General features: G+C 41.7%; 1 protein-coding gene across 1 annotated transcript; it reads right to left on the minus strand.

The window, feature by feature from the left end:
- Positions 1–12,430: 12,430 nt before the first annotated feature.
- On the minus strand, positions 12,431–44,294 carry CBLC (Cbl proto-oncogene C). Its single transcript, XM_075838986.1, has 10 exons — positions 43,770–44,294; positions 28,003–28,149; positions 25,898–26,054; positions 25,319–25,440; positions 20,762–20,899; positions 19,190–19,277; positions 17,133–17,264; positions 14,658–14,744; positions 14,109–14,150; positions 12,431–13,936 (listed from the first exon to the last, which is right to left on the minus strand). The coding sequence occupies exons 1-10, from the start codon at positions 44,042–44,044 to the stop codon at positions 13,640–13,642; spliced, it is 1,485 nt and encodes a 494-aa protein (XP_075695101.1). The 5' UTR covers positions 44,045–44,294; the 3' UTR covers positions 12,431–13,639.
- Between the last annotated feature and the right edge of the window lie 27,795 nt (positions 44,295–72,089).

The raw sequence follows: 72,089 nt of genomic DNA on the forward strand, positions 1-72,089 counted from the left end.
GCGGCTATGTTGATTGTCACTCGTGATGATGTCTATGTTGATTGTCACTTGTGATGGCGGCTATGTTGAATGTCACTCGTGATGGAGGCTATGTTGATTGTCACTTGTGATGATGGTTATGTTGATTGTCACTTGTAATGGTGGCTATGTTAATTGTCACTCGTGATGGTGGCTATGTTGATTGTCACTCAGAATGGTGGCTATGTTGATTGTTACTCGTGATGATGTCTATGTTGATTGTCACTCGTGATGGCGGCTATGTTGATTATCACTCGTGATGGTGTCTATGTTGATTGTCACTCGTGATGGTGGCTATGTTGATTGTCACTCGTGATGGTGGCTATGTTGATTGTCACTCGTGATGGCGGCTATGTTGATTGTCACGCATGATGGTGGCTATGTTGATTGTCACTCGTGTTGGCGGCTATGTTCATTGTCACTTGTGTTGGCGGCTATGTTGATTGTCACTCGTGATGGCGGCTATGTTGATTGTCACTCGTTATGGCGGTTATGTTGATTGTTACTCGTGATGGTGGCTATGTTGATTGTCACTCGTGATGGCGGCTATGTTGATTGTCACTCGTGATGGTGGCTATGTTGATTGTCACTCGTGATGGTGGCTATGTTGATTGTCCCTCAGGATGATGGTTATGTTGATTGTCACTTGTAATGGTGGCTATGTTAATTGTCACTCGTGATGGTGGCTATGTTGATTGTCACTCAGGATGGTGGCTATGTTGATTGTCACTCGTGATGATGTCTATGTTGATTGTCACTCGTGATGGCGGCTATGTTGATTATCACTCGTGATGGTGTCTATGTTGATTGTCACTCGTGATGGTGGCTATGTTGATTGTCACGCGTGATGGTGGCTATGTCGATTGTCACTCGTGATGGCGGCTATGTTGATTGTCACGCGTGATGGTGGCTATGTTGATTGTCACTCGTGATGGCGGCTATGTTGATTGTCACGCGTGATGGTGGCTATGTTGATTGTCACTCGTGTTGGCGGCTATGTTGATTGTCACTTGTGTTGGCGGCTATGTTGATTGTCACTCGTGATGGTGGCCATGTTGATTGTCACGCATGATGGTGGCTATGTTGATTGTCACTCGTGTTGGCGGCTATGTTGATTGTCACTCGTGATGGTGGTCATGTTGATTGTCACGCGTGATGATGTCTATGTGGATTGTCACTCGTGATGGTGGCTATGTTGATTGTCACTCATGATGATGTCTATGTTGATTGTCACTTGTGATGGCGGCTATGTTAATTGTCACTCGTGATGGTGGCCATGTTGATTGTCACGCGTGATGGTGGCTATGTTGATTGTCACTCGTGTTGGCGGCTATGTTGATTGTCACTCGTGATGATGTCTATGTTGATTGTCACTTGTGATGGCGGCTATGTTGAATGTCACTCGTGATGGAGGCTATGTTGATTGTCACTTGTGATGATGGTTATGTTGATTGTCACTTGTAATGGTGGCTATGTTAATTGTCACTCGTGATGGTGGCTATGTTGATTGTCACTCAGAATGGTGGCTATGTTGATTGTTACTCGTGATGATGTCTATGTTGATTGTCACTCGTGATGGCGGCTATGTTGATTATCACTCGTGATGGTGTCTATGTTGATTGTCACTCGTGATGGTGGCTATGTTGATTGTCACTCGTGATGGTGGCTATGTTGATTGTCACTCGTGATGGCGGCTATGTTGATTGTCACGCATGATGGTGGCTATGTTGATTGTCACTCGTGTTGGCGGCTATGTTCATTGTCACTTGTGTTGGCGGCTATGTTGATTGTCACTCGTGATGGCGGCTATGTTGATTGTCACTCGTTATGGCGGTTATGTTGATTGTTACTCGTGATGGTGGCTATGTTGATTGTCACTCGTGATGGCGGCTATGTTGATTGTTACTCGTGATGGTGGCTATGTTGATTGTCACTCGTGATGGTGGCTATGTTGATTGTCCCTCAGGATGATGGTTATGTTGATTGTCACTTGTAATGGTGGCTATGTTAATTGTCACTCGTGATGGTGGCTATGTTGATTGTCACTCAGGATGGTGGCTATGTTGATTGTCACTCGTGATGATGTCTATGTTGATTGTCACTCGTGATGGCGGCTATGTTGATTATCACTCGTGATGGTGTCTATGTTGATTGTCACTCGTGATGGTGGCTATGTTGATTGTCACGCGTGATGGTGGCTATGTTGATTGTCACTCGTGATGGCGGCTATGTTGATTGTCACGCGTGATGGTGGCTATGTTGATTGTCACTCGTGATGGCGGCTATGTTGATTGTCACGCGTGATGGTGGCTATGTTGATTGTCACTCGTGTTGGCGGCTATGTTGATTGTCACTTGTGTTGGCGGCTATGTTGATTGTCACTCGTGATGGTGGCCATGTTGATTGTCACGCATGATGCTGGCTATGTTGATTGTCACTCGTGTTGGCGGCTATGTTGATTGTCACTCGTGATGGTGGTCATGTTGATTGTCACGCGTGATGATGTCTATGTGGATTGTCACTCGTGATGGTGGCTATGTTGATTGTCACTCATGATGATGTCTATGTTGATTGTCACTTGTGATGGCGGCTATGTTAATTGTCACTCGTGATGGTGGCCATGTTGATTGTCACGCGTGATGGTGGCTATGTTGATTGTCACTCGTGTTGGCGGCTATGTTGATTGTCACTCGTGATGATGTCTATGTTGATTGTCACTTGTGATGGCGGCTATGTTGAATGTCACTCGTGATGGAGGCTATGTTGATTGTCACTCGTGATGATGTCTATGTTGATTGTCACTTGTGATGGCGGCTATGTTGATTGTCACTCGTGATGATGTCTATGTTGATTGTCACTTGTGATGGCGGCTATGTTGAATGTCACTCGTGATGGAGGCTATGTTGATTGCCAGCTTTCCCAGAAACAGTTCTTACACTGCCAGGCGGGTGGGTTATTAATCTAGCGTAGGTCACGGCATATATTTTCTTGGCAACAGAAGATCGTACATATGCAAATGCCTAAGGAGCTGAAAGGGGGAAAAAAGATTAACCGTGGTCTTGTAAATGTACGGTGTGGAATGTGTAACTAATTCAGTTGAATTATTACCTAATAGTCACCAAATGCAAGAAGATAATACAACCCCCAACATTGCTTCACACAGCATTGAAATCCTGATACAAAGAATCCAGAAGGAGAGTTTATACTATTCTGTCACATCCTTCAGACAACTTTAGAAGAATCAAAAACTTTCCATGGGGAGAAAGAAGTTGCACGGCTCAAATTGCTCAATTGGGTTCCTGCCTGGGCAGAAAAATAGCCATTATCTAATAATCTGTAGGCTGAGTTCACACGGGGCAGATACGCTGCGTAAAAGCACACATCGTATCCACCCTGTGCGCCGCAGGGAATTCCGGGCGAAAAACCGCACCAAACTGTGGTGCAGTTTTTCATCCCAGGAGACCGCTGCAGCCTGTGATTTGCCTGTGATTGGCTGCAGCGGCAGTCACATGGGATGAAATATCATCCCAGAAGGCCGGCCCTCTGACGTCATCCAGGCCAGCCTCCTGGGATGATGCTTTATCCCATGTGACCGCCGCTACAGCCTGTGATTCCCAACGTCTTTCCAGGAGGTCGGCCTGGAGGAAGAAACACGTTGCTGCAGTTGTAATTGTAAGGCTTTTTTGCCCTGCCATTTGGCTACAGCGCTATTTGCAGCTCTATCGTGCGCTGAAACCTGAATCCGTCAGGTCCTCCTGTAATCGACCATACTGATCACCTGTGATCAGCTTATCATCAACCCGACAACCACCCCTGGGGAAATCAATAGGATCTGCCAGAATCACACAAATTTCTATTGCCTTCCATTGGAAGAATAGTCAAATTGCGCCAAAGTCACACTGGTACTACTGGCATTTCTTTCTCTGCCACATTACATGCCACTAAACTATAGGGGGCATTAGAAAGGTTAGTTAAAGAACACCTGTACATACCACTTCCCTGGACCAGTATTATTTGACCTTGAAATGTGTTGTAAGGAAAGCAACTATTTTTTTTTCTCCAAGTAGCCTACGAGTACATAGTATACAGCTCTTGAGATAATGGATGGTTGGCATCCCTATTACTGAGGTTGGAGAAAATATTTGTGTCTCTGCCTAGCTAAAGAGAGAACATTGATTGCAAGGAAGTAAATGGATGTTAACATTACAGAAACATTATCCCAGAGGGATGGAATCAGCAACTTGTTCTATTACATTGATTCAATTCTACGCTGGTAAGATAATCTGCAGTGTAAGATGGACGCTCTGTCAATGTCATGTAATCATGGTGTCATTTTTACACTATGTTAGAAGGACATTACCTTCGATAAGTGGAAATGAAATAGGTGTTTTTAGAAGAAAACTGTGCCAAGGTGAGGAATAGGTAGAGTAGGCAGCCACCTAGGGCGGCATTACAGATAGGGCGGGGCAATATTTTTACTACAAAAGCCGAAACAACATTCTGAGTTTCAATTTTTTTGTGCAACTAATTGGATGTTGTGTATGAGCTGCTGATGTAGGTGAAGACAGGACACAATTAAATGAATTAGGGCCCAAAGGATAAGACTGCATAGGGCCCCTGTACAGAACTACATGTGGGCTCCTTGGTCTTCAACAGCCAATTATCAGTGAAGTACTAATTGTCAATCACCACTCTGTTGGCGCCCTCTTACAAAACCCCCATCAGGTTTGCTGGTGGACAGCAAACCATAAGTAAACTATGGAAATTATTAGTACAGTCCTTTAAAGATTGTGGACCCCCTTGCATACAGGGCCAAAGGAGTAGGGGGGACATTCTGAAACACCTGTCTTAGTCACCAAGACAGCTTTTCCTGCCCCTGAGAATCAAAAAGTCACAGTGTTATCTAGGCCTGAGCCAAGATAAGCAGTTTTCACAGTAAGGCTGGGATCACACGACCTATTTTCAGACGTAAACGAGGCGTTTTATGCCTCGTTTTACGTCTGAAAATAGGGCTACAATACGTCGGCAAACATCTGCCCATTCATTTGAATGGGTTTGCCGACGTACTGTGCAGACGACCTGTCATTTATGCGTCGTCGTTTGACAGCTGTCAAACGACGACGCGTAAAAATACAGCCTCGTCAAAAGAAGTGCAGGACACTTCTTTCAGACGTAATTTGAGCCGTTCTTCATTGAAGTCAATGAAGCACAGCTCAAAATTTACGGCTGTCAGAGAAGCCTCGCAAAATGCGAGGAGGAGCATTTACGTCTGAAACGAGGCAGCTGTTTTCTCCTGAAAACAGTCTGTTTTTTCAGACGTAAATGCCTGCTATCGTGTGCACATACCCTAACACTGGCATAGGGACTGTTTTTACATGACTCACCCGCCCTACCATCTTCACTGACTGGCATCAATAAGGCCAATTTATGTCCATACAATTGCTGGAAATAGTGACACTGTGCCTCTTTGACCCATGGATTGAGGCAATAGTTGTTGATATGGCAGAAATAGATTTGGTGGCTCCTCTAGGTTTGAGAGTAGGGGGACAAAGTGCAGTCAGATCATGCCCCCAGGAATGAAAAGGGAAACTGCACAGGTGATTAATGTTAGATTGCTCTTCCCGCACCGAGGGAACCCCACACAATCACTAGTATTGAGGCCCCAAACCCCCTCTTCTTTTTCAAAGACGAGTTTGGAAATACGGAGACAGAGGAGTGCAACATACAAACTCCTACCCATTGATTGGTCCCAGCATCTTCTGGATAGATGATCACTGTTTATCATAGGAAAAACCCTTTAAGGAAGAGAAGCAGAAAATCTCATCCTGCCACCTGCTGGTAGAATTACTCATTGCATTTATTTACATGACAAAAACCTTTCCTGGACGATAGAAAAAAACATAATAATCCAAACCACGTCTATAGACTCAACATCCTTGTTAAATCATCCACTTAACGTGTTGATGTTCCCATCAAATTTTCAGTAGCGAATGAACATTAAGTGACATTTCTTACTCCATTTATACACAAAAAGAGGGAAAAAACTATTAGTATCTGTAGAGAAATAAAGTCACATTCATTCGGAATGATAAAAGTGCACGGAGGACATGTCTAGATCTGCCTACAAGTTGTTCAGCTTTTCACAGACCATTGCAAAACCACAATCTGCGCTTCACACTCGTATATCACTAAACAAACTGAGCGGTCACCGCCAACACTACGCATCTCAAGTCACCTCACCGCTCCTAATATAGTGAGGGGGGTACTAATCCTATATATTCTTCACTGAACAGCCTATGGCGCCATCCCAAATACACAAAGATAACCTCTCTGTTTATAAATGAGGGGCCCCGGGCAGATTTCCAGCAGAGCTGAGACATGTAATATAGGAAAAGCAAAAGTTCAGCACGGAATTACATATACAGTCATTGCTTATATATTACTTTAAATGAATTTACGGCCTTTAAGATACATAATGATCATACCCTCGAAGGCGTCGTATCATAGAGGCGGCCCATGTGACTGCTATGGGATCCCTGTAAAACGGAGGCCCATCCCAAGTTAGCTGCATTCCTTATTTACCTCTCCACAAGGTTTATGTTAGCAAACAAGGATGTGGTGAATTAACCCAAAAGATAATGGATTAGAGATAAGCGGCAAGCGAGAACAAAGTCCTCCTGTCCCAGGTGGCATTTCAATTTCTTGTAAGGGGCCCTCACACCTCTATCATAAAACTCCTGCTACCTTTACTGCTTTCTTACAGCCTATAAGCAGACAATGGCTGTTTTTGGGCAGCTGGTGTCTGCTGACATGTACAGAATACAGGCTGCCATAAACAACCAGTTTTCTACTGACAGTCTCCTAGAGAAACGGTGGAACCCCCTTTTACCCTGTTCTGTTCAGATCTCTCTCATTCAAAAAGAACATTAGGGATTTGTTATATATATTTTTTGTATAAGTGTAGGTTAATTTACTTTACCTGATCATACTTTATAAAGTAAAGCTCTGCTTTTGCCCAAAATGTCCAGTAGGCGGAGTCACTCAATGATTGAGAGACTTCTCTATGTGAGTGTCAATCACTGATTAGGACCGCCCACTAAACGCAAAATCCCATAGTTAGCAGTAATTTAATTCAACAAATGACGAGTTATACTGAATCTTTGTCCACAAAGCTATATATCAATCTGCTCAGGTCCCCCAGCTCTATAACTTGCTGCCCGCAGAACATGTTCATTGGGGCAGGTTCCCTTTAAGTGAGCTCTCCACAGTCATTCCTTTTTGTCAATTATATTGTATATACAGCAGATAAAAGGAAGAATTTAAATGATATGTAGCTCCTCAAGACTGAAGTGTTACATTAAATGAATATGCTAATTAAATAAAATATAATTATTATAAAAGAGTTGTTAGACCCAAACTAGTGACTCTTTTCATGAACAAATAGAAGCTCATCTAGTGCAAGAAGAGGTAGGACATGGACAGAATGGGGAGTAGAGTAACAGAATATTTAAGTATACAGATTATTGGTCTAGGTGGGTCATGTGCCCTGGGTGCTGCAAAGGGTTGCCACCTTTCCCACTTATAAATACCATCTAGATTAACAAGCGTAAAAAGTTGCTGTGCTCTTGGGTGTGTGGTTTCACACGAAGTGCAATTTTACTCGTGTAATTTAATTACCTTTTTGGAAATGTGGCCATACACATTAGATGAATGTCAACTGAACCCCACCCAAACACACTGTGCCCCCTTAAATAGTACCACACACTCTGCCCTGAAAATAGTGCCATAGGATGTGCCCAATTCAAATAATAGTGTCCCACACAGTGCCCCCTGTAGAAAATGCCCCACACAGTGCCCGCTGTAAATAGCGTTCCACACAGTAACTCGACATGTTTGCTTTCTCTACCAATGAGGTGTAATTTTTTTTTCACATTTTTTTTATTGTAACTCGAGCATAAATCCATTTGTACATTTTACAAGCAATATAGTTATATAACAATAAATGAAAATAAATTAAAGAGGCCACTCACAGCCCCCTGTAGATAGTGCCACACACAGTCCCCTTGTAGATAGCACCACACACAGCCCCCTTGTAAATAGCGCCACACACAGCCCCCCTCTTGCAGATAGCGCCACACAGCCCCCTCTTGTAGATAGCGCCACACACAGCCCTCCTTGTAGTTAGTGCTACACACAGCCCCCCCCCCTTGTAGGTAGTGCAACACACAGTCCCCCTTGTAGATGGTGCCACACAGCCCCCCTTGCAGATGGTGCCACACAGCTCCTCCTTGTAGATTGTACTACCACCCCATGTAGATGGCGGCACACAGCCTCCCCCTTGTAGTAACAAACAAAAAAATAGTTTTCCTTACCTAGCCCCATTCACTGCTCCATGTCGAGGTCGGAACCCTTTTGTAGGCCGGCGTGATCCAGTGACATCATTACACAGGCCTGCAATGGGACTCCCAGCGTCTTATAGGCTGCTGGCCTAACGTGGCCTGTAGCGTAGTGATGGCAGTACCGGGAGCTGCTCCGCCATAGTACTAAATTGTATCTGTGACCTGAGGGCGTAGATACAATTGAATGCGGCAGTCGCTAGCACCTGCCCCCCCCCCGTTGTTAGCAATGCCACAGGGCATGAGAGGGGCGGCAAGGCCACCGTAGCAGTAGGGGGGCCTGAGAGGGTGGGACCGCCACAGAGCAGCCATATAAAAACAGCTGATCGCAGCTGATGGGCGCCCTGTATGGCGGATCAGGTGTAGTGTTAGGCGGCAGCTTTACCAGAGGCCCCCCCCCTACTTACATCCCAGTTGCACCCGGGGCACGTGCCCCGTCTGATCTCCCTAGTTACACATAGTGTGACACACAGTGCTTCCTGTAGATAGTGCACCACCCAGTGCCCCATGTAAATAGTGCCCCACACAGTGCCATCTGTAGAAAGTACGCTACACAGTGTCCTTGTAAGTACTGCCCTACACAGTGCCATCAGTAGATTGTGCCACACATAGTGCTATCTGTAGATAGTTTCACACACAAAGCCCCCATAGATAGTGCCCCACACAGTACCCCTTGTAGATAGTGCCATGCACAATGCCATATGTAGTTAGGGACACAGTGCCATCTTTATATACAGCCCCTCAAAGTGTCATCTGTAAATAGTGACACACAGTGGCTCTGTAGATAGTGATTCACAAAGTGCCCCTAAAAATAGTGCCCCACACAGTACCATTTGTAGATAGTGCCCAAAACTGTGCCATCTGTAAATAGTGACACAGTGCTCCCTGTAGATAGTGCTCGACACAGTGACATATGTAGATTGTGCCCCACAAAGTGGCATATGTAGATGGTGCCCCACACAGTGCCATCAGTAGATAGTGCCCCACACAGTGCCTCTTGTAGATAGTGCCCTACAGAGTTCCATATGTAGATAATGCCCCACACAGTGCCCCCTGTAGATAGTGCTCGACACAGTGCCATCTGTAGATAGTGCCCCACACAGAACCCCCTGTGACTCCAGAACCACTAATAAAACCTTAGACCATAACTTTATAAAATCAAAAAACGATTACTCACTTTTTAAATCCTAGCGCCGATGTTCTGTGGTCACTGCTGGTCCTGCAGCGATGACTTCACGTACATCCTGCAGCCATTGATGGGGCCTCTATTGGCTATAGGGGTCCTGGGAATGATGTAGGTGGTGTCTTTGCTGCAGGACCGCTGGAACTTTGGCGCTGGAGTGGTAGGGAGAGTTAAAAGGTGAGTACTCTTTTTTTTTTATTTTTTAAAACATTGACTGAAGTTACTTATTATTACTGGTGAAAAACTTTTACCGGCACCAGCTTCTTAATGTAGATACCGGCCGGCTCGGTAGCTCACCGGCCGGGTGGCAACCCTAGTGCTGCATGCCAGTGGGATGCCAACAAATCACTCTGCCCCGGCAAGAGCATTTAGATACAAGGCTAGGACAGCATACGGGATCATTATCCCGGTTGAAGGAAATCCTAGATATGACTCTGGGCAATAAATAGGTTAATAAGGATGATATAGTGAGTAGCATAAAGCATTCAGCACCCAACTGTATGACTCCGTGTTAACAAACAGGAAAGAAAATTGATATCTAACTGCAACCCTTACGCATAAGAGATTATTATCTTGCCAGAAGTGGGATTATTACACAAGTATTTATGGGTGGGGGCAACTGAGTTATTTGATATTTGTGGAAAAAGAAGGGAAAGTAAAGCAATCACCTGTGCAGTAAACCCTAACTGCCCGATGTGATGGTAGAAAGTCAAAACAACGGCGTCTGGAATGTCACCGGATCACATGACACCACCATCCGGTAGAGAATCCCTCAACGTCAAAACTCCAACAGAGAAACCTGTATTCCAGGTACTCTTGAATTCTAGGGGAAAATATTCCTTAAGAAATTGTGAAACTTCAGCAGGACCATACACTGTCTTAGTATCTGAGAATTTTGTATCGGAATTGCATGTTTCAGGATAGCTGACCATGTACATAAATTCCATAAAGATAAAAATCTTAATATCAATAAAAAATATTTTGGTTTTCTGAATAAGAGCCCTAAATCCATGAGTAAAATTAGTAGTTAAAAGGACACTACGGCCAAAACTAAACTTCCCTGCATGTACCATTATGGTATGTGTCAGTCTCTCACTTGCTATTTTTTTTGCTGCTTCTATCTCTGGTCACTATGGTCTTTAGCTAGTCATGTGATGCTGTGCTGAAGCATCGTGAGATTGATAGCAAAGCAGAGAGGAAGAGAAAGCTGGGGAAATCTAAAAATCAAGATGGAGGCTTTTTAAAGCACAGACAAGGCAGCAGTTCAAAAAGTAAGTACAGTATAAATAAAAAAAAGTGTAGAGTGTGGTATACAGGCCGGTGGGGCGTGCAGACATGGAAAGTTGTGTTACAATTCTGTCAATTCAGACACCACGAGGGGGAGCTTATTGCATACCGTTATACATTGAACTCAATTATAAGGCTCCATTAGTAGAATTTATATTATAGGAAAAAAAACTATTAATTTACAGAAATAACTAAGTTTTGCAAAGTTGACGAAAAGTAACCACAATAATACTCTCGCATAATCTAGCCTTAGACATGTGCACCAAAGTGTCTCTAGGAATCATAAATAGGGGCAGCAGTTTCTCTTATCTACAATGTGAACAGGACAGTTCCTCATCCACCTCACCCTGAGAATCCTCCCTCTGATTGGCAGTCAGTCACAGTAAAATACCCCTCGCCACCCCTTTCTCCTTTTAACGAACATTATTGAATGACTCTATGCCTGTAGAGATCTAGTATACTAGTTTAATGGTAATAGCAGTGAAGGAGGAAGTAGCTAGCTTCTCCTCCCACTTAAGTTTCACAAGAAATCAATATAGCTGGCAGCCTGGCATCTCTTGAAAAGAAAGGTAAGGCATTGGAAATTGTAATGAATGTGGCAGCTTTATTATACAGATATAAGCCTCCAGGTTCCAGGGAGACTCAGAGATAGAGTATAGCCAAATTGCGCGTTATTCCTGTGAGACCCTATCATTTTGGCTTGGATCTTGGTATATTGCTGGCCCCCGGGACTTAAGAGCAAGTTGGTTCTCTGGCTACTATAACTTTGCCCTAAATGCTCAGACAGCCGTGAAATACACAGATCTGAGTGGTAGTGGTTGGTGGTCAGGACCTATAGTTGTCGCTAAAACATGAGGGTTAGTCACATCCTTTAAAGTGATCACTAGGATATGCCATCACTTTATAATTGGAGGTGGTCCCACTAATCCTGAAAATTAAGGTGCCAGAGTCCTATTTAGCGCTGCAACCCCTTCACTGTTTTTCCTTTGACAGCAGTGCCCCAGGCCACCCGTTATGCAGAGACCTGCAGCGCGGCCGGGAGTGCGGCTGTGCAAGGAAAACGTAGAAATCAATGCTGCAGTCCCTTCATTTTAAGGATCCAGAGATCGGACTTCCACCAATCATAAAGTGATGGCCTGTCCTAGCGATAGGCCATCACTTTATAAGATGGAAATAATATTTAAAGGAACACTCCGGGCAAAGCTAATACACTGTGTTATGCATAGTGCAGGGCCTGGGGAGGCGGAGCATGACACATGGACTTGTTTTTTGAATCCGTGGGTCAAGCTCCTCCCCTCGGGCCCTACACTAGGAAAAACAGAGTGTTCCTTTAACATGTGTTGTACAAAACTTTGTATGGTTTGGATGGATTTTGGAGACAGAGGAGGAACTTGTCAACCATATGCAGATTTTTTAAAATGTCATGTGCAATATTGATTTCCAATCATTAAAAGTGCATGTAATTATTTCCCACACAAATCGGGCCGTGCATGGTTATTTTTCCTGAGTAAAGTGAAAATAAAACCAGACATGAACAATGACCAACTTTAATTGCAACAACCACAGTTCAAGCAATGAAGCCCTTCTATGATAAAACTCATATTGACATCCACTGATAAGCCTTCCGGATATTAATTTTGGGTGATAAAAGAAAAATCACTTTGCCTCTCTAGGTCGAAGGTCAGAAACTATTATTAACCTTTTTCCACCTGCTTCTAAAAGCAGTTCATTGTGGACGATATTGGATCATAAATTTTTCTCTAGCCTAATCAAGATGCTTAATATTCTTGTTTTTATGAAATTTTCAGTAATTGTGATCAATCAACCCCCATTTATTTTATTTCCAATACTTTTTCTATTCCTGATGCCTTCTCACCCTCTAGCGGTTGCTGTAGATTATAACAATGTAAAATGGTTTTAAAGGGTAATCTTTTTTAAAATGCCCACAAGGTCATTTTGAGGCTTTACAGAATGGGGCACTTCTATTAGGCAGGGCAGAGAGCTGTTCTGGAGGATCACGATCATCCACTGTCACCCTTTCATTCCAATGGGTGATGTGTAATGCCTAATTTCAGCACTTCCCCCATGTGATGACATCATGTATGGTCCCACCAGTAATACCACCCCAAATTCCTTGTCGTAGGTGAAAAGGGATTGTCTTATTCGGTCAACCCCACATCTATTGAATGCTAGCTTGCAATAGGATTTTTTTAAAATCTAAAATCTACAGAACAAGTTTCGGCCCATCTGTCCAGAAATGTTCATGTCATGGGTATGGTGGCACCAAAAGATGCCACATTTTTCATTGTGCACACCCATAACACACAGTTTATTTAGTCTCTTTCCATTTTCCGTGATCTTCAGATACTCATTGTACCCTTCGATATCCCTGAAAGTTTGTAATGAACCCAAAGATTGATTTTTTTGCTTCTTCAGACCTACCATAGAATTTTTACCATTATAAATCAAAATGTGTATCCAATCCAATCATTTATATCTGTCTTTTCCTTTGTCATTAGCAATTTTGCCTGGTGACGAAGGGTTCTTTTTATGAAATCGAACATAAACCTTACAAAAATATACAATACGTATCAAGGTGTCCATTATTACATGGGCGAAAAGCGTCAGTAGTCTTGAAAGTCTTGAAGGTTCTTGAATCCAAAGTGAAATGGAAATACCACACAAGTCACCAATAAAGGGTTGGTCCATTAATCCTCCATTCTTTCCTTCCATCCATCCCATCTTCCATTAACCCTTATGTACGTCTTGTTACTGTTGGTCGGCGTGGATTTTGGCTCTCACTGATAACATCTTGAGCCTGCAGTTTTACTCTTTGAGAGTGCGGGGTGGATCGGCCAATCCAGAGTGATGATGTTCTGGATGTAGAAGGAAGAGAATGAAGAGTAGGTGTACTAGGCAAAACCCGGCGAGCCGAGATATTGGGGGCATCCGGTGGTGGTGGTGGTGGTAATGGTCTGTTTCTAATCCAATCTACCTCCTCTTCAGCAATGATGTTTTCAGTGAATGCACCCCATACATTTGAGGCAGCGTTCTGCTGGCACAAGATAACGTCATAGTTATAAAGTCATTTAGATGGCACCTTGGAACAGATAAACAAGGAGAGTCTTCTACGGGGTCAGACAACACGAGACAGCACTGCAGAGACGACAAGACAGACAGAGATAGCCATACAACCAACTGGACGGACAGTGACCATTACTCACTTCATTGTCTGGCTGATCTGTAGTGTTGGGCGGACTTGATATCTAAAATACAATAAAATTTCAGGATAAAAACGGATGCAACACATTTGACAACTTCAAAATCTTTGTAAGAACTTTTTACTATCAAAAATATCCAAAAATGAACCCAAATATAAACAGGAGGAGCGACAATAAGAAACCTAGAACATTGACTTGGATTAGGACTTTCCTGGGCTCAGAGCTTATAGTAATGATGTCATTTAGACTGGAATAGAGATCCCCAGTCAACCGATTGGTTGAATTTTTATTAGCAGTCAGTCCTTTACTCAGTATCCACTAGTAGATCCTAAGGGGGACTGCCCGATTACCCAGCTACTCAGTCTACCCCATGCTACAAGGTCGATGGCATGAAGCACTGGGTTCGGTCTCTGGAGACCGAGCAGTTCTATAATTGTTTTCATGGTGGCCCAGTACTATATACCATTGCCCAGTTTATGATGACCTACTAGTTCAATATCCAATCCCTTGTAATCTAGTGTGACAGTCAACATTTTTGAATCTCATACCCACCTGTTCACCATCTGAAGATGTGGCAATGTGAACTTCCTCTCTGCCTGTAATTTTGGTGCGGCAGAATGGACATGTGTTGTCAGATTTCTACGATAAACAAAATGAGATCATTCAATAAATGACATCATCAACCGGCTGTAACGTCACTACAGATACATTATTACAATCCACATTTGTGTCTTATTGAGGCAGCCCATAAATGCGTCATATTTCACTGACCATTTTGAGTTATTTCTTCAATTTGCCCGACTATCAGCTTCTTAAAGTAAATTTCCAGGGGGAAATGTAATTTTTTTCCCCAAGGATGAGCTGATCTCCCATCCCCCAAAAATGAACTTATCTGGAGTCATATAATGCAGAGATCTTTTGCCCTTTTCCCACTCGCTTACTTCAGTTCATGACACTTGTGCAGAGTTGGGTCATAAACTACTCACTCATCTGTATAAAGGAATACCCCCAGCTGGCAATATCGAAAGTCAGTAATATCTAGCAGAGGGAGTAATTCCTTATACATAGTATGGGGCAGATTATCAGATCCGCTCTTTGCAGTCCCAGGAAAATAAGAAGGCCAGTACAGAGAAGCCTTGAGCTCTTTGCATTGTGGGACCCAAGGAAGGGGGATCGGGATTTACATGTTTTTTGTTATATTTTTGCTTGGAGATTCACTTTAGAGGATGAGGCCGGGCACTTTTCCTGCCAGGGTACATTATACAATCCATAGATAAGTGTGCGTGTGGAGGGGAGGGGGTATAATATTGCCCACTTTTAGGGCAAAAAGTTAACGTTAAATAGAGATTCCCTTTAAAGGGGATGTAATCCTATTATACTATTTGTTTTAAGGGCCTGTTCACATCAGCGTTAGCTTTCCGTTCCGGGGTTCCGTCGGAGGTTTCCGTCGGGTGAACGCCGCAACGGAAAGTCAAACTGAAACCACAGCTTCCGTTTCCGTCACCATTGATATCAATCCTGACGGAAACGTTGCTAATGGCTTCTGTTCGTCACCATTCCGGCAGGTTTCTGTTTTTCCGACGGAATCAATAGCGCAGTCGACTCCGCTATTGATTCCATCGTTAAAACGGAAACCTGCCGGAATGGTGACGAACGGAAACCATTAGCAATGTTTCCGTCACCATTGATATCAATGGTGACGGAAACGGAAGCTGTGGTTTCAGTTTGACTTTCCGTTGCGGGGTTCACCCGACGGAAACCTCCGATGGAACCCAGGAACGGAAAGCCAACGCTGATGTGAACAGGCCCTAAGGCTAAGTTCACACTACCGTTACTATCAGTTTACCTCTGTTCCGTCCGAGGAAGAGACGATCGATACATTAAACGGGAAGCAATGGTTCCGTTAGAATTACCATTGATTTCAATGGTAATTTTTTTGTTCCAGTTGCTTTCCGTTTGTCTCCGTTCGCTAGGTTTCTGTTTTTTGAAACGGAAACAAAAGTGCAGTCTGCAGAACTTTTGTTTCTGTTAAAAAAAAACGGATTCCTAGTGAACGGAGACAAACGGAAAGCAACTGAAACAAAAGAATTACCATTGAAATCAATGGTAATGCTAACGGAACCATTGCTTCCTGTTTAATGTATCGATCCTCTCTTGCTCTGACGGAACAGAGGTAAACTGATAGTAAAGCCAGTGTGAAAGAAGCTATTGCTTGATGCAAATTTGATAATCATATGCCCGATCAGAACCAGTTAGAGGGGTTGTCACATCAGAGACAACCCCTTTCATACAGCAGCCTGATCGCCGTGGGTCTTCTCCTCTGGCCACATTTCACCTGCAGCGGCCATTCAGATGAACAGAGCCCATGGACAGGATTTGTTTTTAAGAGAAAACCTTTTGACAGAGGACATGCCTGTTTTAGTAACTACTTGTAATCCCAATGAAATAACAATCCTAGACCATCTTTTGGTAGAACTCTGCTTTGTGTCGTTCCTCTGTTATTCCTCCTGCAAATGTATGTAAATTGACAACTCAGTGTCAGTGGAGTGTCCCCTTTTCAATGGGATGTGTCCCCAAACACTCTAAAGTTATCCAAACAGTGCTTACAGTGTCAGACTACATAGATACACATCCCTGTGACAAGGGTAATTTCAGTAATCAATTTATTTATACATTTCCAGGAAGAGTAACAGAGGAACTGCACAATGCATAGCCCTAAGAAAAAAAATGCTACAGAATTGTTATTCGTTACTACATGGATAATGCATGTATTTGCTTTAACAGGCAGGTCCTCTTTAAATTAGTTGGCAAGGTGTTTTTTTTTATTAATGAAGATATATGCATGACATTGCCTCATGTGGGATATGATGGTAATGATTTATGTAGTATACCTACAACCACGCACTAATTCACTGCCTGGCGGGATACATTCGTAGCTTTATAATAAATGTATCTCAGCCAGGCAGAAAGGCTACCTAGACAAGCATTGCTGCAGCAAGTGTAAGTAAGTACACCCCATTGTATTACCTGCCATGCAGTTAGACAAGCGTCACACAATAAGTGGCCACAAGGCTGTATCCGAGTATTCTTCTCATTGTCCGTGCAGATCTTGCACAATTCAAATGTGGATTCCATATCTGAATACAATTCCCATTGTTCCTACATAGAAAGAGGAAAAAAAGATATAATTTTTATGATTAATAGATTAAAAAAAAAAAAAAAAAATCTGGTGCCGACATACAGTGGAGGACCCCTGTGCAAGAAAAATTTCCCCCCTTACTTTCCAGCAACCAGTTTGTTAAAAGTGATGGAGATGAAACGTCACATAACCGGCAGTGATTGTTGTACATAGAGACAGGTGGTGATTGGCCACTATGGTCATGTGATATTTTGCCCCTATGACAACACTTCATTAGTGGGAACAAAGTTAAAGTTTACGTTTATTTTTTCTGTCTTTTGGGCTGTTTTTGACGCACGCACTAGGCGCTTTATCTTACATATCTGTATCCCGGATATCTTATAAATTAAATAGGTTTTCCCCTTTCAAACAAAAATGTAAGCACTCAACCTTTGTTTTTCATAGCCAGGCATTGCGTATGTTTTATAGAGTTACGGAAAGCCCCGAGCAGTCCAGACTTACAAACAAAGAAGTAACGCAGAAGTTGTGGCGGATAAACATTATAAGTAAATGCACTCGACATAATTATATTCTGAAAGGATTGGTGAAAGTTGAGGTACAGGTTTAGTAGAGGCGGCGGACTAAATTTAGTTCAGTACAACAACACGGGGTCCGGTTATTGCATCCGTGATACTGACCCTAGCATGCAGCCATATTATGTAAAGCCGGGTTCACGTATACCTCATTATCTGCTTTTTGGCTGCTGCGATAGTTTACAGAAGTGAAGGGATTCTTGTGAAAACAAACCCTCCCCATTCCTTCCATTAAGGCAAATAGATGTCCTAGTCCCCCCAATCAGGACCTGCCGGACCGGAGATCCGCTAAATAAGAGTAGCACGTGCTGTAGCGACCTCGGCCCGGCCATGTATTACATGGTCGCCCATTCTTATGAATGGGTGCCATGTATTATTACATTTCTTCTGCAGAGGCTGATGCAGGTAAAAATGCGTGGCTGGATGAGACTTCCACCTACGATCAGAGATGATCACTAGGGGTTCAAAAAGTTGGATCTTCGGAGGAGCTGTTTTTAGGGTGATAACCACTTTAGTCGCAGTGAACAAAAGTGTAAAATATTCCAATGCGCACAGAGCCGTATGCGGTTAAGGGCACATAAAACAGCAGTCCCGCTTGCCATGATCTACTTAATAAGGGCTCATACACACTGCAATGTTGTGTGCACAAAGCCTATATGGTGCCACACCAAGTCCTTGCGGGTCGGTATTACAGACTTTGAAACGTGAGGGTATGTGCACACACACTATTTACGTCCGTAATTGACGGACGTATTTCGGCCGCAAGTAGTGGACCGAACACAGTGCAGGGAGCCGGGCTCCTAGCATCATACTTATGTACGACGCTAGGAGTCCCTGCCTCTCCGTGGAACTGCTGTCCCGTACTGAAAACATGATTACAGTACGGGACAGTTGTCCTGCAGCGAGGCAGGGACTCCTAGCATCGTACATAAGTATGATGCTAGGAGCCCGGCTCCCTGCACTGTGTTCGGTCCGGGACTTGCGGCCGAAATACGTCCGTCAATTACGGACGTAATTAGTGTGTGTGCACATACCCTGAGGCATCAAATTCTCTCTTAGATGAAATACTCTGTACTAGAACCTCCGTAATACAGCATGTCTAAGAATATGCCATAATATAGTTTTTTCAATAAATGCATGTGAAAAAAAAAGCCAGTACGGGCCCTTCGAGCATTACGGATCTGTGCCACAGGGATACATAATATGGCCTGGTGTATGAACCCTCATTTGTAGAACTTTTTTTTAATTTACTGTTACTTTATGTCTGTCCACTAGGAGCCGCTCAGGGCTTAAACATATTACATTTTGCTTCTTGGCCTTCATCGTTCTTCATACATTGCAATGCTGTTATTTCCAGTACATTTGTTGCCCACCTGTGACACTTGAATGACTGAGTTGGAAGTTGGGTTGGTGAGCGCTGATAAGTCCGGGTTGGTGCTCAAACCATTTGGATAGAGATACCTGCAATCATAGCAGAGATGTGTTAAATATTCACGTACGATCAGAGGGGTAGCTTTAGGGGTGCAGGGGTAGCAGTCGAGCCCAGGTGCTGGCAGCTGGGTGACCCAAATGCCCCTCTGCCGCATAAGAAGACACCAGTATTATAAATGGTACATGTGGGCGCTGGTACATATTTTGCATAGGGGCCCAGGTGCTTCATATTACGGATCTGCGTACAATATCCGCCCATGATACGGCAGTGCTCATGTCAAGTGTCAACTAATGATTCTCATTTTAGGATTCATTTAAAGTGTGTTTTCTTATGAAACAATTATGGCGAGTTACACCCAGCAGCCACAGCGCGACTGAGGTAAAACTGCTCTTCATTTGCAAAACCGCCCGGCCGTTAACAATCAATTTGAAAACCATGCCGATTTATGGTAAAACCACTTGTTGGCGCAGTATTCGGTAGCATTGGCTGCATAACTACGTGTTAACCCTTATGGCATAACAATAACACGCCCATTAATACAAAGAGTGGAAGCCAGCCCGCTTTTTTGGCGGAGAATTGGTCATATATGTACAGTCACTGTCAAAATGGAGGACAGTTTTAATGGAGACCCAACCGATCAGACTTTTTATGACTTATCTAGTTGATATCTAGAGATTATTTATAAAGTGAATCACTAAAGTGATTGGATATTAGACTTTGTTAGATGGGAAGATTTGCCCCCCGATTCGACCAGCGATCCATTATTTATCCAGCCACTTGACAGTAAGGAGCGATGCATGGAATGATTTATATATGATGTATTTGGCAGCCAGTCATGCTAAGGATATTGGAGGAGAGATATCAAAACCGGTGCAAAAAAAATAATGCAGTAGTTGCCCATGGCAACCAATCAGGTTGCTGCTTTTATTTTCCAAAAGGCCTCTGAAAAATGACAAGTGGAATCTGATTGGTTGCTATGGGCAACTACTGCACTTTTCTTTTCCACCCGTTTTGATACATCTCCTCCATTGTGTATGATAGGGTTACCGTATATTAGTCCAACCAACCTTCGGTTTTATTGAATTTACTTTTATTCTTTGAGAAAAACAAATCTTACAATATACAATTGTGCCAACACCAAGCGTTTTTTTGCAAAACCGCCAAGAAAATTATTATGTAAACATAACTCTGGAATCCATTCAGACGGTGCTGTTGAGGTGCGGTAAAAACAGCATTGAAAAAAACGCACCCGAACACCCCATGCATTTTTATCTCGATTTGGCGCATTCTTTGATGCGGTAATAAAAAACATCCTGATTGAAAAAAACCACAAAAGTGCGGTAGAAAACGTATCGGGTCTTAACCGCCTCTCAACAGCAACATCTGAATGGACCCTTGTTCAGGTTTTGCTCCATCATAGCCTTTGACCATATCTCCCAAGGCTCCTGTTCACACTTGTCCTACGAGACTTTAACAAGTTCACCCGCAGCCCAGATCCCTTCGCCTCACTCACAGGCCTTCTCTCTCTCCTTCCTCCAGAGCTTCATATAAAGACTTGTTATGTGGGATGGTCTGCAGGATGTTGCCTCCAGATGTCACGTAGCCTATGGCCCACTGTCCGAGATGTGTGCAGCTCAGTCGAAAGATATAGCTGTGGAGAGAGAGGAGATAGTTCAGGACTTATTAGGGTGACCATAGTGATGGAGAATTGCACTGGTCTGACAAGCGATCTCATATTTTCACTGTCCGGACGATTGTCAGCAGAAATGTACAGGATACGTTAAACATTTTCTAGGACCAGCCAGTAGACATCATTGGAAAGAGCAGTTCTTGCTCCGAAATGAGAGGAACAATTACACCCCTGCAATCATTTTATGGAAACTTTAGCTGGATCTGTTAGAGAGGCGAGGTGGCTGTCACTATTATATAGAGAGACTTTGGCTGGCACTGTTATAGGGGCACTGTGACTGGCACTGTTATGGGGCAGTGTGGATGGCACTATCAAAAGGGCACTCTGGCTGGCATTCGTATTGGGGCAATATGGCTGGCATTGTTCTAATGGCATTATGGTTGGCACTATTATAGGGACACTGGCTGGCACTGTTATAGGGGCACTGTGTCTGGCACTGTTATAGGGTCAATGTGGAGAGCATTGTTATAATGGCATTATGATTGGCACTATTATAGGAACACTGGCTGGCACTGTTGTAGGGGCACTGTGTCTGGCACTGTTATAGGGGCACTGTTATATGGGCAATGTGGATGGCATTATCAGAAGGGCACTGTTATAGCGGCACCGTGGATGGCATTGTTATAATGGCACTATGGTTGACACTATTATAGGGACACTGTGACTAAAGCTGTTATAGAGGCACTGTGGCTGGCACTGTTATGGGAGCACTATAGATGGCACTATCAGAAGGACACTGTGGCTGGCACTGTTATAGGGATACTGTGGCTGACACCATTATTGGGGAGTTGTAGCTGACATTGTTATAATGGCATTATGGTTGGTGCTGTTATAGGCGCACTGTGTCTGTTACTGTTATAGGGGCACTGTTATACGGGCACTATGGATGTCATTATTAGAAGGGCACTGGCTGGCACTGTTATAGCAGCACTTGGATGGCACTATCAAAATGACACTGTGGCTGTCATTGTTATATGCGTAGACTGTGACTGGCACTGTTATAGAGGTACTGTGACTGTCACAGTTATAGCAGCACTGTGACTGGCACTGTTATAGGGGCACTGTGGATGGCACTATCAAAAGGGCACTCTGGCTGGAACTTTTATAGGGGCAATGTGGCTGGCATTGTTATAATTACATTATGGTTGGCACTATTGTAGGGACACTGGCTAGCACTGTTATAGGGGCACTGTGTTTGACACTGTTATAGGGGCACTGTTATACGGGCACTGTGGATGGCATTATCAGAAGGGCACTGACTGGCACTGTTACAGTAGCATTGTGGATGGCATTGTCATAATGGCACTATGATTGGCACTATGGTTGACACTATTATGGGGACTCTGTGTTTGACACTGTTATTGGGGCACTGTGGCTGGCACGGTTATGGGAGCACTATAGATGGAACTATCAGAAGGGCACAGTGGCTGGCACTGTTATGGGGACAATGTGGCTGACACTATTATTGGGGAGTTGTGGCTGACATTGTTATAATGGCATTATGGTTGGTGCTGTTATAGGCGCACTGTTTCTGGCACTGTTATAGGGGCACTGTTATATGGGCACTGTGGATGGCATTATCAGAAGGGAGCTGGCTGGCGCTCGTATGGCAGAAACACACTGTGGTTGGCACTGTTATATAGGGAGACTGTGGCTGGCACTGTTATAGGGGCACTGTTATGAGAGCACTGTGGCTGGCACGGTTATGAGAGCACTGTGGATGTTACTGTTATGGGAGCACTGTGGATGGCACTATTAAAAGGGCACTGTCTGGCACTGTTACAGGCGCACAGTTATGTGGGCACTGTGTATGGCATTATCAGAAGGACACTGGCTGGCACTGTTATAGGGACACTGTGACTGACACCATTATTGGGGAGTTGTGGCTGACATTGTTATAATTGCACTATGGTTGGCACTGTTATAGGGGCACTGTGGATGGCTCTATTAGAGGAACATTGTGACTGGCACGGTTATTGAGGAGCTGTGGCTCACACTGTTATATGGACTACTGTGCATCTGAACAAAATGATACAATGCCATATTCCCATCTCCAAAAGTTAAATACTGAGACAGATCGCTACAACTAATATAACCGGCTGATTACAACGTGTCAGTAAAATACAAAATGATTATCTTCACGTCAGCACAATGAAAAAGTATCAGCTGTTTTATTATCTATATATGGCAGCCGTCTCTTTCTCCGAACTTTCTGAATGAAAGGGGTTGTGCAGGATTAGAAGAAACATGGCGACTTTCTTCCAGAAACAGCGCCACATGTGTCCATGTGCTATGTCCGGTATTGCAGCTCAGCTTCATTGAAGTGAATGGGGCTAAGATGCAATACCACACACAACCTGTGAACAGGTGTGGCACTTTTGTTGAAGGAAGCAGCCATGTTTTTCTAATACCGTACAACCCCTTTAGGTTTCAAAAATACATCCCAGCTGGTCCAGTCAGAGCCACAAAGGCCTCACCCATGGCTGCCCATATCATGCGGTTGCTGGCTTCCCTTGTGTCGTCATTTTACCACAATTGTTTGTTTTGCATGAGTTTCTACCAACATATTCACAATGACATTAATAAAAGGTAAGATACAATTGTTCCTTTATACTCATGGAACGTGATGTGGAATGAGGTCACTGTCAATGGTGTAGAGAATCAAAGTAACTGCCTCATCCGCTGCAGGAGGAGTACGGCATACTGGCGCAGATTGAGTAGCACTTAGTTATGATCACCCCCATCATCCAGGGTTTTCAGGAAATAAAGTATGAGTATTACAAGTGATGATATAAAAAGGTTATATGAGATTAGAAACAGCGCCACTCTTGTCAATTGCCTGTTTATAGTATTGCATCTCAGCCTCATTGATATGAATGCACCCAAAGACATGCACGGCAAATTGTGCCATGCTCTATGCCATGTCGTATGTGTGGAGCTTTTCTCCTCTAGAAGAGACAGTCCAAAGATACTCGAAAAAAGGATTCACTCCTTACTGAAGGCCGCGTTCCCGATAACGGAAAGGCCTCTCGGTAAATCAAGCGTTAAGCGGCTTTAATGCTTAAAAGAACATGTGTACTTGAAAACAGCATTTATCTCTATAGGTAGATCTAGAAGCTACGCGTTTCGACATAGTACTTAGGTCTTCATCAGGCTTATCTCCTTATAAAAGCACATTGATGTGGTACCAATAATAAATGACTAAATGTAAAAAAAACACCTTCTTTTTGAGGGCTTTTTGAACATTTTAAAGCAACTGGTTATGTAAAATTTCCATTCATGATAATCCAAATGCATAAGGAGCTCCCTTCAGTATTGGATTTTCCTTAACCCCTAACATCTTGTACCCCAGACTGTAAGTGCCACCAAGCCAGAACCATCATACGCTGGTGCTACACAGAGACCGTCGTCACCCAAAAAAAAACTGTGAAGTAACAGGGAGGTTGACTTCATCTAAATGGGATGTGACTGTGGCATGACAACACATTACTTCCTATGAAAATAATACGGTCGGCGGGGGGGGGGGGGGGGAGTTGCGTGACTATGGTATACAGGGCTTTTACCTGAGACTAAGGTCTCTTGCACACGACCGTTGTGCCACTCGGGCCGTTTTTGACAGTATCCGAGTGGCACCCGATAGTCTTCACGTACCTTTTCACTTTAGCGGGTGAATCGGGTCCGTGAAAAATGGTCCGAGTCTCTGATCCGAGGAAAGATAGAACATGTCCTATCTTTCCTCGGATCACTGACGGGACTCGGAAGGTACACTCGGTCGTGTGCATGAGACGTGAAGTTACACAACTGTAATATAAATGGTTGTGCAATAAGCCCTAGATCAAATATGAATGCTACTCCTGTGTTTTAGCCTTCAGTACACAAATTATTTCTTGACCTTGTTTGCCTGTTCTTGACTTCCTACTCAACTGAAATAACTTCAAAAAAATAAAATACCTGAACATCGAAAAGATTGTATGGTTTAGAAAAGTAATGGTCAGATACCCTATGGCCATTTTGGGTCAATTGAGGGGAGTCCTTCATTTGGATCTTCATCAAGTAGCTGGGACAAAAAGTAGGACAACACACGTCATTATATGGACTGTCTGTTGACCCAGGGATCATATTATTTGATGTGGGAAACTTCTAACAATGCCTTTAAGAATTATTTTTTACTAAGCCAACACCAGAGTTTGAACAACCATTCTTGGTCCATTGCATAGCGCAATGATTAGAACATTGTATACATCTAAGGGAAGATTAAGAAGGAAAATAACTGATCAGGGAATTTCTATTTCATGTCTATTAAGATATAGTTCCGCAGTCGTCGATGTCGGCCATTTTTACCGAAAGGCAAATTTTCTCGAGAGCCAAGTTGTGCCTCACCTGCCAGGCTTGTGAATTGGACCCTGCAGGAAATCCTTGACTTCATCGTAAGTTAGGAATGCCATGTACCCGGGATGAGTGACAGCCAGCAACATCCAGTTCTGGAGCAAGGTTTCCCATGGCTAGGAGGGGAAAAAATAAATAAAAAATAGAACAAAGTTAAGAGGCATTGTTCGGAAGCATGGTGGCGAAACAAGAACACAATGGTGAAAAGTAAGACCAAGGGAATCTAGAGACAAAGATATAATAATCAATGGATTCCAATTATTATTATTCTGATCATTATTATTAAAGTGGTTTTCCAGGAATATAATGAAGGCTCTGCTTTTTTAAAAAAAAAACAACAACAAAAACCGTGCCACCGTTATCCAATGGCTGTATTTGGTATTGCATCTCAGCCCTATATACTTTAATGTGAATTGGCTGCAATACCAGAGATAGCCCATGGGCCGGAGTGGCGCTATTTCTGGAAAATAGACACTTTTTTGAATCCTGGACAACCCCTTTAAGCAAACATTTATTCTTTGAACTTTGTAACTAGCTAAAAATTAAAGGAGTAGGATTTTTATTGTCGTTTACCTGAAATAGACGTGAGAAGATATCAAACTCAAACACTGAAATGTAATCGTTACATGTAAGATCCATGGTACTACGAAGAGCCGATTCCAATGGCCCATCCCCAATGGGGTGCACAGAATTAAGCCCGTTCCTAAACTCCTCCCATCTCACAAAACACCTGTAAAATATAGAAATGACGTGTGACAAAATAAATACTTTATATTTACAACACTGATGTTGTAGCCAGTCATATGTCACTTATATATTATTCATTCATCCATGCTCTTTCCAGTTGGACTCCTAGGGTTAAATTGGCTGACATACTCTGTGCTGCTTATGTTCCTTTAAAAAAAATGGGTATATGAACGGAAGACCCTATAGCAAACTTTTAATAAAGTGTCTCTTAGGGGGGATTCACACGAACGTGTATTCGGTCCGTGCGGGCCGCGTGGTTTTCACGCGCCACGCACAGACCAATACAAGTCTATGGGGCAGTACAGACAGTCTGTGCTTTTTGCGCAGCGTTTGTCAGCTGCGCAAAAAGCGCGACATGTTCAATATCTCCGCGTATTTCGCGCATCACGCACCCATTGAAGTCAATGGGTGCGTGAAAACCACGCAGGTTGCAGGGAAGCACTTCCGTGCGAACCGACTGAAACAGCGCACCAGCTGTCAAAAGGATGAATGTAAACAGAAAAGCACCACGTGCTTTTCTGTTTCCAAACATCCAAACGGAGTGTCTTTGAGATGAGCGAACTCGGACAACCGAACCGAACTTCACCAGGTTCGGCCGAGCTCGTTTTGGCCGAACCCGGCAAAAAAATTTCCGGTACGCGACGTCAGGAGATATTCACTGTCCAGGGTGCTTAAACTGTTTCAGCACCATGGACAGTGACTTCCGATCCCAATATACATGAACCTGTAAAAAAAAAAAACGAAGTTCTGACTTACCGATAACTCCTGGCTTCTTCCTCCAGTCTGACCTCCCGGGATGACAATTCAGTCCAAGTGACAGCTCCAGCCAATCACAGGCCAAGCAAGGCTGCAGCGGTCACATGGACTGCCGCGTCATCCAGGGAGGTGGGGCCCGATGTCAAGAGAGGCGCGTCACCAAGGACGCGTCACCAAGGCAATGGCCGGGAGGGAAGTTCTCGGTAAGTATGAACTTTTTTTTTTTTTTAACAGGTTGCTGTAGATTGTGTTCGGCATTCACTGTCGAGGGTGCTGAAAGAGTTACTGCCGATCAGTTAGCTCTTTCAGCACCTTGGACAGTGACGGGCGTCGACTAGCCTCATCTCTATGATGGCGGCTGCGCGAAAATCACGCAGCCGCGCATCATACATGGATGACACACGCAGCTGTCAAGTGGTTTTTGCGCGCACAAAACGCTGCGTTGTTTGCGCGCGCAAAAACGCAACGTTCGTCTGAATCTGCCCTAAGTGTCTGCTCCTGAACTACAAGGAGAACCCCTTTTCCAATCACAGACCTACCAATGATCTGCTGATCTCCGCGGAATCGGAAGCTGAAAACCTTGCAAACACCTGATATCTCCAGGGGATGATGTAGGCGGTCAAGGAAAAAAATGGTGTTACACGGCGCCCATTCATATATAAGGGCAATCAACTTTTAATGCAAGGGGATGTTGCTGCCACCAACCAATTACACCGCAGGGGAAATGTGGTATTTAATGGCGCCCAGGGCATCCATGTATGGTGTTGAGTCCTCCAGCAGATGTTGGTGGAGCCTTCTCTAGGTTCTGATGGGCATAAACATTGGAAAAATGTCAGCGAGTCCTGCCGATGGCCTAATAACTTGCCCTCCAACCTAATCATGGATTTCAATATGCCCAAACCTTTGCTCCCAGAAAATAAGCGCGGCCATATGTGTCTGGCTGAGACTTGACCCCCCCTCCCATTTGCAGTAGGCATGCATGCATTGTTCGGTTGATCTAGGGCGGGTATGACCAGATAAACTCCTCTCATACATCCGGTGTCACCCATTCCTCTCCCACCCCCATGTCACCTCCCAAGGCCGACATGATGTTTAGTGTCACATGACTCACAGGAGGTGCAAGTCTTAAAGAAGCGCATAGCAGAGTGCACCCCGTCTCTACATAACACGGTTACCTTGTCCCAAATGCTTGTGCCCAGAATTTAGACGCCTCAAGTTTCGTGACCCGATATGAATTTCCTTGAAAGCGACCTCCAGGGAATAAAGCTCGAAGCTCACACAGAATGTGACTGAAGATTAGCGACAACTTAGTCAGGTTCCTCCTGAAAAAAAATAATAAGGAATTTGCATTAAATCAAAGAGCCCCAATCAAGAAAGGCCGGACGCAGGCTAACAGCTGTGGGGGAAGGCCGGCATGATGGTGTTTGGAGGAAAGGGAGGGAACAATAAAGATGGGGGTGGAGTTAGTGGGTGGAGAATAGCCCGAAAGGGAGGTTTATAAGCCCTCCTCCCGTTCTTTTTGCTTCGCAGCGCAGTGTTTGGGAGCCAGTGAGAGTCCTGCCCTCCGGCCCTAAATTTTAGTTTTTTGCCTTGTTGTCTTTTGTTTGGATGGTTGCTCGTCTGTGTGGAGTCATGGCAGCAATTTTTGGCAGATTGGGGATCCTTGGCGTTGGTATAAATTGGTGGGGGGGAGATTCATTGTAGGTATGCGGCATGCTCTTTCTGCCCGCGGTTCCGTCTCTGACCTCCCATTGAAATCAATGTGAGGCAGAGAAAAAGTTTTTTTGCACGCGTTTTTTTTGCCCGCGGTGCTCAATTGCCGCGAAAAACATCGCAAAAAAAACGTGGCAAAAAAAGTGAAGGCAAGGCAAAATCTGCCTGCAAAATTCCTGAAGGGGTTTTCCACTACTGGACAACCTATCCACCGGTTAGGTCATCAGTATATGATCGGTGGCGGTCCGACTCATGGACACCGATCAGCTGCCTTGGCTGCCTCCGTACACCGGATGTCATTGCACAGTATGCAGTGTACGGAGCCGGAAGCAGTTGGCTACGGAGACACTGTGTATGAACACTGCACAGCGGCCATGCTGCAGTACTGCAGCTCAGACACTATTCCGTAATTGTAGCCATCTGCTTCCGGCATGGACTTCCGGTGCCCGGAGGCAGCCGGAGCAGCTGTTCGGTGCAGGGTTGGGGTGTCGGACCCGCACCAGTCATGCACTAATGACCTATCCGGTAGATAGGTCATCAGTTGTCCGGTAGTGGAAGACCACTTTAAAGGAAACAAGTCACGAGTACACAGGGATCACTGCTTTGCGGAACGACATGAGATATGATTTTATGGGACTAAAGGGATAACAACTTTGAGGTTCAGATACTGGAAGCCTCAGCTGCTCCGCTTTTATTTGCTGGAGAACCCTGCAGCATGAATACAGGAAGGATAGACGACGTATTACTAGGCACTTATCGAAATCAATAGGTGTACATTCTATTCATTGGTGCCTGTGTTCCTCCAGTTCTCCTGAGAGCAGAGAACCCCTCAATTACATACAAGTGCCCTAACAGGGCATATAACAAGGGGTCATCCATGGTAGACAACCTCTATAGTTGTCTGGATGGGTCTTCTTTTTTTTCCCAGTAACAGCGCCACTCTTGTCCATAGGCTTTGTCTAGTATTGCAGCTCAAGTAAATGAAAAGGGGTTGTCAGGGTTAGAAAAAAATGGCTGCTGTCTTCCAAATACAGTGCCACACCTGTCCACAGGTTGTGTGTGGTATTGCAGCTCAACTACATTCAAGGGAGCTGGGCTGCAATACTAGACATAACCCATAGACAGGTGTGGTGCTGTTTTTGGAAGAAAGCAGCAATGTTTTTCTAATCGTGGACAAGCGAGCAGGAAACTACAGACTGGAATTTAAAGGGGTTGTATGAGATTAGAAAAGAAAAAAGTTTTTTTCCTGAAACAGCGCCACCACTCTTGTTCGTAGACTGTGCCTGGTATTGCAGCTCTGTAATATTCAGTTAGCTAAGCTGTAATTCTATACAAATCCCATGGACTCGAGCACCCTCCGACCTCCGGTACTTTAAAATGAATGACGTTGCCTAACTTTTAACTCTGCACTAGAAATACTAGACAACTGCGATCACATCCGTAATACAATCCACACTAACCAGTCTATCCACCAGTGGTATATCCGCATAACAGACTTTTACTAACCCCCCACCCCAAGCATTATGACTAGACATACGGAATCGGAGTACTTTCTAGTACAAGACAGATGCATTATTCAGGCGTGTTATCTAAAAGATGTCCTTAAAGGGCTAAACCAGTGGACGCTAAATCATCAACTATACCGACCCCCCCCCATATCCCACAGTTGGGTTCTTTCCTACATAACCCATTTTCCTCATAATTCCTGGTCAGTGCCTCTACAATTAAAATAGCTATAGTACCCCCATAACAATGTCATCCACATTGCCCGGTAACAGGAACATCTGCAGTGCTTCCATATGAGTAACAACCACAACAAACTGGTAAAAGAGTAAGACATAGTGCCCCTATAACAATGACAGTCACAACAACCTGGTAGCAGTATCCATTGCACAGCCCCCATAATATTGCTAGACACAATAGGCCCATTTCAGGCACATTGCCCCTAATATATTATATATGCTGTTTTTTTTCTTCATGTTGTACATGGTAGAAAATATTTGGTTGCTACCTGGAAACCGTCAACAAGTAGGATAGATCCTATTGGCCAATTATGTTATTACTTTTGATATTCTATTTATGGCTTGTGTTTCCTAAAGGTATATCCCCCATCTATCTTTAGCATATGCCATCACTTTATGATTGGTCAGGGGTCTGAGGTCGATCCTGACAATGAAGGGGGGCAGCGGTGATTTAGTGTTGTGTCCTCTTCTAAGTTTTCCCTGCACAGTGTCAGTGCTGCGTCCCCATCTAAGTTTACCCTGCACAGTGTTGCTCCCGTGTACTAAATATGGAAACATAATCTGAAGATCAGTCAACAGCAACTTGTTGATGGTTTCCAGGTATCAGTAGAAGTTTTTTGTATATAAAAAAAGAACTAAAAGGAAATTATCATTTTAAAAAAAGTAATAAAGTTTCTAATCTGTTCTGTAAACTATTATTATTCATCAGAATGCAAATGTACATGTCCTTTGGGTTATGTCTCCATCAGTCAATGTTACCATCCCCCGAGTTCATGTCAGGTCATATACAGTATATAAGTGTACGTTTTGTCATACCAGGGACGTGGTGTGAATGTTTCTCATTGTAATTGCTTTACACTTGGACTTTGATAATAGTTTTGGCTTATAAATAAAGATTTTTGTAAATACCCTTTTAATTTTAATATATCCATTGTTCTCATTTGCCCTTTGAAAACCGTAAGTAAACATGCCGACTACAGCGTAATAAGAAAGGACACGCGTCATTGCATGGAAGAAGAATGCTAAGTATTTAATAAAGTGAACAGACAACTGTAGTGGCCGGCGGAAATTCAGGAAAGTCAAGATGATCGAGCAACAAGCAATTTACCTGACGTATCAAAGGTTAATGTATGTGCATGAGAAAATCGATCCACCCAACTTAAAGGGAATGTGTTGCCAGAAAAACATGTTTTTTTTAAAAAAATTAAACATTTAGTGTGTGGGTGATTAAACATTGTTCAAATTTTTTTTATTTTTTTCGCGAGTCAGGAAATATTATACATTTTTTCTAATTTATAATACTACCCATTTTTGGTCACTAGATGGAGCTAGTTCCCAAAATTGCAGCATTGCAACATTGGGTTAAAAGCCCTCGCTCTAGTGAGCTCTCAGCATCCCCCCCTCCTTTATCCTGGCTAGTGCCGGGATAAACGAGGGGTTTGAAAGGTTTAACCTCCTACACTGTGTGTCGCCATTTTTTGAGGTAACCCACAGTGTAGTAGGTTTACATACAGTAGTAAACACACACAAACACTAACATACATTGAAATCTCTTACCTGCTCCTGCCGCCGCGGCTCCCTCCGGCCCGTCCGCTCCGTTTGCTGCCGCTGTTCCATGTGCACAAGTCCGGAAGCCGCGACCGGAAGTAGTAATATTACTGTCCGGCCGCGACTTCCGGTCCACAGGAAAATGGCGCCGGACGGCGCCAATTTCGAATAGGACTGTGTGGGAGCTTTTTTCCCCCCAGAAACAGCGCCACTCTTGTCCATAGGCTGTATCTGGTATTGCAGCGCATTACCATTCATGTGAATATTGCAATACCCGACACTGGCCATTGAAAAAAAAAAAGTGGCGCATGCCAATAGCTAATAGAATTTTATGAATTATGTTGAATTCATAAAGGACAAGTTGTCCATGTAGAACCGCTAATTAACTAATGGGGAGAGGGGACACATTTATTTGGTGGTGTAAGGGGTGATACGGCCCTTTAAATAGAGTGTGAGCTTCAAAATGTCATACAGTTATGAGTCAGATAGGGATGAATCTAGGGGCCCAATATTGTTTCTCATTAATGTGTATATTGTTGGAAACTTTTTCTCCCGCCAGCAGGGGCACTGTGACAGGTCCAGTGTATTAAAGTTGGTCACCGGGTGGTGAAGGAAAACAAAATACCAGGTAGGGCAGAAACTTTTGGAACATGTAAATAGCCACTGGCCATAGAGACTGAGTACTTGAGCCGAGATTTGCAGTTGCGATGTCGCAGGTGACCGACCGCAATTAAATGGGGTTCTCCCCGCACTGCACTAAGATAAAGTGCAGAGCTGTCACTGTGGCCGACAGCTGCTGATCGGTGCAGGGTCCAGGTGTCGGACCCCCACCGATCATATACTGATGACCTATCCTGTGGATAGGTCATCAGTTGTCTATGCCTGGACAACCCCTTTAAGTATGACTACCTAACAGTAATGAGAAACTGAGAATATTAATTCATAATACAGATGTAGCAGAGCTGACATTATTAAATATTGCAGAGCTGAGATTGTCATTTTGTACAATTTATGTAAATATCCCAATGTGTAATCTGTAAACCAACTTTTTTTTCTGCTTCTGTTGCACTGCTGCTGAAAATGGCGCCATCTACAACAAATTTATAAAAAACTGAATGGGTAAAAAGGGTGTTTATTTTATATGCAACAATATACCTCCCCTATAAATTATAAAAATATTAGAAGGCACCGAAGAGTTCTGTGACCATATAAAAGTACAAGGCCACAGGCTGAGTCCATTATCCATTATACAGGTCATGGAACATTAAAGTATAAATAAAGTTTTAAAAACTTTTGACATGTTAGAATTGAGCTGAGGGTGCGAGCACTGAGACCCCCACCGATCGCTAAAACAAAGCGGCAGGAGTGCTCAGGTAAGAGCTGTGCCGCTCCGTTTCTGATCGGCTTTCCTCAAAGCGGTGCATGGGCTCAATAGAAAGTCTTTGAGCTCGTACACCGCTCGCCCGGTTTTCCATGGAAAAACGATCAGAAACAAAGTGGCACAGGACTAACCAGAGCGCTTATGTCGCTTCATTTTAGCGATTGTTGGGGGTCTCAGTGCTCGGACCCCCACCGATCAAAACTTCTGGATGTCTCACAATATGTCAAATTTAAAATACAACTTTAGTTACCCTTTAAGGTGACTTCTTATAAACTTTATTATTTATAGTAGGGTGTGTATTACATTTTATAATATACGCCTCTGCAGAACCTCTTTTTGAATGTTTGATTGATTGATTGTTTTTCTCAATCTTTTCATAAAGAAGGTCTGCAGCATCTGAGGTGTGGATTATCATGCAGCAGCTAGGACACAGATCTGTCTAATACAAAATACAGCTGCTGAAGAACCTCTTTTTAAAGACATGTCAGTCAATCAGTGGTTAGCACAACAGTAGAAATGTCCTGCAAAAGTGATCTGTGACAGGCGCTACTTCTACAGGAAGAGAGAAGTAGCGCCTATGTAGCGCCGCTCATCTCTGTATATAGTCAGGTTCTGACATCATAATGTGGTGTTCATACAAATATTATTTCCTTTGATGTGTTTTATATGTTTTATTGTATGTAAAGGTGATATGTGAGCTCCAGAGGGTTATCACCGTGGCATGGATTATGCAATCCCATAGAGTTAAGTTACAAATTCCCCTCTGCCTTATCTGAATTTGTACTCAAGTGTCACTTCACCTTCCTTGTTCTCAAATGTAGAAATAAACTTGACACTTATCTTGGAATGTGGTGGAATGAAATAGAAAGCTCTTCAAACCTCTCCATAAAGTATGCCGAGAGCGGAAACACAAAGCAAATCTAATAAGGCATTTTCAGACATCAGGAACACTTAAGCCGCATGCACACGACCCTAAAATCGCCCGTAATTACTGGCCCATTCATTTCTATGGCCGATGGACACCTTCCGGTATGTCTACGGGAGGGTGTTGTTCGTGCCGTGGAAACCTGCCGAAAAAAATAGGACATGTCCTATTTTTTTATTTTACGGACCGTACTCCTATACTTTACAATGGGAGAAAGAATGGCTCGTAAAAATGGCAGGCTGCCCGCGGCTGGCCGTGCCCGTAATTACGGGTCATAATTACGGGCACAGTCGTGTGCATGAGGCCGTAGGGTAAGGCCACATGGAGCGGCCCTGACACGGTTGCAACGCGGCCAACAACCACGCCGGCACCATGTTCGGTGCGGCTGTCAAACAGCCTGATAGTGGCCGCACTTTAATGTGGGTAAATCGTCCCTTTATCTGCAAAATCGATCGGCCATGAATTTATACACCCTTTATGGCCGCACGATTTTGCAAGTTACAAGTTACCCCCTATTCATTCTCTATGGCAGCGCCGGAAAAAGCCGAACACTGCACTCGGCTATCTCCAGCGCTTCCATAGAGAATGAATGGAGCGGCAGTGCACACGAGCATGTAACCGGAGTACCCCTTAACAGGGTATTAGACAGCCGCGCCTACATAGTGCCAGCGCGGTTGTTGGCCGCGTTGCGACCGTGTAAGGGCCGCTCTGTGTGGCCTTACCCTTAGGGGGGGATTTATCAACCTTTCTACGCCAGAAAAGCCGCAAAGTCGCGTAGAAAAAGTCGCAAAAGGGCTCAGAAGTTGCAACTTTTGGACTTTTTACGTTGCCCTCACCCCTTTTGTGAAAAGTTGGGTGGCTTACTAAAAGTGTTGGAGCCACTGCAGCTTGACAAATTTCTTATGATTTACGCCAGAAAACTGGCGTAAATTATACTGGAAACATACAGGCCACGTATCTCGCCCCGCCACTTTAAACAGCGAAATAAATAAAGAAATTAAAAAAAAGAAAGCTCACCTCACTGCTCCTCTTCCCTCCATGACTCCTATGGCTCCCTCAGCATGCCACGGCTCATACAACGTGGTGACGCTGGGCAGCGCCAGGACGTTGTATGTGATGCAGCACTGATGACGTTGAAGTGCTGCGTTGCATATTAGGTCTTGATGCTGCTTGGCGTCAGGACCTTGTATGAGTCGCGGCACACTGATGGGACCCAGACGGAGCAGCGGGTGAAGTGAGTAGACTTATTATTTATTTTTATATCCGAAGGGGAAATGAATGGGGCACGGCCGCAGTCGTCTCAAAATTGTGGCGCACAGCCACAGTCATTGCTCACATGGCCAGCGGGAACAAGCAACAGATTAAGAGGTCTGCGCCTGTTAATAAATCTGTTGCATCTTACTCCAGCGGTGCCAATAGCTAAGACTGGCGTATGAATTTTCAGACTTAGTAAATCTGCCCCTTGTCGTTGATGCTAAGATGGTGTATTGTAGTCAACCATGCACAGTACTGTCCCATAAAACCATAAATAACGAGATTCCCTTTTACGAAATGTATACCTCACAACAGTCCCTCGTTTTGCGGGATTGTCCCCTAATGCAGTCCTAAAAAGGGACTGTAATGCAAATGTACCCAAAAGTGGGCATTTCTGCAAGGTTTTGTGTGTGTTCCTGGGCTGATAGGAGATAGGTCTGTCACCAGGCTAGTATACCACTGGCCCAGCCCGTATTTAAAATAATTTTACCGGCAAAGGAAGTGCCGGTATTCTTGTATAATAAGATGTTACTTGTTTGCTAATAAGATGGTAAGTCAAGTGTGAGATTGGCGCCGCTGGAAGACCCTCACATTCAGCAGCCAGACGTACGAACTGCCCACCTGGTTACAACTGTTAACATCAATATTTTTTATGAATTGTGATCTTAAAGGCTATGCACATATTTGAAATCTTTTTAAAAAAAAATTAAAAAAAAATGTAAATGTCTATCAGTGTGTTTCTAAATACTTTTTATGAAAAAATATTTTTACTTTTTGAGATACAGCTGCTTTGTATCCTGTATACAGAACAGTTGTATCTAGCGCTGAGCCCTGAATCCGTCAGTGTCAGCTAGATCAGTGAGATAGGATCGGAAACAGCACGCAAGACCCGCTGTCACTAAACCCGTTAGTCCCACTGACCTGACGGATACAGCTGTATTTCAAAAAGTAAAATTTTTTAAATTCTTTAAAAGAATTTAGAAAGTTGCACCAAACACACTGAGGCTCTGTTCACATCTGCGTTGGGGTCCCGTTCTGACGTTCCGTCAGAGGGTCCCATCTCCATCACCATTTCAATGGTGACAGAGCCGGTGCCCCTGGTTTCCGTTTGCCTCCTTTGTGCACCGGACCCGCCGTTTTGCTGGAAGCAATAGCTTAGTCAAGTACGCTATTGCTTCCGGCAAAACGACTGATCCGGTGCACAAAAGAGACAAACGGAAACCAGTGGCACCGGCTCCGTCACCATTGAGATCAATGGTGGCGGAGACGGAACCCTCTGGTTTCCGTCGGTGTCAGTTTGTGTCTGCTCAGGGTCACGTTCTGAAGGAAACCTCAGACGGAACGTCAGAACGGGACCCCAACGCAGATGTGAACAGAGCCTAACATACATTTTTATTAAAAAAAAAAGATTTGAAAGGTGTACAAAGTCTTGTCCCCATATCTCTTCTGTGGTTGTGTACAGACCTGCTCTGGTTTGTCTCCATAAAGTGGCGCCCCTGTGTATACATATAACCTGCTATGGCTGGTGTGGTGACGCATAGTTTTTGCGCCTCCTTCACTTTCAGTCATGTGTTCAGGTGCACGCTTTCCATTGAAAGAACTATCATGGCGGCGGTGGCGTGACAATTTGTCTTTTACACAGGTGGCTACAATATTGCTTCTCCATATTTATAACTATTGATTTTTAATTGTCACGGCCTCTTGATGAGGCTTGATAGAAACACATGTGTCAAGGTGTTTTACTCCTTGATGCCCAGCATGCAGACACCATGTCCTGGTGAAAGTTATTGAGACCCCGCTGACCTACATATGTTGTACATTAGGACCCGCCTGAGAGGAGCCGATATCCACTGTAATGAGAGTTATAGATTATATTTGCATTTATGTGCATTTATATGTTTTTGGGCACCGCTTTGCTACCACTTATATGTCGTTTTCATGAGTGTACAATGCACATTGGTATATACTGTAACTATTTATAACTTTCCCTATATGGCATTATTTGTAGGATAGGGCATACTGGCATATACAATTTTACACCTTTCCCTATATGGCATTATTTGTAGGATAAGGCATACTGGCATATACAATTTTACACACCTCCCAAAATTCAAGTAATGCAAAGAGGGACAACTGATGGGTAGCGCGCCGTGGCAAGGTTCTGTCCTATTAAGCCACTCCCCTAATCCCGCCCATACACACCCGGTTCTGCCCACACTGTATGCTCCCATAGTGCCTCCCACACAGTATAATGCCAAATAGCTGCCCTATACAATCTAATGCCCTATAGATGCCCCATACTGTATAATGCCCCAGAGCTGCCCCATACAGTATAATGCCCCATAGCTGCCCCCATATGGTATGCCCCTACAGCTGCCCCATACATTATAATGCCCCCATAGACGCCACCATGAAGTATAATGCTCCATAGATGCACCCATAAACTATAAAGCCAACACAGATGTCCAAATATAGTATAATGCCCACACAGATGCCCCCATGTAGTATAATGCCCATACAGATGCACCCTTGCAGTATAATGCCCACACAAATGCCCTCATACATCATAATGCCCAAACAAATTCCTCCATACCGCATAATGCCCCATAGCTGCCCCCATACAGCATAATGCCCGCACAGATGCCCCCATACAGTATAATTCCCCCATAGCTTTCCCCATACAGTATAATGCCCCATAGCTGCCCCATAGAGCATAATGCCCCCATATCTGCCCCCATACAGTATAATGCCCGCATAGCTGCCCGCTTACAGTATAATGCCCCCTTAGCTGCCCCATACAGTATAATACCCCTCAGCTAACACCATACACTATAATGCCCCCTCAGCTACCCCATACAGTATAATGCCCCCATAGCTGCCCCCATACAGTATAATGCCCCTATAGCTTCCGCCATACAGTATAATGCCCCATAGATGCACCCATACAGTATAATGCCGCCTTAGCTGCCCCCATACAGTATAATGCTGCCTCTAGTGCCAGTGCCCATGTAGATAGTGCCACAGTGCCGATGTAGATAGTGCCACACCCCCTTAAAGATAGTGTCAACCCCCGTAGATAGTGCTACCCTTCCTCCCTGTAGCCATTGGGACTCCCTCTGTGGGTGAAATCCCCAGTCAAGGCATCGGCCACGCTGTGGCCGGGGATTCCACTCCAGGAGAAGCCCCTGACATCACTGTCCATATATGGACAGTGACGTCAGGGATCCCCTCTATGAGCACAGTCCCCGTCACAGCGCCGGCAACATTCTGGCAGGGGATTCCACTTCAGGAGGCGCAACTGACGTCACTGTCCATATATGGACAGTGAGGTCAATGGCGTCCCCGGGCTCAGCGCTTAAAGTAGCGCTGTGCTTGGGAGTCCTCTGTATTAATGCTGAAGTAGGGAGCTGACGGTTCCCTGCTTCAGCATTGGGTTGAACTGTACATACTGTACATACTGCAGATACAGTTTATACAGTTGACACCGGGAGTCTGGGACATACCACCGGCAGCCTGAGACAGCGGGACACTGCCAAGAAGATGGGACTGTTGGGATGTATGACATTTATACTCTTGTCTATACAAAATATAACTTCACTATATGGGTATTTAAGACTGTGCGCATGCCACCATCCTGCAAAGGCCAGGGGGGAGGGGGTTTATCTATAACCCTTAAATAATTAGACCGACACCAATTTCCTTTTAACGTGGGTTGACTCGAGGGTCGGCCACAGCTTTATTTATTATTTCTTTATTATCCAATTTCCACATAACTTATTAACCGTTTCATACCCGTATGCCAGCCTGCCTAGGGCAGGGCATGTAGGTCACTTTTCTTATAACAAAATAACGCCTGCTGTGACATATGAACACCCCAACACTCCATCATGTTCACCACCACTTAGCCAGAACCATATCATCCCCATCACACGCATTACAAAATTCCAAAATAGCACCAATCGTCCTAAACCGCTCATGAAACTAACCGGTTAACTTGTCCTAAGCACTTTGTTTGTCCCCCACTTTTTTTTTTTTTTTTTTTTTTTTATATAACCAGTCGATCCCGTGAGGCCCTCACAACCCAAACATAGGGAGGGAGGGTGGGACACGCAAACGGCCAGAAGAGGAAGATGGCCGCCCTCCGCTGACTTAAGAAACCTTTGCCATGCAGGGAGGGTCCCGCGACCACAGCCCGCCTCCCGAACGCCCATAGGGGCGGGTCCTTATGCCATTACGATTCCTTACACACGCTACGCTGCTCCCTGCTCTACCCGCCCTGTCCTGCCTGTTAGCGCCCTTTAACCCCCGCTGTGCCGCACAGTCATGAGCCCAGCGGCTAATACGCCTGAGGGCTTCCAGTACTGCTGGTAGGTTAATGATAGGTGGTATTACGATTGATTGAACATTACTATGTTACAGCACCCTGTATAAAATGTTCTGTGTACTGTTTGGCTTGGGATCGAGAAGTGTTTTCTGGTTCTTGTAGTGGGTGGGTTTTGGCATCTTCAGCCCCTTGTTTTCTCTCCTTTTTTAGGCTGATCTTATATTTATATATCGATATATTATATGTATAATTTATTAAACTTGGCCTATTTGGTACATAATTTGGGGCATTTCATTTCTTCTTTTCCGCTTTAGTTTTTTTGCGCTCTGTCCGCCTACACATCTCGGAGAGTCAAGAGGAGGAGACACTGTTACAGTGAGTCATTGACTGTCTGATGCTCCCAAACCTAAGTGGTGAATCACACTCAACGTAAAGTCTCAACCCCAAAATCACACCCACTTTTTAACCGTGAGTTTTTTTGTTTTTTTTTGCACATGCCGGTTTTGTATTGTTTTTTTTTTACACATGCCGGTTTTGTAGTGTTTTTTGGCATGATTTGCTCAAAGTTGCAGCAAAATAAATCACCAGACTGACACATGTAAATAGATTCTAAACATGGCCGGTATTTTTGAGTGGAGATGGTCGCAACTCAAATTGAGGATGAGGCTTTAACAGCCCGGGAATGGGGATTATAATGTAGGAAGTGATGGATATGGACAGTACAGAGATCTGTTTAATAAGCTTTTTATACCTAGGCCTGTAACCATGAGAAGGGGACATCCTCTACGTCTAGAGGAAAAAGTTTTTACCATCAGCATAGACAAAGATTCTTTACTGTAAAAGCAGTGAGACTATGGATTTCTCTGTCACAAGATGTTGTGATAGTTGAACAAGGTAAAAAGGCGCCTTGATGTCTTTCTTGAAGGCTATAATATCACAAATTATGAGTGCTGGATTCTGGAGATAGGCCGATGTTCCAGGGATTTATTCTGATTGCCATATTTACTACTAATTTGCGGCAATTGGCAACTACATAAGGGCTTTTTTTCCTTTCTCTGGATCAAAATTGCAAGATATTATGTAGATCTTGATAGACTTACAGGAAGAGATATATCAAAACTGGTACCACGAAGGAAAAGTTGAGTAGTTGCCTACGGCAACCAATAGGATTTCACCTCTCATTTTTCTGAGGCCTTTTGGAAAATGAAAGCAGCAACCTTATTGGTTGCCATGAGCAACTACTCCGCTTTCCTTTGCACCAGTTTTGATATATCTCCTCCATAGTATCTATGTATGTTACAATATCATTAGTCATATGTCCTCTATATGAATCACTACTCATACTGCACATAGAATATTAGGCCTCAAAACTGTGTAACAGAAAAACTGGCTGTGCTGCCCATAGCAACCAATGACAGCACAGCTTTTATTTATTAAATGACTCTGGAAAAATGAAATCTACACTGTGATTGGTTGCTATGGACAACAAGACCTGTATTGATATATGAGGCCCGAGCAAGCAAGATATAGCAGAGCTGGAGCAAGTTTCCGAGATAGGCAACCAAAGTAATAAATGGAATAAGGGGACTTCATTACTCAGATAGATTATGAAAATTGGCGTTTATAATTTGGAAAAAGATGGCGTAGGGGTGACCAAATTACTACGTATAAATATATCAATGTCCCTATAAAAATTTGTCTTATGATCTTCTCACACCCAGGACTGTAACTATTACAAGGGGCATCCACTACAGCTAAAGACATTAAGGTTCCAGTGTAGGAGGGGTTCTTTACTGTAAGAGCAGTGCGACTATTGAATTCTCTCATGTTGTGATCATTGAGCCTTTGATCGGATGCCTTTCTTGTAAAAAATAACATTACAGGATATCAATATTAGATTGCTAGAGATGGGGATTTTATCCTGGAATTTATACTCACATTTAGGGCAGTTTCACACAAGCGTAGGGGGCATTTCTGCGCTGGTATTACAGTCACAAATCTCGGCCGCGGGTCTAATGACCTGAACTATTAGCGGGTCATCAGGCCTGCGATTGGGTCGGGATTCGTAGCTGTAACACAAGAGCAGATCTGTAACATAGTGCCCATAAAGTGTGATGGGCCCACACTGTTCCTCTGTGTGCCCAACCTTATAGGAAGGCGCTAAAACAGTTTTTACTATGGATTCATACAGAATTTGTGAGAAAAATAGTGGCATGTTGCATTCGATGCTGTATTATGGAGGTATTCTCCACTAGTAGCATTACTCATAGGAGTATAGAGTGCCTCATGGAGATACCATATGGCGGCTAATATGCCATACAGGGTCTGGGCACGGAGCCATGCCATGTCTATGAGCCCTAACTTTACTAAAGTTCCACTATTAGGCCAGATTCACACGAACAAGTGCAAACTCGGACATGAAAATTGGCTGTTTTTTACGTCCGAGTTGCACCCGTGCGGGTCCCGATTTCACAGATCCCCATAGACTTGAATCTATCGAGGGATCGGTGAAAACGGAAAAAAATAGGACATGTTCGATTTCTCAATGGACCCTTTACACAGTCCGTTGAAACAACAGTCGTGTGTACGACCCCATTGAAATACATGCGTCCGGTGATGGCCGTCACACTGACGTACACGTATACTACGGTCGTCTGAATTCGGCCTTAGATTGTCTTTACATTGTCCCTGGTGGTCCGGAGCAGTCAGTGACTATGACTATGATATAATCCATACGGCTACGAGTAGGATGTCATTTCCAGCCGTTGCACAAGTCATCAGTATTGACTCAAGTATTGTAAAAGGCTGTTTATTTGGCGGCAATAAGGAAGTATTCTTCTAACCTTGGCCAGCCAGTATATTTCCTTGTTCTCGACGCGGCCTGCTTATCCTGAAAGTTTAGCGGGAAGGGAGACGTCTCTTCTACGACTGCCTTTCCTGGGCACATCCTCGCTGTCTCATATACGTCTATATTAGCAGTGACTAATTGCTTTTTATATTGGGTAACACATGTTACCATAAGTTTATTATAAGCAGTAACAAGATGTCATAAAATCAATTACCTGAGTGCAAGTGTTCTATTAAATTCTGGATTTGTCCCATTAAAGTCAATGGCGGGATGATGTCACGAAAACGCCAGGGATAGGTCATGCTGCATCTTGGCGAATACCCTACCTGCTCTAGAAATTGCGTAGCTCTATAGCGGCGCGCTGCGCCAATGGAATTTATTAAAATTCCAACCACTGTGAGATACCATGTGGCTAGACTAATACAATGCGCACTAGGCCGGTATAGGTGAATTATGGTTTATTATGGTATTTTCAGTGCATTTATTTCCACTTGGGATAAGCGGCGCCAGAGGTATCTGGGAAACGCTTATACCCTATTGAAATAACAGCTTTGCAGAATGGGCATGTTTACGAGGAAGTAAGAGAAGATAGCTGCCAGCTAAAAAAAAGAATTGAAAAAATGAAACATTGAATTAAATGAATTTTCAGTTTCATTTTAACACAAGAGTAGGAAATAAAGTATTTAAATATCCACATAACCGGTGATAGCGATGTAGCAGATAGGAGCTTGTCATTAGGCACAGCTCATCATGACATCACATTGTGTTATCTGCTGGTTTACATAGGAATGCAGGCAAACCTATTAATCATAGTGCGCAAAAGACAAGTTCAGCTCTGCTACATCTGTAGTTTATTGAAATGTAAATTGTATTATGTACAACTATAATAAGTTCCACTATATGGTGACAGCTCTCAGCGTCACTGCACAGAGGATAGTATGGTTCAACAACGTTAATATAAAGTGTTACTGAGTATGTGACACTATGCAATGAAAAAAATGGACAATATCTTTATGATTATTTACAGTGTAGCAGAGCTGAGTTTGTCATTTGGTACAAATAAAGTGATTTCAAGATCTTTGTCCATTTACCTATTACATTATCTTTACTGAGTTCTCCCACTGTACAAATGATGCAGCCCCAAATAGCTAAAAGACAAATACAGCTCTGCTACATCTGTTGAGAACAAACCAGTTATTGCACTTACCTGGCCACTGTCCCTTCATTATTAACCATATCAGAGCATTGTGCTGTCTTGCTGAGCAGACTATCCACTGTCACCTGCAGGTACTGGTTATGGCTCAGGTTAGAGGTCTTGTCTAGAATTTGGCGCAGATGCTCCTTTGTGTCCCGAGTAATGTCTGGTAGGTAGGGGTGACTCCTCTGTAATTGGGGAACCCCACTGAGCTTTGACAATCCATCCAGCTTGTGTATGAGCTTCTCCACTGTTCTCCTGTCCAGATTGGCATGTAACGCGTGCATGGGTACAGAGGGTGCAGAAGAATTAGGACCAAGTTCAGACCAAGTGTGAGGATAAGCTCAGATATGAAAGATACTTATATACAAGGAGGGACTGCGGAAGGGAATACATAGGACAGCAAGGAAATCAATGAGTAGAGAAGACGCAGCAGATGTTGGGAGTAGCAATTGCAGTCAAGAGAAAATGATCAGAGTAGAGAAGGAGGAGGCCGAGAAACCAGAACTGAAATCAATGTATATTCCTGGGTCTAGTCCAAAGGTTCTGTAACCAGTGACCTGGGTGCAGGGAGTGACATCGTCACAGTGGAGTATCTCTTCCTGTTTGTGTCAGGGTGTCACACCCACTACACGTGAGGACAGGTGCTGCCCTGCTATGGGTGGCACACATTGATACTGCATCACACATGATGAATGCAGGAAGAACTCGCTTTCACTCCACATATATAGGACAGTGTAGTTTCATACAGTGACACAAACCGCTCTTGTCAATATCAATATTCATTTTCTCAAACTCCTGAGTGGTGAGTAAGACTTTACATTCCGGGCTGCCATTGACGGAATGGGCTTGCCATGTTGGAAAACTGGGTATCAGATTGTTGTGAGCGGATCCAAAAATCAATGTCACGTCTATGGTGCCTTCCCGAGAAAAAAGGTTGAATTTTAAACGCCCGCATTCACTATACTGATGGGAGACAAGCGGCGCCAAATGACCTGGTGCCTGCTTATCAATTTTCCTAATGATATAAACATGCATGCCCGGCTGATCTAATGTTTATGGGGGAGTCGGGCAGCGACAGTTCTCTCACGTCTATGGCCAGCTTGAGAGTAGGTTCACACACGACAAGATGAGCAATGACATAACTATAGGGGGTGTACAGGTTTCCAACCACCACTGTTCTGATGGGAGACAAGCGGCGCCAGATGGCCTAGTGTCTGCTTATCTATTTTCCTAGTGATATAAACATCCATGCTCTGCTGATCTAATGTTTATGGGGGAGATGGGCAGCGAAAGTTTTCTCAAATGAATGGCCACACACAACGGGATGAGCAATGACATAACTATAGGGGGTGTAGAGGTTTCCGACTACCACTATTTCAAATGGGCACATACACCCCACTGCCACAGTGCTATATGCTAGTTTTGGGGCTCGATGAATCGTCACTTGGTGTAGTCATAGTATATAGCGTTATCTTGCTGTATACAGTGAAATTCCTTTAATCTGGCATCCAATAATTCAGAAATTCCGATAATCCGGCACTTGTTTCTAGCACAGAACTGGGAGAAGTTTTACAGCACCAGAACACAGTGACGAGGGAAACAATTAGAAACTAAATTGTCGTGTTTTACTTTGTAGGATTTATTAGTTTTATAGAACTGTCCAATAATCCAGAATATTTAGATTTAACTGTAAATAAATATATAATGTTTATATTACCTATATATAGTTTATAATGGATCCTACCTGGGGTAACGTTATTACATAGATCAGTTTGTAAAGTTATGGCGATAAAGATGGAGGGCTAGTTGAAGTCAATGTGAAAACTTGCCCCCCAGTTGCCTGATTTATAGTCTATGTACAATGCCTATAAGGAATCTTAACTAGTCTGAAATCATCCTCTTGTCTCGTCAGAAGTTTAGGCTTCTTTCCTCCATGCTTTATACTGCAGCACTGCTTGTTCACATAGCTTACTGTTTATAAGCACAAACCCTGCAGTGAGTCAGCGCATGGACAACAGATTTTTATTACAAGAAGGACAGAAGCATTATAAACTACACTAAACCCCCCAGTGGGGAAGAGAATGACATCAGATGCGTAACTGCTGCACATCCACAGAGCCAGATGAGCTCCAGTAATTATTCGGTATTGCACCTCTGTATTTGTACTGAGCCGTTTTGGGATAGTTTTGAGAACCCCCACTACTTTTATGTTAGTCACATGTTCCCTAAATGTTAAAAAGACACCAAAAAAAAACCACAGCAAATCCAACAACCCAGTTGTGGAACCTAGAAATTCTGCATTTTTGTGTGAAAGGGACATGTAACATCAAAGTAAAATTCTGGAGGCCTGACATCTGCCTGAGGACTGAACAGTTTCATAGTTGAGTTTATTCTATATATATATATATATATATATATATATATATATATATATATATATATACTGGTCCTTCTCAATGAATTAGAATATCAGCAAAAAGTAAATTTATTTCAGTAATTCAATTCAAAAAGTGTCTCTCATATATTCTATAGATTCATTACACACAGAGGGATCTATTTCCAGCATTTTTTTCTTGTAATGTTGATGATTATGGGAATCGTTAATGAAAACCCAAAATTTAGTGTCTCAGAAAATTTTAATAATATATAAGCCCAATTTCAAAAATAATTTTTAATACCGAAATGTTGTCCTACTGAAAAGTATGTCCAGTATCTGCACTCAATACTTGGTCGGGGCTCCGACTCTGCATGAATTACTGCATCAATGCGGCGTGGCATGGCGGTGATTAGCCTGTGCCACGCCGCATTGATAACAACTCAGCAGTGCCAACGTTTCGTTATTAAAAATAATTTTCGAATTGGGTTTATTTAATATTCTAATTTTCTGAGAGACAAAATTTTGTGTTTTCATTAACTGTTCCCATAATCATCAACATTAAAAGAAAAAACGCTGGAAATAGATCACTTTGTGTGTAATGAATCTATATATCACTTTCACATTTCGAATTGAATTACTGATATAAATTAACTTTTTGATGATATTCTAATTCATTGAGAAGGACTAGTATATATATATATATATACATACATACACTACCGTTCAAAAGTTTGGGGTCACCCAGACAATTTTGTGTTTTCCATGAAAACTCACACTTATATTTATCAAATGATCTTGCAAAATGACTAGAAAATATAGTCAAGACATCGACAAGGTTAGAAATAATGATTTTTATTTGAAATAATAATTTTCTCCTTCAGACTTTGCTTTGGTCTTGGAATGCTCCATTTGCAGCAATTACAGCATTGCAGACCTTTGGCATTCTAGCTGTTAATTTGCTGAGGTAATCGGGAGAAATTTCCCCCCATGCTTCCAGAAGCCCCTCCCACAAGTTGGATTGGCTTGATGGGCACTTCTTGCGTACCATACGGTCAAGCTGCTCCCACAACAGCTCTATGGGGTTGAGATCTGGTGACTGCGCTGGCCACTCCATTACAGATAGAATACCAGCTGCCTGCTTCTTCCCTAAATAGTTCTTGCATAATTTGGAGGTGTGCTTTGGGTCATTGTCCTGTTGTAGGATGAAATTGGCTCCAATCAAGCGCTGTCCACAGGGTATGGCATCGCGTTGCAAAATGGAGTGATAGCCTTCCTTATTCAAAATCCCTTTTACCTTGTACAAATCTCCCACTTTACCAGCACCAAAGCAACCCCAGACCATCACATTACCTCCACCATGCTTGACAGATGGCGTCAGGCACTCTTCCAGCATCTTTTCAGTTGTTCTGCGTCTCACAAATGTTCTTCTGTGTGATCCAAACACCTCAAACTTCGATTCGTCTGTCCATAACACTTTTTTCCAATCTTCCTCTGTCCAATGTCTATGTGCTTTTGCCCATATTAATCTTTTCCTTTTATTAGCCAGTCTCAGATATGGCTTTTTCTTTGCCACTCTGCCCTGAAGGCCAGCATCCCGGAGTCGCCTCTTCACTGTAGACGTTGACACTGGAGTTTTGCGGGCACTATTTAATGAAGCTGCCAGTTGAGGACCTGTGAGGCGTCTATTTCTCAAACTAGAGACTCTAATGTACTTGTCTTGTTGCTCAGTTGTGCAGCGGGGCCTCACACTTCTCTTTCTACTCTGGTTAGAGCCTGTGTGTGCTGTCCTCTGAAGGGAGTAGTACACACCATTGTAGGAAATCTTCAGTTTCTTGGCAATTTCTCGCATGGAATAGCCTTCATTTCTAAGAACAAGAATAGACTGTCGAGTTTCACATGAAAGCTCTCTTTTTCTAGCCATTTTGAGAGTTTAATCGAACCCACAAATGTAATGCTCCAGATTCTCAACTAGCTCAAAGGAAGGTCAGTTTTATAGCTCCTCTAAACAGCAAAACTGTTTACAGCGGTGCTAACATAATTGCACAAGGGTTTTCAAGTGTTTTCTAATCATCCATTAGCCTTCTAACACAGTTAGCAAACACAATGTACCATTAGAACACTGGAGTGATGGTTGCTGGAAATGGGCCTCTATACACCTATGTAGATATTGCATTAAAAACCAGACGTTTGCAGCTAGAATAGTCATTTAGCACATTAACAATGTATAGAGTGTATTTCTGATTAATTTAATGTTATCTTCATTGAAAAAAACTGTGCTTTTCTTTCAAAAATAAGGACATTTCTAAGTGACCCTAAACTTCTGAACGGTACTGTATATATATATATATATATATATATATATATATGTATATATATATATATATACATACATACACACACTTCCTAGTTTAGTTCTCCTTAATACTGCCAAGCTATAAGAGATAGCAGACATATATGTTAACCTCGATATATTTATCTTGCTGTAGCAGAGCTGAATTTGTCATTTATCACTTTATAGCTCATTTTTTAATGCATTACATTATGCTATGAAATAATGGCTAGGTTTACCTGCTGTCCTATCTATAACACATTATGACCTAATGTTGACAGCTTTCTTAATCTAACTAATCTACTGCTGGAAAATCTATCAGCGTAGATTGCCGTTCAGCAAGAAACTTAGGTTAAATCAATTTTTAATTTAGCAGAAAATCAAGAAGCTGAAGTTCCTGGGCCCCAAGGCAAAATATGATACTGGACCACCCACCTCCTGTACCATGTGCCATCTATAATGCTTGTGTCTTTATCTATGGCAGCAGGGCCGGATTCAACAGCTACCTCTGCATTCCCTATGGCTATTCATCGAATGTTTTTCTGCACCGTCAGACTATAATTATCATGGTTTCCACTTTGTATTTCTCCTCCTCCTCCTTCTTCTTCTTCTCGATGCTAGGAGTCCCTGCCTCTCCGTGGAACTACTGTCCCGTACTGAAAACATGTTTTCAGTACGGGACAGTTGTCCGGCAGCGAGGCAGGGACTCCTAGCGTCGTACATAACTATGATGCTAGGAGCCCGGCTCCCTGCACTGTGTTCGGTCCGGGACTTGCGGCCGAAATACGTTCCGTCCATTGCGGACGTAACATGCTCGTGTGAACCCAGCCTAAACATTGGTGGTATATAGATTTGATAGGTCAACAAAGTCTTATTATTGGGGAGACAAACCTCTGGATTCCTCGCTAAACAGCCTTTAGTTGATTTCCCAAACAGCCCCACTCCTGACCTAGGGCTGTTTATGGGATTGCAGTACAGCCCCATTAATTTTTGGCATCGGTGGGCATCCCAGCTGTTGGACCCTCAACGAACAGACATCAATGGCCCATAAAAGTTATTTACCAATAAAACTTATGGTTGGAAAACCTCTTTAAAGACTATGTACACCTTGAAATCATTTAAAAAAAAAAAATGTCTATCAGTGTGATTGGTGCAAGTTTCTAAATAGTTTTATTAAGAAATTATTTTTCCTTTTTGAGATACAGCTGCTTTGGACCGCGGGACTGACGGGTTCAGTGACAGCGGGTCCTGCGTGTCTCTGTCATGCAGGATCGAGCTGCTATTGATCACATCTAAGTTCATAACTTGGATGTAATCGATAACAGGTGAAGACCCGCTGTCACTGAACCCTGCCAACTGTCCCGAATTTGCCGGGACTGTCCCGAATTTACAGAGACAGTCCTGGCAAAATTACTGTCCAGGGAATTGTATATGCGTCCTCAGGACACAGATACAATTGAATACTATGGCAGAGCAGGAAAAATTCCACTTCCTGCTCTGCCATTCACTCCTTCTGGAGCAAAATCCCCAGCCAAAGCGTTGCTGACACCCTGCCGGGGATTCCACTGCAGGATGTGTCACTGACGTCACTGACCTTATATGGACAGTGACATCAGGGACACCTCCTGCAGCGGATTCACCGGCCAGAGCATTGCTGACGCCTTTTGCCGGGGATTCCGCTCATAGAGGGAGCCACAATGCCTCTATCTAGAGGGGTATCTACAGGGTGAGTATGTGGCACTACCTACAGGGGGAGTATGTGGCTCTATCTACAGGGGGAGTATGTGGCACTATCTACAGGGGAGTGTGTGGCACTATCTACAGGGGGAGTATGTGGTGCTATCTACAGGGAGAAGTGTGTGGCATCATTATCTACAGGGAGCAGTATGTGGCAATATCTACTGGGGGCAGTGTGGAGCACCATCTACAAGGTGCTCTGAGTGTGGCACTATCTACGCTGTTTTTTACGCTACCAGTAGTGGTCAGCACATATTGCCTAGCCCTAGTGATAAAGTGAGACATCACATGCCTGTAAACAACCATATAACCAGAGACATACCGGCCACCATACTAGTTGTCAGCCAAACTAGTGCAGAAATTTTGTTCGTTTTTTTTAATGCTGAAATTTTGGAAAGCCACGCCCACTAGCCAGACCCACCAGATAAACCACGCCCCATAAGACACACCCACCAAAGACACCACACCCTAAGTGTCCCTGGAACAGAATTTCAAATGTTGGCAACTATGCGTCAGTCCCACAGTCCTAACTGATTCAGGTCTAGGCGCACAATACAGCTGCTCTGTATTCAGGATAAAAGCAGTTGTATCTCAAAAAGTAAACATAATTTTTAATAACAAGTAATTAGAAAGTTGCACAGAACACACTGATACACATTTTTACTTAAAAATAAAAAAATAATGATTTCAAAGTTGTACATGACCTTTTACAATATCGACGTCCAGCTTATGCCTGGAGGAATACCATCTAGAATGTTCCAGCTTCCAGACATTGTGTTTGTTATGTAAATAGGTGACATTTTCCCTTCTAAACTGTAAGTGACTCTTAATTAGCAGCTTTTTATGAACTTGAGCCACTAATGTTGTAAAAGGTCATTATTGTGGAGCGCTACTTATCCAACCTGGAGAACTGGTTCAACAGCAAGTCAGGCGATCGCCTTACATATTAACGTTTAAAGGACCCAAAAATCAACCATATAAAAACTGTAATCTTCACGTTCTGTATGTTTTATGTTATATCCCATAGAACTAAACATCATCATCTGATTGAATGAGAACAGTGACGTTGCTATAGGGGTCGCAGCAGTCGCAATTGCGACCTATGGCCCCCCGTATCATGTCAATCTAGGGTTACTGTAGTAACGGGGCCCATGTAGTTTACACACATGATAGGCTTAGCTACAGGCCCCCAGCAGACAGTGTTCAGATACTTACCCTCCTTGCTCTTGAGTTTGCTCGGGGCGCAGTCCTGACGCCTTAGGCTGGATTCACACAAGCATGTTCGGTCCGTAAAGAACGGAACGTATTTCGGCCGCAAGTCCCGGACAGAACACAGTGCAGGGAGCCTGGCTCCTAGCATCATAGTTATGTACGACGCTAGGAGTCCCTGCCTCTCCGTGGAACTACAATCCCATACTTAAAACATGATTACAGTACGGGACAGTTGCCCCACAGCGATGCAGGGACTCCTAGCGTCGTACATAACTATGATGCTAGGAGCCCGGCTCCCTGCAATGTGTTCGGTCCGGGACTTGCGGCCAAAATACGTTCCGTCCATTACGGATCGAACATGCTCGTGTGAATCCGGCCTTACAGCGTCATGACGTCATGTGCGCCGTGCACAACGTTGTAATGCTGAACAGCGTCAGGACCCAATGCTGAGCCGAAGAGGACCCGACTAAGGAGCAAGGAGGGTAAGTACATGAATACTGTCTGGGGCCCTGTATCTAATCCTACCATGTGTGATACTGTCTGCAGAGCCTATGTATCTAATCCCATACCTCCCAACTGTCCCGGATTCAGCGGGACAGTCCCAAATTCCGGGAGGTGTCCCGTTGTCCCGGGCGGCCAGGGGGTATGTCCCGCTGTCAAACTAATTCTGAAGCAGGGAACCATCAGCTCCCTGCTTCAGAATTAGTTCAGAGCGGAGGAGCAGAGGGAGCTCTTCCACTCGCCGAGGACTCCGCAGGCACAGCGCTACTGTAAGAGCTGTGCTCGGGGAAGCCCTTGATGTTACTGTCCATATGTGAACAGTGACGTCAGTGGCTACTCTTGGAGCGGAATCTCCTGCCAGAGTCGGCAACGGTGATTCCGCTCAAGGAGTAGCCACTGACGTCACTGTTCATATATGGACAGTAACATCAAGGGCTTCCCCGAGCACAGCTCTTACAGTAGCGCTGTGCCTGCGGAGTCCTCGGCGAGTGGAAGAGCTCCCTCTGCTCCTCTGCTCTGAACTAATTCTGAAGCAGGGAACTGATAGTTCCCTGCTTCAGAATTAGTGGCTACTCCTTGAGCGGAATCCCAGTTGCCAATGATCTGGCCTGATATCTGTATGGGCATTAAACTGTATGGTGGCAGCTACGGGGGCATGATACTGTGTGGGCTGAATCGATTGTGTATGGGCGGGGATTGGGTGGGATTAGAGGCGTGGCTTAAAAGAAAACAAATTGCTGCATCGGTTGTCCCTCTTTGTGTTTCTTGAAAGTTGGGAGGTATGTCTAATCCTATACAGTGATGGAGCTTTAGTGGGTCATAGTCTTTTAGATATGCTGTCTCCGACAGATAGATATTTTTTTCGGGGCAAACTGTATGTCTCGGGGCTTGTGTCTTTTAAGACCCTAGAAAAGCCCCTGGCTGCTAGTACTACATCGATGGGTCACTTAAGAGGCACACCTCACTGACTCCTCCACAATCCAGGAACTCAGATGTGTCACCTGGGGTGATCTTCTAAATCTAATGGCACGCCACTTCTGCTCGATTCAGCTGGCTCTGAGGTGATACCAATCAACAAGCTTGCAGACTTGTAGTGTTCAGCGCCACTCAACCCACACATAGCATCAAGGAGACCATAGCCACTATTCGCTATCTGGTTTACCTTATTGTCACCCATAGGGGCAGAAGACAGCTGGTCACTAGCGACATGATTTTCTGGGTTACCATTAGCAACAGTACACACATCACATGCGACACTCTCGCTATTGTCAATCACTACCTGTAGGGGCACTCTTGAGCTAATCCCCTCCTCCATCTTGCGTTGTTGCCCCAGGCCAGCTCGCACCGTCTGTTTGAAATGCTCCTGCATAACTTTCCCATTTATTTAAGTGGCCACATGTACATGACCGTGATGTACACAGATCCATGTGGGGACCATGAGAACCAGGCCGCAAAATAATTACATGTCAGTACATGTCATTTTACAATCCGCATTTGCGACACGACCTCGCCCATCGTGCATGATTTTGAAGATCGGTTAATACTGATGACACACGGATGCACTACAGAAGTTTTGTTTGGGGACAAATGGACCGCAAATGCAGACAATGGATCCGTGGTTTTTCGGACCATAAAATCACCACGGTCATGTGCATTAGGCCTATAACTGCAGAAAGACAGTCTCTTTAAAAGGACTTCTGGCCCTTTAAATTCCTCCGCAACAAATTCCATGTGCCATTTTTGTGCCAAACACAATTCTCCACCATAATGTGACAACTTGGGGGTAAACTAGTTAAAGGAATCGCCACCTCGGGGGTAAGATGGTTGGCAAACTAATTTTGTTTGGGCAGGGCATATAAGTGAGATGGTATATGGCATGTCTCCCAACCGTTCCGGATTTAGCAGGACAGTCCCGGATTCCGGACGGTGTCCCGCTATCTTGCTTGGCTATGGGTATGTCCCGCTGTCCTCAGGACGCAGATACAGTTGTACCCAATTCTGAAGCAAGGAATCATCAGATCCCTGCTTCAGAATTAGTTCATAGCAGAGGAGCAGAGGGAGCTATTTTAAGCGCTGTGCTCGGGGAAGTCCTTGACGTTACTGTCCATATATGGACAGTGACATCAGTAGCTACTCCTTAAGCGGAATCCCCGTTACCGATGATCTGGCCGGGGATTCCGCTCCTACAGGAGACCCCTGAGGTCACTGTCCATATATGGACATTGACGTCAGGGGCTCCTACTGGAGCGGAATCCCCAGCCAGATCATCGGCAACGGGGATTCCGCTTAAGGAATAGCCACTGACGTCACTGTCCATAAATGGACAGTAACGTCAAGGGCTTCCCCGAGCACGGAGCCTAAAGTAGCGCAGTGCCCGGGGAGTCGTCGGCGAGCGGAGGAGCTCCATAATACAGCACCCATAGAAGTGTATAGACCTTACTGGGTCAATATCCCTACTTTACTATCACCTTTTATCCCATGTGCTTTTTATTTTCTGAACTTCCTTTTTCTTTGTTTTTTTGGATATAACCTATGTGCTACTTAGTTACTTATTAATCTTTTGATAAGGGGGTTTTCTTGGACTAGAGAAAGATTCCAATATACAAAGATTACCTATTATGTCCCGGTGCACATTTTAAAACACCTACGGCCACATTTGTAAACCAGAAGTAGAACCAAAAGTAGAACTTCCAAAAAACCCTTTTAAGCATTTTTTTTAATTTTAACATTACTTTGTCGAGAATACTAGTATCGTACTGAGATCACGTCACTTGTGTAGTACCTGTTACTTCCCAGCAGAGGGAGCCCCCACATTAAGGTTGCATATAAGAAAATAAAACAACATGTTAAAGTGGGTCTATAGCTTCCCCCTCTCTTTTTAAGGTTAATTTGACTCAATAGCTTTTAGTTTCGGTGCATGCATTATGCTTATATACAGAAGCCAATCTAAACAAGCAGAGCTGCAACGTAAAGCATAGGGGACAGCAACAGACTGAGGTTCAGATCAGACAAGAGGAGCGGGGGCGTTAAACTACCTCAGACTCACTTTTATTTTGTTTTTTTAACTGCCGTGTTTTAACCCATTACATTTTTCTTGGTATCTAATAACAAGGCCTTCTAGCAGGAGAAGCTGTACATCTATGTGGCCAAATGAAGTCCCAATTTTACCATAGTGCATACGTGGGTCAGTGGATCATAGCAGTTCAGGCTTCGAATTCTGAAGGCCAGACCTAAGTCTTGGACCCACAACCTCAAATAAAGACCAGCAGTTTTTCCAGGATGCCTTCAGTGTTTTTTTTCTTTCTCAGTCAGACATGCTCCCTCTTATACCTGACTCCAGCCATATTTGTCTGCTATGGAGCTATCATTTAGTCATGCAGTCACCCTTGCTCCATACAAATATATAGTCCCTTCTCTCTACAATCTTCTGCTAACAATATTTCTCCTTTTACACTGAATTTTATAGAGTGGGTGGTGATCTATGGCCGCTTGGGAGTCGCAGACATTCAGAGCATGCTGAGAGTTAGGGTATGTTCACACACAGAGTCAAAAACGTCTAAAAATACGGAGCTGTTTTCAAGAGAAAACAGCTCCTGATTTTCAGACATTTTTTGCGGCACTCGCGATTTTCGCTGTGTTTTTCGCGTCGTTTTTTACGGCCAAAAACGTGTCCTGCACTTCTTTTTTTTAAAAAACTACGAGAAAAACGTTACGTCGGAACAGAATGCCGTTTTCCCATTGAAATCAATGGGCAGATGTTTGGAGGCGTTCTGCTTCCGATGTTTTTTTTTTGCATAAACAACTTGTCAATAGATCTTTAAAGCTTTATCCACATTTAACAATATTTTAAAGCTATGGTGCCCATTGGGGCACATTTGCTTTTTTTATTATTGCACGTATTTTGGGCTAAAAATTATTTTTTAGAATAGGTTTTTATTAAAAATTCTGAACGGTTTTCATTCTGTTGATCAACTTTGATGATAATTCAGCTTAGATCAGCGTTGAATACTTGCAGGCTGCAGAACGTAAACAGTTTAGAGTTTTTAATAAAAAATTATTTTTGGCCCAAAAAAATAAAAACAAATGCTACAAAAGTTTCCATAGACTTTAAATCTATATTAAAAGTTGAATAACATTGCAAATATTTTGTTATTGTAATAATTTTGAGTTTCTTTTATGCGATTTTCTCCATTCATATCCATAGCTTTTTTTTAAAAAAAAAAATGTGCTGGTTGCCCTTGGAAACAGACAGAGGTTTAGCTCCTCCCTGCTGTCAACCATGTGACCTATCCACTTTGCAGTAGAACAGTCTATTCCCTACAGGACACCAGCAGAAATACCCTGCAACACAATCCTAACCCTCTCACCACATCAGTAGACCTATGCCCTACGGGGTCCATGAGGTCCAGCAATGCCCCTGGAGCGGATTATTCCTTTAAGTATTTATGGTATTGTCTTTTGAGGCTTTTTGGGTGATGTGTACGTTGTACGCTATGTCTTCATGTTATGAGATAGAAGAGTGAATCACCATCAACTGACTCATTACATTATTGTGATACTATCTGGAACATTTTTGTAGTAGGGATTCCCCTGATGAACTATACTGGAAAACATAGTATTCGAAAGAACCAGCGGCGCCTCCTGTTCACACTCACAGTGTAGGTGGGTTCATTAGTCTTGGTAATAGTGATTTCTAAAATTTGCTAAATTGCAAAAACCCACACGGCAACACAAACCACAAGACGCCCCTTCATTCAACATGCATTACGATATGCAAATGCAGAATTTGGAATCCCAGAGGACCAGTGGTATGGAAAGAACAGAGGGGGCACCCATAGCAAAGACTAAAATGGGCCTATGTTTAGGTGCCAGGGTTTGCTACCCAGGACAGAAGGGTTTCTTCTACCTCCACGCCCTTAGGCCAAGTCACAACCACTATGTTTGCTAAAAATGTAGTTCCTCTGGGGATAGGAGCCCTGCCCAGGTTCTCACCACCCAATAGCAAAGGGATGCAATAACCAGGGTTGTGCCCCCTATCTCCAAGGGCCCCATAGCAGCCACAAAGTATGTTCATTGCAGAGAACTTTAGCGCCATTGACTAAAGTTTACCTCCACAATATGACTCTGATTGTAGTTGGGGGGGTTTTCCATAACCTGAGGGACTTTTGGCCGTCTATACATATGTTGGTCGTACACACAAAAGCTTGCTGCTCCGACCTCCCCATATACCTTCACGTATGGTTCGGCTGAGTGTTTATTTCAATGGAGAGAAGGACATAAGTTGCTTACGTCCCAGCAGAACAAAGGATCATAAATGTTCAAACCCAAGCTGCCCGATCGCCGTTTCCTCCAACATCACCTGTTGGGGAGAGTCAGGAAGCCCTCATAGGGTATGTTCACACCAGGCAGATATGCTGCGTAAAAGTACACAGCATATTCACCCTGGAACCCGAAGGAATCTCAAGCCAAAAAACCGCACCAAATTGTGATGCAGCCTATACTTACCCCGGGCCTCTTAGTCATGGCGACGCCTCCTTCTGCTGGTTGTGCAGCCTGTGATTGACTACAGCGGTCACATGGCATGAAATGTCATCCCAGGAGGCTGGCATTGATGGAGAAGCAGAGAGTTCTGGGTAAGTATAAACTTTTCCACCGCAAATATCGCAACATCTGCTATTTGTTGCGGGTTTTACCTCAAATTGAATTCAATGGGGAAAACCTGCAACAGAAAAGCAGCGATTTCGCAACATAAATTGACATACTGCGAATTAAAAAAACACCACCGCGGGTCAATTTATCAACTTTTTTTGGCTGATGTTTTCCACTCTGCTGGTACCGTATTAGGCTATGGATTTTCCGCAATGAAATCCAGTGTTTACGCTACGTGTGGACATACCCATACATGTTAGGGTATGTGCACACGGTAGCAGGCTTTTACGTCTGAAATGACAGACTGTTTTCAGGAGAAAACAGCTGCCTCGTTTCAGTCGTAAATGCTCCTCCTCGCATTTTGCGAGGCTTCTCTGACAGCCGTAAATTTTGAGCTGCTCTTCATTTAGTTCAATGAAGAACGGCTCAAATTACGTCTGAAAGAAGTGTCCTGCATATAATGTATATAAGTGTCCCGCATAGAATGTATATAAGTGTCCTGCATATAATGTATAGAAGTGTCCTGCATATAATGTATAGAAGTGTCCCGCATATAATGTATAGAAGTGTCCTGCATATAATGTATAGAAGTGTCCTGCATATAATGTATATAAGTGTCCTGCATATAATGTTTATAAGTGTCCCGCATATGATGTATATAAGTGTCCTGCATATAATGTATACAAGTGTCCTGCATATAATGTATATAAGTGTCCTGCATATAATGTATATAAGTGTCCCGCATATGATGTATATAAGTGTCCTGCATATAATGTATATAAGTGTCCTGCATATAATGTATATAAGTGTCCCGCATATAATGTATATACGTGTCCCACATATAATGTATATAAGTGTCCCGCATATAATGTATATAAGTGTCCTGCATATAATGTATATAAGTGTCCTGCATATAATGTATATAAGTGTCCTGCATATAATGTATATAAGTGTCCTGCATATAATGTATATAAGTGTCCCGCATATAATGTATATAAGTGTCCCGCATATAATGTATATAAGTGTCCTGCATATAATGTATATAAGTGTCCCGCATATAATGTATATAAGTGTCCCGCATATAATGTATATAAGTGTCCCGCATATAATGTATAGAAGTGTCCCGCATATAATGTATATAAGTGTCCCGCATATAATGTATATAAGTGTCCCGCATATAATGTGTATAAGTGTCCCGCATATAATGTATATAAGTGTACTGCATATAATGTATATAAGTGCCCTGCATATAATGTATAGAAGTGTCCCGCATATAATGTATATAAGTGTCCTGCATATAATGTATAGAAGTGTCCCGCATATAATGTATATAAGTGTCCCGCATATAATGTATATAAGTGTCCCGCATATAATGTGTATAAGTGTCCCGCATATAATGTATATAAGTGTACTGCATATAATGTATAGAAGTGTCCCGCATATAATGTATAGAAGTGTCCCGCATATAATGTGTATAAGTGTCCCGCATATAATGTATATAAGTGTACTGCATATAATGTATATAAGTGTCCCGCATATAATGTATAGAAGTGTCCCGCATATAATGTATATAAGTGTCCTGCATATAATTTATAGAAGTGTCCCGCATATAATGCATATAAGTGTCCCGCATATAATGTATATAAGTGTCCCGCATATAATGTATATAAGTGTCCCGCATATAATGTATAGAAGTGTCCCGCATATAATGTATATAAGTGTCCCGCATATAATGTATATAAGTGTCCCGCATATAATGTATAGAAGTGTCCTGCATATAATGTATATAAGTGTCCCGCATATAATGTATATAAGTGTCCCGCATATAATGTATAGAAGTGTCCTGCATATAATGTATATAAGTGTCCCGCATATAATGTATATAAGTGTCCCGCATATAATGTATATAAGTGTCCCGCATATAATGTATATAAGTGTCCCGAATATAATGTATATAAGTGTCCCGCATATAATGTATATAAGTGTCCCGCATATAATGTATATAAGTGTCCCGCATATAATGTATATAAGTGTCCCACATATAATGTATAGAAGTGTCCCGCATATAATGTATATAAGTGCCCCGCATATAATGTATACAAGTGTCCCGCATATAATGTATATAAGTGTCCCGCATATAATGTATGTAAGTGTCCCGCATATAATGTATATAAGTGTCCCGCATATAATGTATATAAGTGTACTGCATATAATGTATATAAGTGTCCTGCATATAATGTATATAAGTGTCCCGCATATAATGTATAGAAGTGTCCCGCATATAATGTATATAAGTGTCCCGCATATAATGTATATAAGTGCCCCGCATATAATGTATATAAGTGTCCCGCATATAATATATATGTGTCCCGCATATAATGTATATAAGTGTCCCGCATATAATGTATATAAGTGTCCTGCATATAATGTATATAAGTGTCCCGCATATAATGTATATAAGTGTCCCGCATATAATGTATATAAGTGTCCCGCATATAATGTATATAAGTGTCCTGCATATAATGTATATAAGTGTCCTGCATATAATGTATATGAGTGTCCTGCATATAATGTATATAAGTGTCCTGCATATAATGTATATAAGTGTCCCGCATATAATGTATATAAGTGTCCCGCATATAATGTATATAAGTGTACTGCATATAATGTATATAAGTGTCCTGCATATAATGTATATAAGTGTCCCGCATATAATGTATAGAAGTGTCCCGCATATAATGTATATAAGTGTCCCGCATATAATGTATATAAGTGTCCCGCATATAATGTATATAAGTGTCCCGCATATAATATATATGTGTCCCGCATATAATGTATATAAGTGTCCCGCATATAATGTATATAAGTGTCCCGCATATAATGTATATAAGTGTCCCGCATATAATGTATATAAGTGTCCCGCATATAATGTATATAAGTGTCCCGCATATAATGTATATAAGTGTCCTGCATATAATGTATATAAGTGTCCTGCATATAATGTATATAAGTGTCCTGCATATAATATATATAAGTGTCCTGCACATAATGTATATAATTGTCCTGCATATAATGTATATAAGTGTCCTGCATATAATGTATATAAGTGTCCTGCATATAATGTATATAAGTGTCCTGCATATAATGTATATAAGTGTCCTGCATATAATGTATATAAGTGTCCCGCATATAATGTATATAAGTGTCCCGCATATAATGTATATAAGTGTCCCGCATATAATGTATATAAGTGCCCCGCATATAATGTATACAAGTGTCCCGCATATAATGTATATAAGTGTCCCGCATATAATGTATGTAAGTGTCCCGCATATAATGTATATAAGTGTCCCGCATATAATGTATATAAGTGTACTGCATATAATGTATATAAGTGTCCTGCATATAATGTATATAAGTGTCCCGCATATAATGTATAGAAGTGTCCCGCATATAATGTATATAAGTGTCCCGCATATAATGTATATAAGTGCCCCGCATATAATGTATATAAGTGTCCCGCATATAATATATATGTGTCCCGCATATAATGTATATAAGTGTCCCGCATATAATGTATATAAGTGTCCTGCATATAATGTATATAAGTGTCCCGCATATAATGTATATAAGTGTCCCGCATATAATGTATATAAGTGTCCCGCATATAATGTATATAAGTGTCCTGCATATAATGTATATAAGTGTCCTGCATATAATGTATATGAGTGTCCTGCATATAATGTATATAAGTGTCCTGCATATAATGTATATAAGTGTCCCGCATATAATGTATATAAGTGTCCCGCATATAATGTATATAAGTGTACTGCATATAATGTATATAAGTGTCCTGCATATAATGTATATAAGTGTCCCGCATATAATGTATAGAAGTGTCCCGCATATAATGTATATAAGTGTCCCGCATATAATGTATATAAGTGTCCCGCATATAATGTATATAAGTGTCCCGCATATAATATATATGTGTCCCGCATATAATGTATATAAGTGTCCCGCATATAATGTATATAAGTGTCCCGCATATAATGTATATAAGTGTCCCGCATATAATGTATATAAGTGTCCCGCATATAATGTATATAAGTGTCCCGCATATAATGTATATAAGTGTCCTGCATATAATGTATATAAGTGTCCTGCATATAATGTATATAAGTGTCCTGCATATAATATATATAAGTGTCCTGCACATAATGTATATAATTGTCCTGCATATAATGTATATAAGTGTCCTGCATATAATGTATATAAGTGTCCTGCATATAATGTATATAAGTGTCCTGCATATAATGTATATAAGTGTCCTGCATATAATGTATATAAGTGTCCCGCATATAATGTATATAAGTGTCCCGCATATAATGTATATAAGTGTCCCGCATATAATGTATATAAGTGCCCCGCATATAATGTATATAAGTGTCCCGCATATAATGTATATAAGTGTCCTGCATATAATGTATATAAGTGTCCTGCATATAATGTATATAAGTGTCCTGCATATAATGTATATAAGTGTCCTGCATATAATATATATAAGTGTCCTGCATATAATGTATATAAGTGCCCTGCATATAATGTATATAAGTGTCCTGCATATAATATATATAAGTGTCCTGCACATAATGTATATAATTGTCCTGCATATAATGTATATAAGTGTCCTGCACATAATGTATATAAGTGTCCTGCATATAATGTATATAAGTGTCCTGCATATAATGTATATAAGTGTCCTGCATATAATGTATATAAGTGTCCCGCATATAATGTATATAAGTGTCCTGCATATAATGTATATAAGTGTCCCGCATATAATGTATATAAGTGCCCCGCATATAATGTATATAAGTGTCCCGCATATAATGTATATAAGTGTCCTGCATATAATGTATATAAGTGTCCCGCATATAATGTATATAAGTGTCCTGCATATAATGTATATAAGTGTCCTGCATATAATGTATATAAGTGTCCTGCATATAATATATATAAGTGTCCTGCATATAATGTATATAAGTGGCCCGCATATAATGTATAGAAGTGTCCCGCATATAATGTATATAAGTGTCCCGCATATAATGTATAGAAGTGTCCCGCATATAATGTATATAAGTGTCCCGCATATAATGTATATAAGTGTCCCGCATATAATGTATATAAGTGTCCCACATATAATGTATAGAAGTGTCCCGCATATAATGTATATAAGTGCCCCGCATATAATGTATACAAGTGTCCCGCATATAATGTATATAAGTGTCCCGCATATAATGTATGTAAGTGTCCCGCATATAATGTATATAAGTGTCCCGCATATAATGTATATAAGTGTACTGCATATAATGTATATAAGTGTCCTGCATATAATGTATATAAGTGTCCCGCATATAATGTATAGAAGTGTCCCGCATATAATGTATATAAGTGTCCCGCATATAATGTATATAAGTGTCCCGCATATAATGTATATAAGTGTCCCGCATATAATATATATGTGTCCCGCATATAATGTATATAAGTGTCCCGCATATAATGTATATAAGTGTCCTGCATATAATGTATATAAGTGTCCCGCATATAATGTATATAAGTGTCCCGCATATAATGTATATAAGTGTCCCGCATATAATTTATATAAGTGTCCTGCATATAATGTATATAAGTGTCCTGCATATAATGTATATAAGTGTCCTGCATATAATATATATAAGTGTCCTGCACATAATGTATATAATTGTCCTGCATATAATGTATATAAGTGTCCTGCATATAATGTATATAAGTGTCCTGCATATAATGTATATAAGTGTCCTGCATATAATGTATATAAGTGTCCTGCATATAATGTATATAAGTGTCCCGCATATAATGTATATAAGTGTCCTGCATATAATGTATATAAGTGTCCCGCATATAATGTATATAAGTGCCCCGCATATAATGTATATAAGTGTCCCGCATATAATGTATATAAGTGTCCTGCATATAATGTATATAAGTGTCCTGCATATAATGTATATAAGTGTCCTGCATATAATGTATATAAGTGTCCTGCATATAATGTATATAAGTGTCCTGCATATAATATATATAAGTGTCCTGCATATAATGTATATAAGTGCCCTGCATATAATGTATATAAGTGTCCCGCATATAATATATATAAGTGTCCCGCATATAATGTACATAAGCGTCCCGCATATAATGTATATAAGTGTCCCGCATATAATGTATATAAGTGTCCCGCATATAATGTATATAAGTGTCCCACATATAATGTATAGAAGTGTCCCGCATATAATGTATATAAGTGCCCCGCATATAATGTATACAAGTGTCCCGCATATAATGTATATAAGTGTCCCGCATATAATGTATGTAAGTGTCCCGCATATAATGTATATAAGTGTCCCGCATATAATGTATATAAGTGTACTGCATATAATGTATATAAGTGTCCTGCATATAATGTATATAAGTGTCCCGCATATAATGTATAGAAGTGTCCCGCATATAATGTATATAAGTGTCCCGCATATAATGTATATAAGTGTCCCGCATATAATGTATATAAGTGTCCCGCATATAATATATATGTGTCCCGCATATAATGTATATAAGTGTCCCGCATATAATGTATATAAGTGTCCTGCATATAATGTATATAAGTGTCCCGCATATAATGTATATAAGTGTCCCGCATATAATGTATATAAGTGTCCCGCATATAATTTATATAAGTGTCCTGCATATAATGTATATAAGTGTCCTGCATATAATGTATATAAGTGTCCTGCATATAATATATATAAGTGTCCTGCACATAATGTATATAATTGTCCTGCATATAATGTATATAAGTGTCCTGCATATAATGTATATAAGTGTCCTGCATATAATGTATATAAGTGTCCTGCATATAATGTATATAAGTGTCCTGCATATAATGTATATAAGTGTCCCGCATATAATGTATATAAGTGTCCTGCATATAATGTATATAAGTGTCCCGCATATAATGTATATAAGTGCCCCGCATATAATGTATATAAGTGTCCCGCATATAATGTATATAAGTGTCCTGCATATAATGTATATAAGTGTCCTGCATATAATGTATATAAGTGTCCTGCATATAATGTATATAAGTGTCCTGCATATAATGTATATAAGTGTCCTGCATATAATATATATAAGTGTCCTGCATATAATGTATATAAGTGCCCTGCATATAATGTATATAAGTGTCCCGCATATAATATATATAAGTGTCCCGCATATAATGTACATAAGCGTCCCGCATATAATGTATATAAGTGCCCTGCATATAATGTATATAAGTGTCCTGCATATAATGTATATAAGTGTCCCGCATATAATGTATATAAGTGACCTGCATATAATGTATATAAGTGTCCCGCATATAATGTATAGAAGTGTCCTGCATATAATGTATAGAAGTGTCCTGCATATAATGTATAGAAGTGTCCTGCATATAATGTATATAAGTGTCCCGCATATAATGTATAGAAGTGTCCCGCATATAATGTATATAAGTGTCCTGCATATAATGTATATAAGTGTCCTGCATATAATGTATAAAAGTGTCCTGCATATAATGTATATAAGTGCCCTGCATATAATGTATATAAGTGTTCTGCATATAATGTATAGAAGTGTCCTGCATATAATGTATATAAGTGCCCTGCATATAATGTATATAAGTGTCCCGCATATAATGTATATAAGTGTCCCGCATATAATGTATATAAGTGTCCTGCATATAATGTATATAAGTGTCCTGCATATAATGTATATAAGTGTCCTGCATATAATGTATAGAAGTGTCCTGCATATAATGTATAGAAGTGTCCTGCATATAATGTATATAAGTGCCCTGCATATAATGTATATAAGTGTCCCGCATATAATGTATATAAGTGCCCTGCATATAATGTATATAAGTGTCCCGCATATAATGTATATAAGTGTCCTGCATATAATGTATATAAGTGTCCCGCATATAATGTATAGAAGTGTCCCGCATACAATGTGTAGAAGTGTCCCGCATATAATGTATAGAAGTGTCCTGCATATAATATATATAAGTGTCCTGCATATAATGTATATAAGTGTCCTGCATATAATGTATATAAGTGTCCCGCATATGATGTGTATAAGGGCATGACCACACATGGCGGAATTCCTCCGCAACTGTCCGCATCAATGCCGCACAGAATCTGCGTTGCAGATTCTGCAGCGGATCTGCACAAAATGTGCAGAAAATTGATGCGGACTGGCCGCTGCGGACTGCAGGAAAAGTGCTTCTCTTCTCCCTATTCAGTGCAGGATAGAGAGAAGGGACAGCACTTTCCCTAGTGAAAGTCAAAGAAATTCATACTTACCGCCCGTTGTCTTGGTGACGCGTCCCTCTTTCGGCATCCGGCCCGACCTCCCTGGATGACGCTCCAGTCCATGTGACCGCTGCAGCCTGTGCTTGGCCTGTGATTGGCTGCAGCCGTCACTTACACTGAAACGTCATCCTGGGAGGCCGGACTGGAGACAGACGCAGGGAGTTCTCGGTAAGTATGAACTTATATGTTTTTTTACAGATACATGTATATTGTGATCGGTAGTCACTGTCCCGGGTGCAGAAACAGTTACTGCCGATCGCGTAACTCTTTCAGCACCCTGGACAGTGACTATTTACAGACGTCTCCTAGCAACGCTCCCGTCATTACGGGAGCCCCATTGACTTCCTCAGTCTGGCTGTAGACCTAGAAATACATAGGTCCAGCCAGAATGAAGAAATGTCATGGTAGTAAAAACAATACGCTCCGCAGCACACATAAGATCTGCGGACTTCATTGCGGAATTTTGACTCTCCATTGAAGTCAATGGAGAAATTCCGCCATGAGTCCGCAACCAGTCCGCCACTGCTCCGCAACAGACAGAGCATGCTGCGGACACCAAATTCCGCTCCGCAGCCTATGCTCCGCAGCGGAATTGTACGCATCGTGTAAACGAACACTGCTAAATTAAAGTGAAAGTCAATGGAGAAACGGCTCCGCTGCGGATTAACGCTGCGGAGTGTCCGCAGCGGAATTTAAGTGAAATTCCGCTATGTGTGAACCCGCCCTAAGTGTCCCGCATATAATGTATATAAGTGTCCTGCATATAATGTATAGAAGTGTCCTGCATATAATGTATAGAAGTGTCCCGCATATAATGTATAGAAGTGTCCCGCATATAATGTATATAAGTGTCCTGCATATAATGTATATAAGTGTCCTGCATATAATGTATATAAGTGTCCTGCATATAATGTATATAAGTGTCCTGCATATAATGTATATAAGTGTCCTGCACATAATGTATATAATTGTCCTGCATATAATGTATATAAGTGTCCTGCATATAATGTATATAAGTGTCCTGCATATAATGTATATAAATGTTCTGCATATAATGTATATATGTGTCCTGCATATAATGTATATAAGTGTCCTGCATATAATGTATATAAGTGTCCTGTATATAATGTATATAAGTGTCCCGCATATAATGTATATAAGTGTCCTGCATATAATGTTTATAAGTGTCCTGCATATAATGTATATAAGTGTCCCGCATATAATGTATATAAGTGTCCTGCATATAATGTATATAAGTGTCCTGCATATAATGTATAGAAGTGTCCCGCATATAATGTATATAAGTGTCCTGCATATAATGTTTATAAGTGTCCTGCATATAATGTATATAAGTGTCCCGCATATAATGTATATAAGTGTCCTGCATATAATGTATATAAGTGTCCCGCATATAATGTATATAAGTGTCCTGCATATAATGTTTATAAGTGTCCTGCATATAATGTATATAAGTGTCCCGCATATAATGTATAGAAGTGTTCTGCATATAATGTATAGAAGTGTCCTGCATATAATGTATAGAAGTGTCCCGCATATAATGTATAGAAGTGTCCCGCATATAATGTATATAAGTGTCCCGGATATAATGTATATAAGTGTCCTGCATATAATGTATATAAGTGTCCCGCATATAATGTATATAAGTGTCCCGCATATAATGTATATAAGTGTCCTGCATATAATGTATATAAGTGTCCTGCATATAATGTATATAAGTGTCCTGCATATAATGTATATAAGTGTCCTGCATATAATGTTTATAAGTGTCCTGCATATAATGTATATAAGTGTCCCGCATATAATGTATAGAAATGTTCTGCATATAATGTATAGAAGTGTCCTGCATATAATGTATAGAAGTGTCCCGCATATAATGTATAGAAGTGTCCCGCATATAATGTATATAAGTGTCCCGGATATAATGTATATAAGTGTCCTGCATATAATGTATATAAGTGTCCCGCATATAATGTATATAAGTGTCCCGCATATAATGTATATAAGTGTCCTGCATATAATGTATATAAGTGTCCTGCATATAATGTATATAAGTGTCCTGCATATAATGTATATAAGTGTCCCGCATATAATGTATATAAGTGTCCCGCATATAATGTATATAAGTGTCCCGCATATAATGTATATAAGTGTCCTGCATATAATGTATATAAGTGTCCTGCATATAATGTATATAAGTGTCCTGCATATAATATATATAAGTGTCCTGCACATAATGTATATAATTGTCCTGCATATAATGTATATAAGTGTCCTGCATATAATGTATAGAAGTGTCCCGCATATAATGTATATAAGTGCCCCGCATATAATGTATACAAGTGTCCCGCATATAATGTATATAAGTGTCCCGCATATAATGTATGTAAGTGTCCCGCATATAATGTATATAAGTGTCCCGCATATAATGTATATAAGTGTACTGCATATAATGTATATAAGTGTCCTGCATATAATGTATATAAGTGTCCCGCATATAATGTATAGAAGTGTCCCGCATTAATGTATATAAGTGTCCCGCATATAATGTATATAAGTGTCCCGCATATAATGTATATAAGTGTCCTGCATATAATGTATATAAGTGTCCCGCATATAATGTATATAAGTGTCCCGTATATAATGTATATAAGTGTCCCGCATATAATGTATATAAGTGTCCTGCATATAATGTATATAAGTGTCCTGCATATAATATATATAAGTGTCCTGCACATAATGTATATAATTGTCCTGCATATAATGTATATAAGTGTCCTGCATATAATGTATATAAGTGTCCTGCATATAATGTATATAAGTGTCCTGCATATAATGTATATAAGTGTCCTGCATATAATGTATATAAGTGTCCCGCATATAATGTATATAAGTGTCCCGCATATAATGTATATAAGTGTCCCGCATATAATGTATATAAGTGCCCCGCATATAATGTATATGTGTCCCGCATATAATGTATATAAGTGTCCTGCATATAATGTATATAAGTGTCCTGCATATAATGTATATAAGTGTCCTGCATATAATGTATATAAGTGTCCTGCATATAATGTATATAAGTGTCCTGCATATAATGTATATAAGTGTCCCGCATATAATGTATATAAGTGTCCTGCATATAATGTATATAAGTGTCCTGCATATAATGTATATAAGTGTCCTGCATATAATGTATATAAGTGTCCTGCATATAATATATATAAGTGTCCTGCATATAATGTATATAAGTGCCCTGCATATAATGTATATAAGTGTCCCGCATATAATATATATAAGTGTCCCGCATATAATGTACATAAGCGTCCCGCATATAATGTATATAAGTGCCCTGCATATAATGTATATAAGTGTCCTGCATATAATGTATATAAGTGTCCCGCATATAATGTATATAAGTGACCCGCATATAATGTATATAAGTGTCCCGCATATAATGTATAGAAGTGTCCTGCATATAATGTATAGAAGTGTCCTGCATATAATGTATAGAAGTGTCCTGCATATAATGTATATAAGTGTCCCGCATATAATGTATAGAAGTGTCCCGCATATAATGTATATAAGTGTCCTGCATATAATGTATATAAGTGTCCTGCATATAATGTATAGAAGTGTCCTGCATATAATGTATATAAGTGCCCTGCATATAATGTATATAAGTGTTCTGCATATAATGTATAGAAGTGTCCTGCATATAATGTATATAAGTGCCCTGCATATAATGTATATAAGTGTCCCGCATATAATGTATATAAGTGTCCCGCATATAATATATATAAGTGTCCTGCATATAATGTATATAAGTGTCCTGCATATAATGTATATAAGTGTGCTGCATATAATGTATAGAAGTGTCCTGCATATAATGTATAGAAGTGTCCTGCATATAATGTATATAAGTGCCCTGCATATAATGTATATAAGTGTCCCGCATATAATGTATATAAGTGTCCTGCATATAATGTATATAAGTGTCCCGCATATAATGTATATAAGTGTCCTGCATATAATGTATATAAGTGTCCCGCATATAATGTATATAAGTGTCCCGCATATAATGTATAGAAGTGTCCCGCATACAATGTGTAGAAGTGTCCCGCATATAATGTATAGAAGTGTCCTGCATATAATATATATAAGTGTCCTGCATATAATGTATATAAGTGTCCTGCATATAATGTATATAAGTGTCCCGCATATGATGTGTATAAGTGTCCCGCATATAATGTATATAAGTGTCCTGCATATAATGTATAGAAGTGTCCTGCATATAATGTATAGAAGTGTCCCGCATATAATGTATAGAAGTGTCCCGCATATAATGTATATAAGTGTCCTGCATATAATGTATATAAGTGTCCTGCATATAATGTATATAAGTGTCCTGCATATAATGTATATAAGTGTCCTGCATATAATGTATATAAGTGTCCTGCACATAATGTATATAAGTGTCCTGCATATAATGTATATAAGTGTCCTGCACATAATGTATATAATTGTCCTGCATATAATGTATATAAGTGTCCTGCATATAATGTATATAAGTGTCCTGCATATAATGTATATAAGTGTTCTGCATATAATGTATATATGTGTCCTGCATATAATGTATATAAGTGTCCTGCATATAATGTATATAAGTGTCCTGCATATAATGTATATAAGTGTCCCGCATATAATGTATATAAGTGTCCTGCATATAATGTTTATAAGTGTCCTGCATATAATGTATATAAGTGTCCCGCATATAATGTATATAAGTGTCCTGCATATAATGTATATAAGTGTCCTGCATATAATGTATATAAGTGTCCCGCATATAATGTATATAAGTGTCCTGCATATAATGTTTATAAGTGTCCTGCATATAATGTATATAAGTGTCCCGCATATAATGTATATAAGTGTCCTGCATATAATGTATATAAGTGTCCCGCATATAATGTATATAAGTGTCCTGCATATAATGTTTATAAGTGTCCTGCATATAATGTATATAAGTGTCCCTCATATAATGTATAGAAGTGTTCTGCATATAATGTATAGAAGTGTCCTGCATATAATGTATAGAAGTGTCCCGCATATAATGTATAGAAGTGTCCCGCATATAATGTATATAAGTGTCCCGGATATAATGTATATAAGTGTCCTGCATATAATGTATATAAGTGTCCCGCATATAATGTATATAAGTGTCCCGCATATAATGTATATAAGTGTCCTGCATATAATGTATATAAGTGTCCTGCATATAATGTATATAAGTGTCCTGCATATAATGTTTATAAGTGTCCTGCATATAATGTATATAAGTGTCCCGCATATAATGTATAGAAGTGTTCTGCATATAATGTATAGAAATGTCCTGCATATAATGTATAGAAGTGTCCCGCATATAATGTATAGAAGTGTCCCGCATATAATGTATATAAGTGTCCCGGATATAATGTATATAAGTGTCCTGCATATAATGTATATAAGTGTCCCGCATATAATGTATATAAGTGTCCCGCATATAATGTATATAAGTGTCCTGCATATAATGTATATAAGTGTCCTGCATATAATGTATATAAGTGTCCTGCATATAATGTATATAAGTGTCCCGCATATAATGTATATAAGTGTCCCGCATATAATGTATATAAGTGTCCCGCATATAATGTATATAAGTGTCCTGCATATAATGTATATAAGTGTCCTGCATATAATGTATATAAGTGTCCTGCATATAATATATATAAGTGTCCTGCACATAATGTATATAATTGTCCTGCATATAATGTATATAAGTGTCCTGCATATAATGTATAGAAGTGTCCCGCATATAATGTATATAAGTGCCCCGCATATAATGTATACAAGTGTCCCGCATATAATGTATATAAGTGTCCCGCATATAATGTATGTAAGTGTCCCGCATATAATGTATATAAGTGTCCCGCATAAATGTATATAAGTGTACTGCATATAATGTATATAAGTGTCCTGCATATAATGTATATAAGTGTCCCGCATATAATGTATAGAAGTGT

Source organism: Rhinoderma darwinii, chromosome 10 (genome assembly GCF_050947455.1).
Source record: "Rhinoderma darwinii isolate aRhiDar2 chromosome 10, aRhiDar2.hap1, whole genome shotgun sequence".
In the NCBI taxonomy this organism is placed as follows: Eukaryota; Metazoa; Chordata; class Amphibia; order Anura; family Rhinodermatidae; genus Rhinoderma; species Rhinoderma darwinii.

Bases quoted from the DNA above. Each gene is read 5' to 3' on its own strand.
- CBLC (XM_075838986.1), bottom strand. From the start codon at position 44,044: ATGCACGCGTTACATGCCAATCTGGACAGGAGAACAGTGGAGAAGCTC. The intron at 17,265-19,189 runs GTGGGCAACAAA...CTTTCTATGTAG, and splicing joins CAGTCATTCAAGTGTCACAG to GAACAATGGGAATTGTATTC. The intron at 14,151-14,657 runs GTGGGTATGAGA...ATTGTATTTTAG, and splicing joins CATCTTCAGATGGTGAACAG to ATATCAAGTCCGCCCAACAC.